At 45.8% G+C, this 72,089-nt stretch overlaps 1 long non-coding RNA gene and 1 pseudogene across 13 annotated transcripts; both read right to left on the bottom strand.

The window, feature by feature from the left end:
• Positions 1–19,999: 19,999 nt before the first annotated feature.
• Positions 20,000–29,553, bottom strand: LOC136481058 (disease resistance protein RGA5-like; annotated as a pseudogene).
• A 4,259-nt stretch (positions 29,554–33,812) lies between these two features.
• LOC136484328 (uncharacterized) lies at positions 33,813–45,904 on the bottom strand. Of its 13 annotated transcripts, none has more exons than XR_010765895.1 (17): positions 45,355–45,904; positions 45,217–45,283; positions 44,541–44,942; positions 44,284–44,400; positions 44,103–44,179; positions 43,911–43,964; positions 42,508–42,620; positions 42,310–42,413; positions 40,972–41,454; positions 40,285–40,414; positions 35,739–36,135; positions 35,458–35,646; positions 35,169–35,366; positions 34,909–35,082; positions 34,446–34,835; positions 34,148–34,357; positions 33,813–34,064 (listed from the first exon to the last, which is right to left on the bottom strand). It is a non-coding gene; the product is annotated as an uncharacterized lncRNA (long non-coding RNA). The 13 variants fall into 13 exon arrangements; XR_010765890.1 differs by having other exon boundaries at positions 44,333–44,400; XR_010765898.1 differs by having other exon boundaries at positions 35,169–35,355; positions 44,333–44,400.
• Between the last annotated feature and the right edge of the window lie 26,185 nt (positions 45,905–72,089).

The raw sequence follows: 72,089 nt of genomic DNA, 5'->3' as shown, positions 1-72,089 counted from the left end.
AGTATATGGCATGGTAAGAAGTCAGATGAAGGGTGAAAAAACTGAGTAAATCAAGAAGTTAAACAAAATACTCCGACGAGCATCAAGGATAAAACTTATGTTTTCTACTATTGTGGAAGCATCGGTTATTTCAACCAAAATTGGCTCCTTTTAAGGATCAGCTGATAGGGGTTCAGCTAGTGCTGAATCAAATGCTTGGGATAGCAGTGCTGTACCCAGAGCAGATTGGGACGCAATATTCGATAATTGTGAAAAGACGAGATTAGAAGTTGAATATCGGTTCGAGAAGAATATGGATTGTTTACCTGAGCAGCTGATGGTCTCATCCTACGGAGTCTTTTTCCAGTAGTGGTTTTTGGGGTCGTCCCTTGAGCCGCCTTGCGTTTTGAAGATAGATATATTACGATGGTAGGGGCAGCATGAGTTTTCACCAATTTCTTCAATGAAGGTACGGTTGATCCTATTCTTGAAACTGGGCATGGTGGCTGATAATATGTAGGATGCCCTTTCCTATCCAAGCTTGGAGGATTGAATTTAGTATCCTAAAAAGGTCGGTTAGGACAATTGGCAGAGGAATCTATCGAGTAATTTCTCTAAAAAGGGGATGAAAAGTTACCTCATTGTCAGAAGCGAATTTCCCGTCCAGAGCTATGCACAAAGCGTGGACTAACCCACAAAAAAGTTGAGAGCGCCATTCTTGCCACCAGGAGTAAAAAAGAGTGGAAGAGAAGCTGACCTTGATCCTGTCATGCAAGCAAAGGGAGGGAAGATCTGATCCCAATTGAAAGACCCTGGAAGCTTCCATTACCTCACTGATATCTTCTCTTGGCTTCAATATGTTTTTGAAGAACAATTGAGGGGAAAGTTGACCAAAACTAAACTGACGAGCTACGAAGGACGGATGATAGAACTCATAAGTTGGAAGGTTGCCTAGAAGGAAGGAGCCTGTAGCCATTTTCCACGACCATGGAAAAATTCGGCTAGAAGAACATTGGGCTTGATGAAGGAATTAAAGATTACAGCCGCTGTCTCATCCGAAAAGCCTGATTCAAATCGGAATTTGAATGGGAAGATCAGCTCATCATTCTCATCCTCATTGTATGGTAGCCAAGTCAGGATGCCTGCATCAAACTCTCTGTAAAACTTTTTGAAGAGATGGTCAATATCGATATCAATTGTTATGGCTGATGCAGCCTCACCGTAGCTCATGCATTGACGGGTTCTTCCTTCTTCGCCTTTATATTCCTCATTAAAGTTGGAAGAAGGGAAACTTAGGCTTATGAGATCAGGCCTTACAATCTTGTGCATATACAGGTTGAGCCACAATTGTATCAACCACCAAGGGCCACTGATAGTATGCACTGGTTCATTCTTCAGTAATCGGACAGCTACCTGGTGCATCAGATGGTAAGCAGCTCCTAATAGATACTTCCCAAGGGGGATATCGTTACCCACTATCAGATGCTCTGCCAAAAGTTTGTGATTGTAAGTTGGACCGCAAGATGACCCACAAAAGATGAATCTTTCTAGCCACATATTCAAAAATGCCACATATTCTCTCTCGCTAACAGCTGATTCATCTCCGATGTGGTTCATAATGTAGCTTGCCTATCCTGTGTAGTCTGATATCTTGGCCAATTTCTTGGAACCAGCACTCAAGTACTCATAAGGCTGCATTGATCCAGTACTTCTAAGGCCGGTCAACATGAAAACATCGGCCAGAGTGATGGTCATTGGACCATGACCAAAAACAAAAACGTTTAGGGCATTGGACCGGAAATAAGATGCAAAAATCAAAAGTGAATCATTTCTCTCCATCCTGGATAGCGAGAGTGTCAAACATTGATTCAAATCATGAACCTCCCAATCTCTGCCCTTTTTCTTGGACACCCTATGAAACCAATCTCTCCATCCCTTAGTCATTTTAGGCCAGTTTCTGAAGGGGGTTTTGATATTCCAGGAGGACAAATCTACTACAGATTATTTGAAGGAGAGTTGGTTGGTTTCTTGACGAACAGAATCAGATGTGTCAGGGTCACCCATGGGCCCAAGAAAATAAACATTGGAAGCAACAGCTGATGGAATCAGGATTTTGTTCCTCATTTCCTAAAAATCGAATGAAATAAATTTGAGAAGAGAAGAAATACAGGATAACGACCGATACTTGGAGAATGGAAACATGGAAGCATACCTCAGGAACGTGGTCATTGGTCGCCATTGAAGCCAGAGTAGATTTGAGTCTGATGAAGATCGCTTGAATAACTGCTTGATAGAACAGGGGATTTGCTAGGGTTTGAGGCCTTGGCGATGACGGCATCGGATGTTAAGATTGGCTCGAGGGAGGAAGGAAAAGCAAACAGACCGAGTGAGTTGGAAGAGATACTATTGGGATATTATAAAAAACTCAGGCCAGGAAGTTAGGAGTCATGCGTATATCTCGGGATAGAACAGTTTCGGCATGGTAAATGGATAAATAGGAATTTTGGAATAAAATCACTTTTATCCCAAAATTGGGGGGCATGTGTTTACACCAAAATTTGAGAGAAGAACGCGAGAATTCGAAGGCTTTCAAGATTGTGCCAATCAAGGAATCGATTGCATAAGGATCGATATCAGCTGATTCAGATACGACTCTGGGATCGGCTCTCTTTGAATGACGTCAGCAGATAATGATGATGAACTACAATTGGCGTCAGGAAACTACATATCGGACTCTACGAAAGGGGAAAGATTAGGGTCCAAGTTATATTAAGATAGGAATGTTTTCTTTTATACCGAAGATTATAATGAGTCATACTCGAGTAGGATTCGTGTTTAGACTCCGGGTATTGTGGCAGAACCTCCTAAATTATAGGGCCCAAATGCACCAGTCACTGTCCAATGACCTCTGACGACTATGCATATGTTCCCGGTAACTTAAGAAGACTGTCGGGTGTCCCTAGGGAACCTCGAATCATCCATGATTTTCTGAGCAGAATCCCATTATAGAGTCATTGCAGTATTACAACAGTTTATGCATTAATATACATCAGAGTGAAATAGCGGAAGTCTTACAATAACTTAGTTACAAAACAGTTGTTTTGCAAACCAAGCATGATTATTATTACAAACCATAGTAGTGGAGTGGCATTAGTATCATAAACATAACACACAATGAAAGTGCCCTGCCCAAGGGCCACATATTTACTTATCATCATCGATTTGAACAACAGTCATGTAGCACGGCCCAAGATAGACCTGTGCATGAGGCTCACCTGCAACAAGGGTTTAACGAACCCTGAGTACAAAAGTACTCAACAAGACTTAACTGAAATAAAAACTGATAAGACTCAGGAATGCAGGCTCAGGGATTCAAGGTATGGCTTTAGCAAGATTCAAAGTTCTTTTGCATAAAAGTGCTTTAAAAAGATTTTTTCAACATTTAATTCTTCATAAATATCATATATGAATCTGCCATGATCCGTAATGTGATCATGAACTTCATATCAAACTCTTTCTCAAATCCAACTCAAGTTTCATTTATTAACTACGATGATGAACAGTGAGTTGAGTCTCCATAACCGAGGAGCAACGACGATTCAAACCGATTATAACCCAGCTGGGGATTCCCAACCACACGACATATGCAGGTCCCCGACCTACATATACCAACCTACCCTCAGATCCTCTAAAACAAGTACGGGTCCGCACCACCCGAGAATACAGTACTCCACCAATCCAGCCCATTGCCACGTGGATACACGCTACTCTCGCCATCTCTCCACTCCCAGTGCGCGAGTAGCCATTCTTGTAATAGAATAGCCAAGTTAAGGCTTACCGAAGTATGTGATCAGTACTACAAAGTCTCACCTCATGCAACACAAGACCTACATGTCTTGTGGCTCCCATACACCGAGTCCGCCCGGTCTAGATTTATTACTCCACATGCTCATATCTCATGATAACATAAATAACCAGTCATATCCAAAAATCCATTTATATCTCGCAGGTGATAGGTAATCACTCGACTTTTATCGGTCTAAGCATGGTTAAGCATAATTAGACATCCTCGAATTTAAAACCGGTAACAAGGTTGATATGGAAAAACAAGGTTGGTAATGCACCAATTAGGTTTTCACTCAACTCCTAATCACTTAATGCAGTACTTGAAAGCAAAAGCGATATAAATTTGTAAAACATGAGGTAGGTTTAAATGCATCCAGGGCTTGCCTTGGTTGTCGGAAAAGTCAGGTTCAGGAGATGTTCCACAGATATCAAACCCGACCTCAACAGATGGATTAACTTCCTCCACAACTTGATTGACTACCATGTTCTTGCATTCGTTCACTATACATAGTAACAATGCCATGTTTAATATGATGCGAGATATAAAACATGATGCTTGACAATGGATGCAAAAGTTAATAAGTTGAATACAACTTTCCATCGCGGTACAGTTGCAAACCAACAACTAACCAAATATTTTCACAAACTCAAACACTTACTTTATGTACCAAGAATTATTTTATACTAATGACCCAAGGCCATCACTCAATAAAAAATCAAACAAAACCTAAGTCATTAAGGTTCACTATTTGCTTTTATGAATTAAAGATTTAATTCAAAATTATGAAATAAATCAACTTCTTCCAATTGAGCTCAAAATTTTTGTGAAGACTCATCATATGATAACTAAGGGGCAAAAGAATTTTCATAATTTTTGGATAATTATATAAGCCTAGAAAAATCATAGAAACCCATTTATTAATTAATTTGAGAAATTTTTATCACATTCAAAATATACTGAAAAATAACATTTAATATTTTTCCTAAATAGTATACATCTCATAGAGGTTACACAAAAAATTTCATAATTTTTGGAGCTCTAATTAATTCTATACAAAAATAACAAATTATAGAACTATTCATTTAATTCTGCAAAATAGAAAAATTCATTTTTCAAATACACAGTCACTGACCGGGTGACCCCACCTGTCAGTCTTCGCTGACCACGGCGGTGAGCCCTCTGACCGGCGATTTCTCGCCGACGATGAGGTCTCCGGCCACGGCGAAGGTACTGCCACGTTCCCCATCACACGGCGGTTCGGTTGGTGGCACAAGCTAGACCAATTACGTCCTGGACCGAGCACGACGCTGGCCATGGCGGCCACGATGGCGTCGCTATGGCACGCCAGTGAAAGGAGGCCAGTAGCGGTTAAATACAAAGCGTGGGAAGACTTAGGAGCTCACCCCAAACACGTTCGAGCAGAAAGATGGACCGGAGGAGCAACGGAGAAGCGGGTCGACGATCACAGCAGACACGGCGACGCAAGCTACGTCAACGGCGGTGTTCCGGTGGCTGCGGTGGACAAAAGGATCAATCAACAGAACACAAAGCATCACGGCAACATGGTGAAGCTGAAGGTACGCTGAGCAAGAGCAAAGACGCACCGTAGAGTGCTGGCCACGGTGACGCGCACTCAAGCCGATGCTGCCGGCCGCGAGGAAGAAAGGCGACATGCAGCGTTTCCCAACAGAGTTAGGCTTCAAGGACTGGTCACCTAGGTTTGCAAGGAGTAGGCAGAGCTGTGGCATGCTTTGCTGAGACTGGGAGGGCGCTACGGCGATAGCGCAAGCTGGTCGGAGCTGGTCGGAGCTTGTCGACGCTGACGGAAAAAGCAGAGGAAGAAAGCGGAGGAGAACGGCGACGGCACAGGCTTTATAGCGTGGCCAAGAAGCAAGGAGAAGCCACGCAGCATCCTTCACATGCCAGCGTGAAGCCGAAGATGGCCACAGGCACGCCTGGAAGACGGTGGAAGCTCATCGTCGGTGAGGTATCGCCCGCCGGCACTGTTCCAACTAATTACCGAATTGCCACTCGCCTAATTTCTCAAATTACTCTCAAATTTATATGGTAACTCAAAAATCTCCAAAAACCAACTTTGTACACCTTGACATGCTCTACACTTTTCCTTTTAGTCTCAACTTCAAAATGTGCTTAAATTTTGAATTAGGTTTTCCAGGCTAAAATTAAAAGCTAAAAATTAGGGTTTTCAGAAATTCCAAATCAATACCAAAGTTTTGAACTTGATTCAATCCACACAAGTCAACACATATAAAAGTAAACTTGTTTTAGTGGATACATATCAAAATTTTCACTAACACAAAATGATGTGCAATGCATATGATGACATGGCATGTTTTAGGGTTTAATACACCAGAGGTGTTACAATCTTTCCCCCTAAAAGAAATCTCGTCCCGAGATTTAAAGTCTGAGGGTAAGTAATGGAAAAGGAAATGTGTCAAGCAAAAACATTCCAAACTTAACCATAAAATAGCTCAAGTCCTTTTACAAAACATGGTTAGTAACAACAGACCACAACTAACATTATTCTATATTGACGCAAGAAACTCTAGAAACTGTTCTAGTAAGAAATCTTCAGATTCCCATGTAGCTTCTTCTTCAGAATGTTGATTCCATTATATCTTATAGAATTTGATTGTCCTCCTTCGAGTGACACGGTCTTTCTAATCCAAAACTCAGATAGGATATTCGGCATAGGTCAAATCAGGTTCAAGTTCAACTCCTTCAACCTCAACATTCTGATTAGGCACTCGAAGACATTTCTTTAATTGGGAAACATGGAACACATCGTGTACAACTGAGAGATGTTCTGGTAACTTCAAGTGATATGCCACCTTTCCATACCTTTCCAATATTTGAAATGGTCCAATATAACGAGGTGTCAACTTGCCTTTAACACCGAAACGGTTGACTCCCTTCATTGGTGATACCTTCAGATATACATAATCTCCCTTGTTAAATACCAATGGTCGACATCGTTTATCTGCATAACTCTTTTGTTGGGACTGAGCTATCTTCAAATTACTTTGTATCTGTCTAACCTTCTCTTCTATTTCTTTCACAAGGTCAACTCCAAAGAACCATCTTTTCCCAGGTTCAGACCAATTTAGCGATGTTCTACATCTACGACCATAGAGTGCTTCAAACGGAGCCATCTTAATACTATCTTGATAACTATTGTTGTACGAGAACTCAGCCAAAGGCAAACATTCCTCCCACTTATTGGAATAGTTAAGGACACAACACCTTAACATATCTTCAAGTACTTGATTCACCCTTTTAGTCTGACCATCAGCCTGTGGATGATAAGCGGTACTATACAGAAGTTTGGTACCCAACGAAGCATGCAATTGTTTCCAAAAATTGGAGACAAACTGTGTACCCCTATCTGACACTATGGTCTTTGGTACTCCATGTAGGCTCACGATTCTTGCTAAATACATCTTGGCATATTGGATAGTAGGATATATACTCTTGACTGGAAGAAAATGTGCTGACTTAGTTAGTCGATCTACAATAACCCATATTGAGTCAAAACCTTTTGATGTCTTGGGTAGACCAACGATAAAGTCCATACTAATATCCTCCCACTTCCAAGCTGAAATAGGCAATGGCTGTAATTCTTCAGCGGATCTCAAATGTATAGCTTTTACTTTTTGATAAGTATCACACTTGGCTATATATCGAGCAATCTCTATCTTCATTTTGGTCCACCAAAATCTCTGTTTCAAGTCATGGTACATTTTATTACTTCCCGGATGAATAGATAACTTGGTTGTATGTGCCTCTTCAAGAATTGACTGTCGCAACTCAGGAACCTTTGGTACCACTAGGCGATTCTTAAACCATAGCACACCTGCATCATCTATCCCGACGCATGCTGCTTTTCCCTTCCTGACTCTTTCTTTAATATGAGCTATACCCTTATTTTCTTTCTGAGCGGCAATAATTTGGTCTCAAATAGTTGATTCAACAATTATATTGGTCAAACTACCTTGTTGAATTATCTCTAATTTCAACTTCTCCATCTCTTGACATAAAGTCAGATCCATTGTTTTTACTGCCAGACAATTGCAATGACTCTTACGACTGAGTGCATCTGCAACCACATTGGCCTTACCAGGATGGTAATGCACCTCCAAGTCATAATCTTTAATCAATTCTAACCATCTTCTTTGCAGCATATTCAATTCCGATTGAGTAAAGATATACTTTAAACTCTTATGATCTGTATAAATATGGCAAGTATTACCAAGCAGGTAATGCCGCCAAATCTTCAAAGCATGGAAAACTGCTGCTAACTCTAGATCATGAGTTGGATAATGTTCTTCATGTTGCTTAAGTTGTCTGGAAGCATAGGCAATGACTCGGCCTTCTTGCATCAATACACATCCAATACCAATACCCGAAGCATCACAATAAATGTCAAACGACTTCTCGATATCTGGCTGTGCTAACACTGGGGCAGTGGTTAATAATTTCTTCAAAGTCTGGAAAGCTTCTTCACATTCAAGTGACCAGACAAACTTGGCTTGATTCTTCAACAATCCCATGATGGACTTGGATATTCTAGAGAAATCTAGAATAAAACGACGGTAATAACCCACCATTCCTAGAAAACTCTGAACCAGATGAACAGTGGTTGGTGGTTTCCAATCTAGTACATCCTTAACTTTGCTTGGATCTACTGCAACTCCTTCAGCTGACAAGACATGTCCTAAAAACTATACTTCCTTTAGCCAAAAGTCACACTTACTAAACTTGGCATATAACTGATGTTCTCTTAGGTGGTTCAGAACAATTCTAAGATGTTCTGCATGTTCTTTCTTGTTCTTGGAATATACTAAGACGTCATCAATAAACACCACTACAAACTTGTCTAGCTCAGGCATGAATACTGAATTCATCAGATACATGAAATGAGCTGGGCCATTCGTCAAACTAAAAGACATTACCAGGTATTCATATAATCCATATCGGGTGATAAATGCCATTTTGGGAATATCTTCAGACTTAATTTTGATTTGATGATAACCTGACCTCAAATCAATCTTGGAGAAAACTTTGGCTCCAGCCAGTTGATCAAAAAGTAAATCTATCCGAGGTAAGGGATATTTATTCTTAATGGTCACTTCATTCAATGGACGATAATCAACACACAATCTCAGGGTCTCATCTTTCTTTTTCACAAAAATAGCAGGGCATCCCCAAGGTGATGAACTAGGTTGGATAAACCCTTTATCAATCAACTCTTGCAATAGAGTCTTCAACTCGGCTAACTCCTTGGGAGGCATCCTATAAGCTCTCCGAGAGATCGGAGCTGTTCTAGGTTTTAGATCTATGTTAAACTGAACATCCCTATCAGGTGGTAGACCGGGTAAATCTTTAGGAAAAACATCTGGAAATTCACAAACTACAGGGATATCTCTAATCTCCTTGATGGAAGTTGCACAAACTTTCTCCACTGATCTCTTTAAGGTAGGAAGTTGAATAAGAAGCTGAGAATTACTATCTGGCAAACTCAACCTTATTGTCCTATTCAAAGTATCTATAACAGCTTTATGCTAATACATCCAATTCATTCCCAAGATCACATCTATATCCTGATCTTTTAGAATAATCATGGTGGTGGGAAAAATGTGCCCACCCAGGTTTATGGGTACCTAGTATACTATTTCCTTAGTACACAGACGTCCCCCGGGTGATTGTATATAGAAATTTTCCTTTTTTGCCCCAATTGGAATTTCATGCTTTATGACAAAGGTTCTATTGATGAATGTATGAGATGCACCAAAATCAAAAAGCATAACTGCAGGATGATCGGCGACAGGAAACATACACAGCATCACGGGTTCCCCTTCTAGAATCTCCCCAGCTTGAGTATAGAAAACCTGCCCCGTCTTCTTTTCATCTTTGCCCTTCTGAGCATTTTGGTTGTTGTTCTTGTTTTGAGCTTGACCTTGTTGTTGATTTCCGGGAGCCTTCTAAAAGTTTGGATTATACTGCTTAGGATACGAACATTCCCTAGAGAAATGACTGGACTTCCCACAATTGAAACATGGGTAATTGTGGCCTTAGGGTGTTGGAGCATGAACACCAGGAACATTTGACTGTTGGGAGTTTGGATAAGTCACGGCAGGATGGACATTTGGTTGTTGACCGGCTTGGAACTACGGCGGACGATAAGGAGGACGATAGTGATTTACTGGATGATAGATTATCTTCTGCCTCTTTTGATTGCCACTGAAAGACCCAGATGGCCCACTCTTTTTCTTTTTAATCTCCTTATGCTGCCGATATTTTTCCTCTAAAGCAATAGCAATGTTGACGGCCTCATGATATGTGACATTGGTTCAGGTAGTCATCATAGTCTGAAGTTTGGTATTTAGGCCACGCATGAACCACTTCTTTTTCTTGGCATCTGTGTTAACATGCTCAGGTGCATACTATGAAAGGTGATTGAATTTGCCCACATACTGCATGACTGTTTGATCACCTTGCTTTAAAGCAAGAAACTCATCAAGCTTCATGGCCATAACTCCCTCTAGAATATAATGGGCATGAAAAGCTGTGCGGAACTCAGCCCAAGTTAACTGAATACCTACTGGTTGCATAGCCACAAGGTTTGCCCACCAAGCACCTGCTGCACCTCTAAGCTATTGGGCAGCAAAAACAGGCTTTTGAAACTTAGTGCATGGAATGAGGTCAAACTTCTGCTCCATGGTACGAAGCCAATCATCAGCTTCAAGCAGTTCGTCAGCCTTGGTAAATACTGGTGGTCGTGTATCCATGAAGTCGACATATGTAGCTTCTTGCCTTTGATAATTACGGCAACGGTTCCCTTGCATCATATTCTGATTGCTTTGAGCTAACTCCCGAAGCAACCGAGCATTATCTACAGTCACATTGACTAGTGCTGTGATAACATCAGCCAAATTTGGTGGAACTGGTGGTGGATCAGGAATACCATCCTCGTCTTGCGAAGAACCAGGAATATTAGAAGCTCGAGTACGACGCATTTGTTCATGACAAACCAAACTTTACTCACAAACATTTATTGAACTGTTAAAAGAGCTTGCTACAAACACATTACACTGGGCTCACTTATTTATACACAAGTCTGCACTCAAGCAAGACTACCCAACTAGACTAGAACTCGCTATATTACAACTCTACTCTTCTCCTCGATCACATCAAACCTCGTGATCAGTATCCATTCTAGAAACATTTCCGCCTTCATCATCACTTTCATTGACCATTACTACTTCTTCTGGATCTTCTTCTTCTTCTTCTGGTTCATCATCATCTGCTATGATGACACCTGGGTCCATTGCATCTGCCTGAGGCTCATGATTTGGATTCAGGGGATTGTTCAGCCTATGGACTTCTTCATGCAGATTGGTATAATATTCTTCTAAGTCTTCTACATAGAACTCTAACTCATGAGCTCGGGCTCTAGCAATATCTTCTCTTTGCCATGCTTCATTTCTTCCTTCCACCATACGAACTAACATATGCTCACAGTTCTTATGAGCGGTGGTGAGACACCTCAATTGATCCTATAACTTGCCCACCTAGATGGCATCCAAGGTCCTATCTCTAGTAGCCTGTGCTAATTCTGCTGAAAGCCTCTGTATCTCAGCCTAGGGATCAGGCCTAAAGCTACTACTGCTAGCGCCGTCACTTCTAGGGGCAAGTTGATGATGAGGAATTCCTTTGGGTCCAACTGACTTACGGGGCATTACCTTGGTACGAGCCATACTGTAGAAAGCAAGATTTCAAAACAGTAAGACGATCTGATAAAAGTCTAAAGAGCAGCAAGGATGGATTACACTACTCAACCCAGACTGCGAGGGAAAGTAAGTAACAAGTGGATTAATTATGATGCATGAATCGTCTGTACGAAACTTAAACATCAAAGCTCATATGGTACATAAACAATAGTTCTTGTTATCTAGGGTATAATAAGATTACTACTCCACCATACAAAGCCTTTTTAATCAAATAAGGAATGGCGAGAATGAATTAAGATAAGTAGGAAGCAATTTGGACCAAATTAACATGTTAAATTTATTTGTCCCAAATCGTTTTGAAGTTTTGAAAAACAATACTACAAAAACTTTGTAATGGTCGCTCTGATACCATTCTGTGGTAGAACCTCCTAAATTATAGGGCCCACATGCACCTGTCACTGTCCAATGACCTCTGACGACTATGCATATGTTCTCGGTAACTTAAGAAGATTGTCGGGTGTCCCCAGGGAACCCCGAATCATCCACGATTTTCCGAGCAGAATCCCATTACAGAGTCATTGTAGTATTACAACAGTTTATACATTAATATATATCAGAGTGAAATAGCGGAAGTCTTACAATAACTTAATTACAAAACAGTTATTTCACAAACTAAGTATGATTATTATTACAAACCATAGTAGTGGAGTGGCATTAGTATCATAAACATAACACATAACGAAAGTGCCCTGCCCAAGGGCCACACATTTTCTTATCATCATCGATTTGAACAACAGTCATGCAGCATGGCCCAAGACAGACCTATGCATGAGGCTCACCTGCAACAAGGGTTTAATGAACCCTGAGTACAAAAGTACTCAACAAGACTTAACCGAAATAAAAACTGATAAAACTCAGGAATGCAGGCTCAGGGATTCAAGGTATGGCTTTAGCAACATTCAAAGTTCTTTTGCATAAAAGCACTTTAAAAAGATTCTTTCAACATTTAATTCTTCATAAATACCATATATGAATCTGCCATGATCCGTAATGAGATCATGAACTTCATATCAAACTCTTTCTCAAATCCAACTCATGTTTCATTTATTAACTACGATGATGAACAGTGAGTTGAGTCTCCATAATCGAGGAGCAACGATGATTCAAACCGATTATAACCCAGCTGGGGATTCTCAACCACAAGACATATGCAGGTCCTCGACCTACATATACCAACCTACCCTCAGATCCTCTAAAACAAGAACAGGTCCGCACCACCCGAGAATACAGTACTCCACCAATCCAGCCCATTGCCATGTGGGTACATGCTACTCTCGCCATCTCTCCACTCCCAGTGCATGAGTAGCCATTCTCATAATAGAATAGCCAAGTTAAGGCTTACCAAAGTATGTGATCAGTACTACAAAGTCTCACCTCATGCAATTCAACAACTGACATGTCTTAATCGACACAGGCGGAAAGAACCCGCTCACAAGACCTCCATGTCTTGTGGCTCCCATACACCGAGTCCGCCCGATCTAGATTTATTACTCCACATGCTCATATCTCATGATAACATAAATAACCAGTCGTATCCAAAAATCCATTTATATCTCGCAGGTGACAGGTAATCACCCAACTTTTATCGATCTAAGCATGGCTAAGCATAATTAGACATCCTCAAATTTAAAACTGGTAACAAGGTTGATATGGAAAAACAAGGTTGGTAATGCACCAATTAGGTTTTCACTCAACTCCTAATCACTTAATGCAGTACTTGAAAGCAAAAGCGATATAAACACAAGGTAGGTTTAAATGCATTCGGGGCTTGCCTTGGTTGTTAGAAAAGTCAGGTTCAGGAGATGTTCCACAGATAACAAACCCGACCTCAACAGACGGATTAACTTCCTCCGCAACTTAATTGACTACCACGTTCTTGCTTTTGTTCACTATACGTAGTAACAATGCCATGTTTAATATGATGCGAGATATAAAACATGATGCTTGATAATGGATGCAAAAGTTAATAAGTTGAATACAACTTTCCATCGCGGTACAGTTGTAAACCAACAACTAACCAAACATTTTCACAAACTCAAACACTTACTTTAAGTACCAAAAAGTATTTTATACTAATGACCCAAGGTCATCACTCAATCAAAAATCAAACAAAACCTAAGTCATTAAGGTTCACTATTTGCTTTTATGAATTAAAGATTTAATTCAAAATTATGAAATAAATCAACTTCTTCCAATTGAGCTCAAAATTTTTGTGAAGACTCATCATATGATAACTAAGTAGCAAAATAATTTTCATAATTTTTAGATAATTATATAAGCCTAGAAAAATCATGGAAACCCATTTATTAATTAATTTGAGAAATTTTTATCACATTCAAAATGTACTGAAAAATAATATTTAATATTTTTTCTAAATAGTTTACATCTCAGAGAGGTCACACAAAAAATGTCATAATTATTTGGAGCTCTAATTAATTCTATACAAAAATAACAAATCATAGCACTATTCATTTAATTCTGCCAAATAGAAAAATTCATTTTTCAAATACATAGTCACTGACAGGGTGACCCCACCCATCAGTCTTCGCTGACCACGGCGAAGTCTCCGGCCATGGCGAAGGTACTGCCACGTTCCCCATCACACGGCAGTTCGGTTGGTGACACACGCTACACCAATTATGGCCTGGACCGAGCACGACGCCGGCCATGGCGGCCACTACGGCGCGGCTGTGGCACGCCGGCGAAAGGAGGCCAGTAGCGGTTAAATACAAAGCTTGGAAAGACTCAGGAGCTCACCCCAAACACGTTCGAGCAGAAAGATGGACCGGAGGAGCAACGGAGAAGCAGGTCGACGACCACAACAGACACGGCGGCGCAAGCTACATCGACGGCGGTGTTCCGATGGCTGTGGAGGACAAAAGGATCAATCAACAGGCACAAAGCATCATGGCAACATGGTGAAGCTGAAGGTACGTTGAGTAAGAGCAAAGACACACCGTAGAGTGCTGGCCACGGTGACGCACACTCGACGGCGATGCTGTCGGCCGTGAGGAAGAAAGGCGATGTGCAGCGTTTCCTGGTGGAGTCAGGCTTCCAGGACTGGTCGGCTGGGTTCGCAAGGAGTAGGCAGAGCTATGGTATGCTTTGCTGAGACTGGGAGGGCGCTACGGCAACGGCGCGAGCTGGTCGGAGCTGGTCGGCGCTGAAGGAAAAAGCAGAGGAAGAAAGCGGAGGAGAACGGCGACGGCACATGCTTTATAGCGCGGCCAAGAAGCAAGGAGAAGCCACGCAGCATCCTTCACATGCCAGCGCGAAGCCGGAGATGGCCACAGGCGCGCCTGGAAGACGGTGGAAGCTCTTCGTCGGTGAGGTGTCGCCCGTGGCACTGTTCTAACTAATTACCGAATTGCCACTTGCCTAATTTCTCAAATTACTCTCAAATTTATATAGTAACTCAAAAATCTCCAAAAAACCAACTTTGTACACCTTGACAAGCTCTACACTTTTCCTTTTAGGCTCAACCCCAAAATGTGCTTAGATTTTGAATTAGGTTTTCTAGGCTAAAATTAAATGCTGAAAATTAGGGTTTTCAGAAATTCCAAATCAATACCAAAGTTTTGAACTTGATTCAATCCACACAAGTCAACACATATAAAAGTAAACTTGTTTTAGTGGATACATATCAAAATTTTCACTAACACAAAATGATGTGCAATGCATATGATGACATGGCATGTTTTAGGGTTTAAAACACCAGAGGTGTTACAGGTATAAATATTGGACCCTGGCTATTGTAAAGGACAATTAATCAAACACAAGTTACTTACTTTTTCGGCTCCGCCCCCCCCCCCCTTAGGAGTAGGAGTAGAGTAGATCTCGGCAAGTTCTTCAGTGAGCAGGGCTGCATCGGTCCGACCAACCTCCGGCTTGTCTGTAAGTACCGTCATGGCTTATACTTCTATTCGTACGGCTGCATCAATCCGGTCGACCTCCACTGCGACTCTGGTATAGGCTAGTTATCGACTCTTGTCTAGTTCAAGTATGGCTGCATCGATCTGGTCGACCTCCACTGCTCGAACTAGATTAAGGTCAAGTTATTGGCTCTATCTAAGGGTGGCGTCCTTCGGGTAGATTCATTAAGTTACCGATATTGCTTATTGCTTTCATTATTTATTTAATTACAGCAATATCACTTTGCCCAATTGGGATTGATCTAGATCGGCTTTATATCCTGCTTAACCCATCGTTTATTAATCTAAACTGATCTAATCTGCACCTTAAACGATGAGTTATGTTTTATCTGTTGTTTTATGTCAATCTTAATCGTGCATAGTGTGCGGTTAAGGCATGCCGGGTCTTGAATAGATCTATCGGCTAATGAAAACCGTTCCATGGCCCGTTATCACGGCCTGTGTGATTCTGCCTCAATCCCCACTGTTAGCACTGTGGAGCGGGGATCGTTATTTGGTAGATCTGTTTCTGATACGGCATGACCTTAATTGTGCGCTATGCCTGAATCGGTTGTTTTAGGCGATATCGAATGCTTTCACATATACAGTTCACGCCATGAGACCGTTGAAGTAAGGGTAGGTTGAAAGATATGTTAGCCCCACTGATATTAGTAATTAGTTAGGGTCGTCGAATCTATTGTTGTTTCCACGACCTGCATGATTCTGCCTCATGCCCCACTGGTCATAGCGATAGACGAGATCTAATACGTTCATTAGATTTATCTTTATTAAATGGTCAAATGATGATGAGTTGTTTCTGATTCTTTTATAGTCCTTTTCACCTGAATTGGTTATTTTAGCCGATTCATCCGAGCCTTCACGTATAGCATGTCTTTCGAAAAGCCTGTCGAAGTACGGATGTTTCTGTGGATTCTTCGGTTTTAGTTTGTTACTACCATCATAGCTGCCAACGATCCGGTCGAACCTCACTGTTGGTGGTAACAGATTAGATTCAGAGCGTTTGTAGATCCATTCGTATCAGATAGTCGATTCGTTCGTATGCTATATATTTTCCTGATTAGATTCATCGACTTAATGGTTTACACTAGCAATATCTGTCTAGCTGATGATCTTATTTACATATACGTGTATTGTACCTGTCAATATGAAATTAATCGCTACTCATAAGTTTTACGGTCCGTAACGGCCAATTTCTGTGTGGATCGGCTATTTAGTCGCCTTTCGCGTCTGGCTGCTCCCGAAGCGGCACACTTGGCACTGTCTGGGTACAGACTGGCATGTTCCACCTTAAATTACTGATAAATCTTCTCTCCTTATCAATTACAGGATCAAATTGACTGGCACGTCTTGGGAGGAGTACGCAGGATCGATCATCCCTGTGTTGAAGCTAGGTGGATCTCTAGCTCCATCGAGCGGACCCTTCCGGCTTGCTCGTGTGCCCGGCACGAGATGAATTTTCGTGCCGACAGTAACCCTAAATTGCATATAAATTACACATGTGCCATTACGAAAGATAATTTAAATTAACCCAATAAATTTGCATAAAAATACCCACCGCTGCCACATTATGAAATATAAGTCCATACACTTTAACTGTCAATACTAAGATTTAATTTAAACAATCTATGTTTTTTTTTCCAAAATAACACTACTACACAATTAATACTTCGATTTAGCAAACAAATTCAACACCTTGAGTGCCATTCAGCTGGTAGAAATAATTATTTATGCCATTGTAGTAAATAAAACTGCAGTAAGGACGTAAATCTATTTTGTAGCAAAATACAAAAAAAAATTCAAACAAATTGATACAATACTATAGTTTGAACTTGACATGTGGATACACGAATTGGAACAAGTAATAATATCCAAAGTCAAAAGCCAAGATAGTCTCATGATATCATAAAAAGGATGTTACAAGAGATGATGACTTAAACTTATGAAACAAATACATATTAAGTACCCACAAAAGTGCAATGCAAAACAATGGCAAAACATAACAAAGCCTCCACATTAATCCTTAGAAAATGCGTTAGAAAAAAATAGATGCAACCTATCAATTAAATTATTAAAATAATTAGAAACATTAACATTAAGTCATCGTCTCTTTTTATTATAGAAAATAATGATAATCAGATCTATTCTGCTTTCTAAAAATATTACCCACTTCTACTATTATGGGAAGCATAAATAATCCCACTAAATCTACGTACGTCTAAACTTCCAATCTCTATCCTTGTGAAAGAAAATCTAAAGTAACCTCTAAACTTCCTTTTAAATTAAAATCGTTGTGGAATTTTTTATGACATCTTTACTTTAAGTTATAAGTGCAACTAACATAGTTATTTTCATTACCATTACTAGAACATAGACGGGAAATACATAAATAGATACAAGGCCATTTTAGGAAAAATGTTTTTAAGTAAGGACAGTGGTGGATAATTTATCAAAACTTACATGGAAAATTCTTATTATGTATATCTCAAATTAAAATGAGGTATTAGAGCAAATCCATGAGCCTATTTGTATCATTCCTAATTTATAGAAATAGATATTTTAGTGAAAAATATCCTCCAACAATTTTTTTAATGAGACCTATAAATAATAATATCCTCGATTTCAAATTTTTCGCTCTCTGAAGATGGAGAGAGGGGCTGACTATCTAGAGTGCACACAAGATATAGAAAAGTTACTGATGGGTAGAAATATATAGAGATCAATTTAAATGATTATTCAAATGATGATTTAGAAAGTGAGTTGAAGAAAGGTTCTTTTTAGCCAGATAAAAGGGCAGACGGCAGTGCCAGAGGCTCTCACATGAGTAGGGTCTGCGGAAGAAAAAAATCGAGGCAAGCCTTCTCCCCACAAAATCTGTGGAGAGACTGCTTTGAACCCATGACCTAGTTGTGAGGTGGGGAAGTCTAGAAAAATAATTAATTTGATTTGATTAAGATAGGGATGTGTTGTGTCCATTATCAAGGCTACTGATAAGATGTTCTTTGCAGGACAATACCTAAAATGAATTATCAAATGTTATGGTCTCTTGGGACCGGCCAGATGCCAATAATAAATGTGTGAGAGTGACTCACACGGTGGAGGCAGCCGGGTGTCAAAATGTCCATCCACAACAGCAGAGATGCTATTCGTGGGACCGAACTTCTAGCATCGACGCGTAGAACAGAGCACATGAAAGAAACAGAGCATGCGGTCACTAATACCAGTGGCAGACCCAGGATTTCGAAGTTGGGTATGTCCAAACCAAAGAAAAATTTTAGTTCAAAGATACAAAAGTTAAAAGATACATTTGAAATCTAATCATAAGGGACAATAGCGCTGCTATCTCGGTCTCTGCTTCTCTTGCATTTGGATTACGGCGGTCATTAGTTGCTTCTTTTTTTTTAATCAAAGGTTGGCTCTATGGCTTTTTCATTGGAAACACTGGCTAGACTAAATTGCGAGCAACTTGAGTATTTACAATTTGAGTATCATCGTGACCTGGATTTGTTATAGAAGGAGCATGCGGCCGAAGCTGGGAACGTGTGCCAGCATGAGAAGGGATTAGCCTGGGCCGTCACCCGTCGGTTGTGGATAGTGGGCCGGTGGGAAACAGATGAGTGTAGAAAATGGGCCGCGTGGGCGGCTTTGGATGAATAGACTAGTAATCTTAAAGCTTACCTACATTATACATGTACATATACATACTAGCTACTAATTGTTTTTCTAAAAATGTTGGGTATGCCTGGGAATAACCAGGCACACCTGTAGATCCGCCCATGACTAATACCCGTTAAACTCATTGCCTTTGCCTGTAATCTTGTTTCTTAAAAAAGAAGAAGGCCAGGCTAGCGACCATGCATACCGGCATCTATGTATGATAACCATAGCCTCAGGATGGAAAAATGACTATTTTGTTCTTGTTCGCCAAACAGGATAGACTCCTCAAGATCCATGCGACCATACTGTGGAATCAATTCAGTGTACTAAAAACTCAGCAAATGAATTTGCTCTCTGAGAGCCCCAAGTATCCAAACCAGTTGTGCACAACATTACAGGAACGTTAACGCGCCCTACAAACGTTTACATATCTTGTGCACAGCTTCTGCAAATTGCCGCCAACAAGTTCCGGTCGCAACAAACTTGGAAATTCAGCTGTGCTATTGCAATTTGCAATACGAGGTTTGCAAAATATAGGATCAACTCTGTCACTGGAATACCCTGGTATTTTATTCATTCCTGACCTCTAGGTCGCCGTTTGTAGGTTTGTGAGGGACTGAGGGCCAACTCTGTGACTGAAACAGAGGATTCCTTGTTTGGGGAAACAGGGGAAAATAAGGTGTTTGGACAAGCAGTGGAGAGAGAGAGAGAGAGAGAGAGCAGCTTTAGCCAGCAAAATTTTCATCTGTATAGCTAGATATCTTTTCTCTAGTCCATTATTCGTCATCTGAAATTGAGACAAGCAGAAGAAATTAATGTCAGAAGAAAGGGGAAAAGTAAAGAAATAGTAATAAGGGACAATTTGAGCAAGCAGCACCTTCATTTTCAGAGTGGCCATTTATTTGAAGGCTGGGATGATTGGGATGGGTTTTAGTGGCATGCCACAGCAAAGCCTTCAATCCCTTCACCTCCTCCTCTCTAGCACCTTTACAATCCAACCAAAGCATGATCTCCTGGAGCGATGGCAGATTTCCCAGGCCCAAGTCGACATCACCATCGCTGCTCATGTTTTTTCTTGCCTCTAGCACAGAGAACTGGGTGCGAAAGGTTCTGAGCCTCGGCATAGCTCCTTGCTGAAACACCACAGGCCTCACAAATCCTTCGAACTCGAAGTATACCAAGCATGGGAATGAACCAGACCCAACGACAAATCCCCTAAAGATTCCAAGATCCTCATGGTCCACCAGAACATCTAGATGGCGGAGAGCTGGAAACCTACCAAGAATATCAAGATCGGCATTGCGTAGCTCCCTCACAGCGATGGATACAGAGGAGAGGTCCGGGAGAAGCGACGGTTTCATCCAAGCTTGTAGTGCTGAGAACCAGCAGCTCTTTTTGGTATCCAAACTACGGAGATGTCGAGGGGCGACCCAGGCATCCAATCCACCGATGCTGCGTTGAGCAATGCAGACATCGATGCAGAGATGTTGTATCTTTTGCAGCTTGTGTAGGCAGCTCACTAGCTCGTCACTCCATTCACTGAAGAAAATAACATGGAGTAGCCTCAGTTCTGTTAGCTGGTCCAAGTCTTCTAAAATGTAAACAGTGGCATCTTCAATCAATAGATAGAACAGATGTTGAAGGCTTGCTAGGTTTCCAATCCCCTTCGGCATTCTCGCAAACCCGTCGAAGAACAGGCGCATCAAATGTCTGAGCTGAACAACTGTCGATGGCAGGTCACAGATTGGGTTGTTCCTCACATCCAATGTTTGTAGAAATCGTAGCTTTTCAATTTCTTCAGGAACATGGTGAATGTTTGTTCCTCTTAGTCCTAGATACCTCAAGTGAAGTAAATTCCCGAGGTGCTTGAGGTCATAACCTTGTGAAACATCATAATCTTGTAAATCCAGTACACGTAAAACTCGGAAGCTACTAAGGACCGGTACTAGAATAGTCGCAGATGGAAAGACAACAACTGACCTTACCTGTTGCAAGGTCCTAGTGGCCGAAGTCACAGCATGTTCTTCATTTCCATCTATGGACAACCTCAGAATTAAATGTGATGGAGATCCATGATCCATATGATTTAATATAGTTACAAAGTTTTCTTCACTGGACAAGTGACAAATAAGATCGAGCACCATATATCATGTACCCAACATTCATATATCATATCAGCATACACATCATATATGGGTTGGATCATACTTCTTTGTATAAGCTCATCAAAGTAACTCTCTCCAAGTTCAAATAAGCACCTTCCTTGTTTGTCACATTGGATAAAGCCTTCAGCTATCCACATCCATATCAAACGATCTTTTTCAATTTTATAATCTTCTGGAAACACACATAAGGGATTTGCTATATTTCAGGTGCCTGGAATATTGATTCTGTTCAGGCGACGGTTTCTGAACGGTCCAAATCTGTTAACAGTTGTTTCTGTACACCGCAATCATAACGGGTCCGCGAAAAAACCTGTTAGGAACATTAGATCCTGCCGGACCCGTCAAACTTTACAGGGCGCATAAACCGAATACTGCTACCTGAAGTGGTCATTTGAGCCAGAATGCAACTATTAGCCTAATAAAACAGCCGTACAAGCACAAATATGTCACTGCATCCTCCAGCAAAAAAGAAACAGATCCAATAAAGTACAGATCGGGAAAGCACCTAACAAGAGAAAGAGAGCGAAAATCAGTGAAAATTACACAAAAATACAAGATTGGACAAGATCTGTCAAAGAAAAAGGTACTAATCTGTTGTTTTTTGTCATGTGTTCACTTCATCTCCTTTGTTCTGTAAACTTCTCTAACTTGGTTCTTCAAAATGTGGAAAGGGATTCGGTCTGCATTGCTATATGTCTATGCTTCATGATTGGGTTTAGGGGATTGATAATTGATGATTTCTGATCAACACTCTGTAGTTATACAAGGGAAACCATATTAGAAATTACATAATAAAAATGAAGTCAAAAGCATTTGTGAAGGAAACAATGCAACAGTAGAAATATGTCTTCATTGATAAGGAAATTGCACATTTGAATTAGTGCAACTTTATGTACTTAAAAGTGCAATTACTTCTGCTTGGCAAAACTACATTGTGTCTCAACAGTTAAGCTGTTTACAAGGCACCAAGGAACTTAAAGTAACGAAGATAGGCCCAAACAAAATTTGCTTGCATTAGGCTCTGTACAAACTGTTTACAAGCATGCTAAACAAGATTTGTACTCACTTTATCTTGGATGAATGGATTTGCTGAGTTCACTAAAAGATAGTTGATAATAGCAGCCTTCTTAGAAAGAATTGCTTTGTGAATCGCACACTTGTCATATCAGGTTACAGACAGATTCAGAGAAAGCAGTGAAATATCACCAAATGTTTACTGAGTGCAAAGAGATTGAAAGTGTTTGATTTCTACCTCAGGCTTCATATCTCGGTGAACTAACCCAGGCAGATGACACTCTGCAGCCACTCTCAGCATTTGGCGCACAACTGCTGCAGCATCTTTCTCACTATAATGGCTATTCTTTCTGTCCAAAGGAACACACCATTTAGTAATGAACCTTATACCAGCAACTACAAATCAAACGAAGCAGACAAACAAAATAAAGCAATCTGATTTTACAGCACAAAAATCTAGAATTTTAATGACAAAGACTGAGATACAGGAAATAAAGAGATGGACATCCTGTCTCCTTACTTGGCCAAAATTCGGTGCAATAGTTCACCACCCTCACATAGTCTGCAAAAATAGAAGGTGAGACTTAAGAGTTGTGTATAGGAACATTTATTTGAAATCACATGATCAAGAGCTCAGAGTGTGATAACGAAGAAGGGATCACACCTGCTTTGGTCTAAGCTTGAACTTCTTGCCTCCAATAGTGAACACAATGTCAGCCATGGACCCAAAGACTGGCACAGACCACGGCTGATTCTCCCATGGGACTAGATAGACGCTCGCAAAGCTGTCATAATGAAATAGTTAAGCAAAGTACTAAGTGGTACAGAAACGCCATGCACTAAATGTTAGTTAACCACACCTGATTAATGTAGTTCAGGATGAGCTTATGTGTCTTGTTCTGAGCAAGTTGGTTCTGCATCCATACCATGGGCATTGCACATTGGATCATAGCCCAGGCATCTCACAGATGAACAGGAAGGAGAATGTGAAGCTTAAGTCATATAGCCCCTTTTGCCGCCCCAGAAGGTGAGCTCCAGAACAGGAACATTGTGAGCATGGTAGATTCCAGAACCACTGTGCTTGTTGACAAAATACACAAGTTCAAACATTTATACATAAAAAGAACACAAATTAAAAGTTAAATAGGCAAATAGTGTATACGTGCAGAATATATAGATCAACTAGCAGAAAAACGAGAATACGAGGCAAAATGGTTCAACACCAACATATTGCATATGCTCAGAACTACAATTGCGGTGCCTGATAGTTGCAATTTCCATTATTGCTCATTGCAATTTTGTAATCAATGTTTTATTTGTTTGGTTTTCATCAACAGCAGATATTAATAGGAACAGAGCACTTCAAAATTCAGTAGTATACTATCGATGCATCTTATTTCTATAGTACTGCACCAACACCAACACAACAAGCAGAGGTCTTGTTGATTCCTCTGCTTTGGGTCCGTGTGCCACCATCTAGCACCAAGGATGATCCGGAAAGGCATAGGATCTCAAATCGACCCTGCCAAATCAACAATAAAGCACAGGGGTACAAAACTAAAAAAAAGGGCGTACCCAGTGCAGAGAGCTCCCGCTCTGTGCGGGGTCTGGGGATGGGTGTCAGTGGCAAGCCTTACCCTCGCCTGTGCAATGCGAGGAGACCGTGACTCGAACTCGGGACCTTCCGGTCACAGGCGGTAAGACTCTACCGCTTGCACCAAGCCCGCCCTTCAGGGGTACAAAACTAAATAAGAACAAAATAATCAAAGTATACATGAACAATTCCATGAAAAAATAGAAATTATCTTGTATAGTATGGCCTGCACTGCAGCCTCAAACAAGGATATAACCCCAACCTTGGACTGAAAGCAGACGTCCTCAGCATACTTAACTAAGAGAAAGTATGGAAACAAATACCTCCTTTTATGATTTTTTTTCTGACCTTTGATAGCAATACTTCAGTTGTAACATGCAAGCAATCCAACTATCCAGGCAAATGCTACCATCAAACCTTTTGTTTAATTTAGACAGTGGGCAAACATTTGTATTCAAATATGCAACAAGAGAAGAACAGAACACATACATGAAGTAGTTTTTAGGCAAATGATAACCACCAACAACATACCTCATATGTACCCATACCACCAGACTCTGAATCTTGGAGAAGGGTTGTTGTAGAAACAGCTCCAGTTGCTGAAATGATGCACACTGGCCTTGGGCCTTGTTGTGAGAAGTCCATTATTCTGGCAGCAACGTCCTGCACAAAGATTCAGTGATATCAAAGCAACTTCCTGCAAACATCAACGCAGGCAGAATTGTACAGACTTCCTGCAAACATCAACGCTTGCAGAATTGTACAGAGTAAAAACAAAAGCAAGCAACTGATCAAGTAGGAGACAGAGAGAGTGTAAGTATAGCAAACCAAAATTGTTAAGCTCCTACATCTACAGCATGTGTGATTTTGTGAAGTGATCACTAATAACACAGGTACAGATCAAAAGATAAAACAAATATAGGACTATAGGTGTTCTGTAAACAGCTAACACATTCATTGATTTGTTTTATGCGCTCAGAGAAAAATATTCTTAGCATAGGACAAAAGATTGGAAAATACTTAGCTTCCGCAGGAAAAAAAAATCAAAACAATTGTACAACTCACGTGCATCGTCCTAACCAATCATCATTTTCTAATGTCATTGAGAAATCACAATCCATTATCAACCCTATCATCCAGAGCAAGGGTGTGTTAGCACAAATCATAAGAGATAATTTTTTTCTATGAAATGACAAGGACAAAAATTGGTGTGTGCTGGCATAAATCACAAAAAATAAACTTCAATATGTGTTAGCACAAATCATAATAAACAATTTTTTTCTATGTAAGGACAATGACAAAAATGAGATGTATGTTGGCACAAATCAGAATTAACAAAGTTCATGAAGTGTTAGCACAAATCACAAGAGACAATTTTTTTTCTATGAAAGGACAAGGACAAAAACTTGGCTTGGGCAAGCACAAATTACAATAAACAAAGGAAAATGTGAGCTAGCCCAAATCACAAGAGGCATTTTTTTCTATGAAAGGACAAGGACAAAAACTTGATGTGGGCAGACACAAATCACAATAAACAGATGAAAAGGTGTGTTAGCACAAATCACAAGAAACAAATTTTTTCTATGAAAGGACAAGGATAAAAAAGAGGTGTGTTGCCACAAATCATAATTAACAAAGTTCAAGATGTGTTAGCACAAATCAACTTATTGCATATTATGACAACTACAATTGCGGTGCTACATACTAGCAATTTACACTAGTACTCATTGCAACTAATGATATTTGTGTTTGATTTGTTTGTTTGTCATGAACAGGAGAGTTCCACAGCACTAGTGACCTACAACTGCTATGGACAAGAACAACAAAGAAAAGAAATGAATGTGAGTTCCCAAAATATGTGGGCAACACCAAAATATTATAGTTTTATTGTAATGATGAATGCAGAAATTTGCATGTTATAATGTCACAGAAGGATCAAGCTATATATTGTCACAGGGAGGGACACGCTACAGGAGCCTTACATGGACTTAACATGGACTTACACCAACACCAGTGCCAATATAGGTGCATATAGTTTTTGAATATTGTTATTAATCCCTAAAACTATATAGGTGAATGGGAGCCTTTAAAATTCTTTGCGAGAAATTAAGGCCTATATCCCCAATTATAACCCAAACAAATTAATTAATCACTAATTAACCAGCTAACAAAAAATTCTAATTAGCATGCGAAAATGCAGGAAGAAGTTAAAGATCACAAGAAAAACTTTGTGCACTGTTTTCAATTTTGAACACACTAAATTTTCACAGTAGCAGCCGTGTAAATCTCCTAATGCAAACAAATTAGCTCAAGTAGTAATCATTAGCAGGTAATTCTTTTCACTATAGCATGATGGTGACTATACACAAAGTGGCAGCACGTTGATGCAAATCAAGGCAAAGGAACTAGTGCTTACTCCGTAGACAAGAAGACAAGAAAATGATTTCAGTCACAACGAAAACTCATGGTGCAGTACTTAACTCACAGAGCTGCTACTCTGAAGATTCTAATCTGAACATTGAACAGACTGCCTATGCAAGCAAACAGAAATAGCAGCCAGCTGTAGACGCACTGCTTACTCCTTACCTGATTGTCGAAGTGCAGCTACTGTCTCTGTCCTACTACTTCCCAACTGAGCCAAAATTGTTGCTGCTGTTATCTTACTCGACCCGGTGGACTGAAAGCAAGAGCCGGCACCACATGGTTTCCTATCGGACTGATCAAGTACACTGCCCAATAGCTATTTCAATCTCTGTCTGAACTGAATATCTGGAACACCGCGCAGCTGAAATGTTGCAGTTCCTAGTAACCAAAGAAGGAACCGTTGCACATTGGAATTAGCAGGACACTGGCTATCAATGCAAACTGAAATAATTCAGATGAACAAGTACTAAACCGAAGACGCTGCTATCTGAAACATCTGGTGAGAGAGCTGCAAACACGCAAGCCAAATTATTGCTGAAAGAATAAAGGCAGGCCTGTGTCAGACAGCTACAGAACAATAAACAGAGCAGCTCGAACTACGCTAGAATTTTTCAAAGGAGATTGAAATGAACACTGACTGCAAGAAAATTTGTACAACATCCTCACCTCATCGTGGCAATATAGGTGCATATAGTTTTTGAATGAGATATGTCTCCTGCGTAAAGTGATCCCTGAGACTAAAGTTTATGAGCAACGTAGCAAAGAAAGAACTCAACCATATAGGTGCATACAATTTTTGAATATTGTTATTAATCCTACAAAATATCAGAACCACAACATATTCCTGGAAGGCAACAAAAAACTGAAAGAGCAAAGTAAAACAATAGAAATCTCAAATTTATTTCATGAACTAATATGAATTTCTTATGAAGGGACCTTATCAGAAACTTGTGCTATAAGACAATCTATATCCATGGCATCTGCCTGAGTTGTGTACAGGCAGAACACCTCAAATATTTTTACAAATATTAGGTAAGGAAGAAATGTACATGAATCTTTTACATTCTTTATGCAGGCTCAGGTCATCAGAACTGACCCAAAGATATAGTGTTCAGCCAACCCTTTTCACGTGAACGATAATCAAAAGCAAAGTTATGGTAAAATTTTAAATTGTCGGTTGCCGCAGCCAACTCCAATACTTGACGCCTAATCACCCATAGTGAGGCACAAACAGAAGGGGTAATTCACTGCATTTGATAATACAACTTGCACATCTAACTGCAAAGGGCAAGAAGGAAATCAAAGCATGACCTCCAACAAATGTTGAATGGATTGCACAAAGCATACATCACCAACACACCTCTCCATGTCCACCACTCATCCGGCCAATACCACTAAAAAAATCAGCACACCTCTCCACCACTCCGTCTGTATCCTTTGCTTCCCAGTTCTAACCCCTTTTCCACAGGGGAATACAGAAACCAAGCAAAAAGAGGTCACGGGTGCTTGCTGTTGAGGGAGAAATGAATCAACGAGTGACTCGCTAGATCACCAGGGTAAGAAAGAAGAACCAGATCTACACAATACGACCCTGTATATTTGCACACTACACCAAAATCGCTAATCCCAACCTTACTGGAAAAAAGGTCCATCCCCGTGCCCTCCTCAAAATATGATTTCAACCAATCGAAGACGAAATCAACACCCAATCAGGAAATGGGATCGAGTACACACAAGCAACAAGTGATTCAGCAACGATGAACAAGGAGGAAGGAGATGCAGCCACCCCACAGAACATAGAGCGTCACCTGAGATGGGGATTTCGCCGGTAAAATCGCTTCGCCACGGCGACGATGCGGCAAATCACCGGAAAAATCGCCCTGTCGCCATGACCTGGGTGAAGTCGCCTCGGATTCCTTTCGTGTCTGAAGGGCGCACGGTTTGAGGAAAACAAAAAAAATTCGAAGAGGTGTCGGCAGTGGGCACAATTAGGACCGGGTCTAGGATGTGTTAACGGGTCTCATTTCTATTGAATTGAATCACATCCGGATCGTATACAACCCAACATAGACCTTAGGCTGCGCGCGCGATCGCGTCGCCTGAACAACTCACACAGATCAGGCGACTGTAGTATAGGAAAAGTGCACACATAAATATAGTAAGCAAGTCCTCAAATGGTATGGTAGATCATAATAGCTAAAGGACAAGATCTTTCTCATATTCTCCACGTCTATACTGTTTTCAAGACCGGTACCAATGGAGTTGCACACCTCATACCACTCCATTTTATTTCTTGCTTTACTAGAGAGCATACTAGCTATTGTAATAATAGCTAAGGGCACACCAGCACATTTCTTTAGTATTCTGTCAGATACTTCCGTTAGCTCCTCGTCTGGGCATTTTTCTATATCTTCTTTGTTGTCTTTGTTTTCATGACCTATATCTTCTTTGTTGTCTTTGTTTTCATGACCAAATACTCTTCTATATAGTAATTTTCGGGAGTTGTTCAAAGAAAGGGGTTTCAACTTGTAAGCATTACCAGCTTCTTCGGCAACATCAGAAATACGTGTTGTTGTAATAATTTTGGGGGGTGTTTGGGGGACTGTCTATTCGCGGTGATGAGGTTGTACTTTTAATGATACAATGTTGTTTTAAATTTTCGTTTTCTGAGTTGATGCTTTGAATGTGATTGTTTCTATGCAATATAGTTTCAGGTATCCCACTGCACAAAAAAACCGTGTTACGTACAGCTAACAGTCTGGGACCTCCAATTGCTCCTCAAGTATCAGCCAACCAAGTTTTTTTAGGTATTAATGTACATGTAAATTTTTCTCCTCTGCCAACGTAGCAATTTATACTGATTACTATGTATTCATTTGACTGCAAACAGGAGAAGTTCAGCACGTACCAAGCTCTAGCAGGATTCTACAAGCAGCTTTATTCCAGATGACCATTTCAAGACAAGTTGCTGATGAACAATGTTCTAGCTCCAATTCCCAAGTACCTTATTCCCAAAGGAAGACTGTAACAAGCCATTCAAACTTTCCAATGTCGACCTTTGATCTAATGTTCGATCATCCAGATGTGTCATGTACCAACAAGTATCTATGTTATCAGTGGATGACAAATCCATGTCTCCCTAGGGATGAGCTGAACTGGTATGATACTTTGAGAGTTCTTTCCCTGTTTAATCAGTATCAATGTGAGTCTGATCCATCTTACCTTTGCAGTGATTGGATCGTTTTACTGCCCCAAAATCATTATCTATACCTGGCCATGTTGTTCAGCATTGCCTTAAACTAAATGCCACTATTACTGTTAGTATAGTTGACGCTATTATGGTGCTTTGGAATTATCTGGATGCAAAAGTGTACAACCATTTTCAGAGGTATGAACAGACACACAAGATATGGAAGCACTTCCTTCCTGCCTCATTTGCGGTACGTATTTTTTAACTTAAACATCTCCAGTTATCTTATAATAGTATACTTACTCTAGCTAAATCTCTACTTTACAATCCAGGAAATAGTTCATGATAATGTTGACTATTTGAATTCGGATGCAATAAGGGCAAGTTTCATAGGGGACCACATTACCTATAATGTGGAAGATTGCCAAAAGGTATTCTCTTATGTTAGTAGCAATGAGTTGCATTTTTATAATATTCTGTTCTATTTTGAAATTCAATCTTTGATCAACTTCATTTGTGTGTAGATCATCCTACCAGTTTTTGGGAATGAAGAAACATGGAGCTGCTACTTTTGGGATTTCAAATCCAAGACCATCACCGTCTTGGACCTGGTCCTTATGAAGTCCTCTGTTGCAGAAGCCAAGCAGAAGCATCACGATACTGTATTCAAACTTCACAGCGCTTTGTTTGCTTGCAAAGATCATTTCTTTTGTGGATGGGATGTTAAAGACGATTGCTGGGCTGATGTCTATCTAACTAATCTTGGTCATAAATGCAAACCGTAAGACTTTCTACATTTGCACAATTGTTTCCTCTGCAAAATTGTGCATCTATTGTCTTCTGCGAGCACTATATTTATCAGTCAATTTTTCTGCAGACAAAATAGTGTCTTGTATGCTGTTTACTATGCGAGATCCTTCTGTGGTGCAAAACTTACATTCAATCTGAAGGAGCCTCATGAGGTACTTCTTGTTTCGTCAGCGTATCAATTTTTTGTTGAATTTAGACTTCTTGTAACAGAATATCATGTCTTTATCTATAGGCTGCTCTGTGCAAGGCCCGTGGGGAAATTGCGTATCACATGTTTACCTGTGTGGACAACCAAGGGTACAAGCCAAATAAACTAATGGACAAAATTCACCATTTCAAGTTCTGAAGCCTTCCCAAGTCTGCTTTTGCGTGTATGTTGCTGGAACTATGGCAAGTGTGTCGTATCCACTATATATTATTCCTGTGGTCTACCTAGCTTGTGTGTTCTTATGTTGCTGGGAGTATGTTATCTCTGGACAAGTCACAACAGCTATGTCATATTCTCTAGCTGAAGAGAAGTATGAAAACATTTCTACAAACTCCCTAGAACCTCAACTTCATCAATTGAGGTTACCTACATCTACCATTATGTACTGGATGTTTCTGGGACTTAGTCTTTGTCTGTACTATGCTATTGTTTAATTATCTAATTAGAAGAACCTATTATTATGGCTTGTGTCAGCTTGTGTATACTATTATATGCTCTCTTGTTATGTGATGGGGACTGCCTAGTATTTTGACATGTAGTGACTCACACAACAGTTCATGATGCAAACTAAGAGCAGAGACTTATTGTAACCACAACAGAAACCACGGCACAAACATAATATCTGAACCAAAATAACATCTCAATGCAGATTGCGGCAGATTGCAACACTTTATTAAAACAGTTTAGGCTTCCATTACACTAACTGGACCTTAGAACTCACTTAAACAGGAGTTTCACATAATACTACACTAGAGCAAACTTAAACAAAAGATGCAGTAGCACACTACGGGCTGCAGAGTCACTCTTAAGTCTTAGAGCTTGCTTTGTTTGTGGAGCATTCAACCAGAATCAGCTTCAGGTTTGCACATTGTCATCCGCAACTCCAGGACTGAATTCTTCATCTGGGATGGAGCTTGAAACTGGCACGATTGCGAGTGGCTCTGGCTCTGTACCTGCAGCTTTGCTTCCACTGTCATTGAATCCATGAACTTTTTCTGAAATCATTTTGCTTCGCCTGAGGAACATCTGTGAGTATAAAATGCAAGAGAAATGCACCAGAGTTACAGGATCATAAAAATAATACAGCATTATAGTGCTATTAATGATGTCTGTAAGATTAAGGCATGTGAAAGAACTAGTAATTCTGGCCTATTTTTTCACAAACAGTACCTTGGCAACATTTGAAGAAGTTCCAGCACTCGGAGGTGGGGGTTTTCTGTAGTGGGGTTTACTGTGCTCGTTACCAGGATGGGGAAGATGGGTAGCTGCCGAGCGATGGGGAACCGAACAAGGCAGGGCACGGGTCGGTGCACATATAGCCACGCAGGTGATGACCCTTCGGTTTCCAAATAAAGGTTGGGTCATGGGCCATACATTTGTGGCAAGCGGGCCCAAATAGCATCTTTAGTCCATTGTACTAAGGTCACTCCGGCTCTGCGCTTCTACCCTTGGTTTTTAGTAAAAAGAATCTCTTACACTTGATTTTGGAGATTTAGTAAGCAACACAAGAGGCTGGCACTGAAGTTTAGCTCACAGTCGTTTGTGACATGTATTATGTTCCATATCTATGCACATTTTCCTTTGTATGAACTGCAGAATATGTTCCTTGCTGCTACATTAGAACTTTGGCCTGTTCGCTGGTTGGTTTCTGGGCTGGTTTGGGCTGGCTGATGCTGGTTTATTGTGAGAAAAAAAACTGTTGACTGACTGGTTTGGACTGGCTGAAACCAACAAATAAACAGGCCGCTTGTATGCAACTCTGAATATCTGTGGAATAGTACTGCTAGTGCTAGGGCAATATATGTGATCTGATAGGCTTGCACTTTTAGCCACGCTCTTCGTACTGTGTGGAGTAGTACTCTTCGTACTGTATAGAATAGTACTTATGCTGTTGAGATGGTCTATGGGACAAGAGATTGTATAGCAGGGTGTATGGAGAGTTCTGTGGCCACCCATCACCTGCAAGTTTGAACCTTTTGGCAACTGTTGGAGATTCCATAACAGTACCTCTTCTGTTCTGTGTTGTTACATGATTTTCTGAAGTGTGATGCTACATTTTTTTCTGAATCAGCTCGAGGGCCCGTTTAGTTTCTAAAATTTTGTTAAAATTTTTAAGATTTCTCGTCACATTGAATCTTTGGACGCATGCATGAAGCATTAAATATAAATAAAAAAATAAAACTAATTACACAGTTTAGACGAAATCTACGAGATGAATCTTTTAAGCCTAATTAAACTATGATTGGACACTAATTGCCAAATAACAATGAAAACCGTTACAGTAGCATTTTGCTAAATTTTTTGGCATCTAAACAAGGCCTAAGTCCTATCAGGTGCCAGTAAAAATTAACCAGCCTAAAGGCACCTCATTACTTGGTAACTGGGTTTGCAATGGCTGCCATATGATGGTTCTCTTACTGCATCTTCCCGGTATGTCAATTTTTTGTTCATTTAGGCACCATGGTTACAGCTGTAAAGAACTTTTGTTTTGTTAAAAATCATGTATTGTAAATAACTCGTTTATCGCCACTATGTCAGTAAGACTGTGGTCGGTGTGCATGTAAGCAAACAGAGTTCAAAGACAATTATATAGGCACTTGCAAAGCAGCATACATACACCAGTCACTACTGGATTCAGACGCTCGGCAAAGGCTACTTTATCCTCGGCAAAGCCTACTTTGCCCTCGGCAAAGCCTTTACCGAGGGTAGCACTCGGCAAAAAGCCTCCGGTAAAAAATCCGTCGGCAAAGAATTCTTTACCGAGCGCCTTTTATCAGGCACTCGGCAAAGTCTTTGCCGAGTACAATCTCGGCACTCGGCAAAGAAAAGTGACCGTCACGGCGCCGGTTGCGTTAGCACATGCTTTGCCGAGTGCCATGTCAGAGGCGCTCGGCAAAGATTTTTTTAATTTATACACTCGGCAAAGATTTTTTTTATTTTTTTTAATAATTTCTTTGCCGAGTGCCCTGCCAGGTCGGCGCTCGGCAAATATAGGCGGCACTCGGCAAATATTTTTTTTAAAAAATCTTTGCCGAGTGTCCTGGCCCTTGCCGAGTGCCAGGGTCAGGGCACTCGGCAAAGAGGCTATTTTTTTATTCTATATTCACAAACACAGCATATAAGAAATATATATAACATCTGTGACATCACAAACACAATATAACACATATATATCACATCCATCTTATCACAAAGGTAATACCACATATATATCACATGTCGATCACACAATATCTCACATACACGACATCACAAGCATAATAGGTCCAATATCCATCGAAACAAGTCGATAGTTGATCACAGTGCATCACATGTCCATCAAGCGGTGAAAAAGAGATACAAACTACCGGTAGGGAGGAAACTGAGTGCTTGGTGAAGGAAAAGTGCCGTCGCCTGCTTGCGCCTGACATGGGTTATTCGAAGCTACCGACGGAGGCTGCATAAAGGACAATAGATTGCATCTGTTAGAGTGGTCATCTAATGAAAGCACTAGTCGAAGCAATTTGGTTTCATACTCACAGGACTAGCTATAACTGGCGGCGACGGTGGAGCGAACTGCGGCACAGCTACCCCATGCATTTGCCCAAAGTTCTGCAGGAACGTCGTAATCTCCGCAAGCTGCTTGGCCTGCCTTTCCCGCTCGGCCCGCTCGTCCTGTCTTTCCCGCTCGGCCTTCTCGGTCCTCGCCGCCAGGTCCTGCAGCTCCTAAGCCATCCTCTCGTTCTCGGCCTGCAACATTTTCAATCGAATGTTTCAGTAATGCAAAGGTAACTAAGTTATTTAAAGATCGATGTACGAAAAGTTAAACGGGACTAACCTGGAGTGCGTCGACCCACTGCTGTGAAGGGGACGGCCGTTGGCGTATGGCCAGGCCTCCGCTTGGGGTCTGTGCTCGGATCTAGGAAAGGGAGGGAATCTCGCTGGGCTCGAGGGTGCCATCGCTAATCCAGTACCGCCCATGCTTCTTGCCTTGTCCGAGCCTCATGACCATCATCCCATCGATGTCGTCGGTGCTCGGATCCCAGTCTGGCCCATGGATCGACCTTGCCTCCGACACGTACGAATTGATGCGGGTGTGGACGCTCGGGTTGCTGTAGGACTCGGGCGGGTCATCCGGGGTGAAGGTGACAGCGGACGTCGCCTTACCCTTGTGGGCCAGACCATATGCCATGAAATTGGAGATGGACTGCCCACCATGTGATGCCGACTGCGAGAAAGACAACAAGATGATTAGAAGAAACATGCAGAATGGAGCGTCAGAATACTAAAAATTGACGTACACATGCTTGCTTGTACGCGCCGAGGCTGCGGCTGCCTTGATGGTGTGTGGGGCCTATCGCTGCCATACGCCGCTCCCGCCCCACCTCGTGGTCCTGGATATAACCCTCCGTGAACCACCTGACCACGATCATCTCCCAGCAGTCCCGATACGACTCGCACCACCATAGAATTATCTACATGTCATAAAGAATTTGAGATGTAAGAAGACCAAATTAAAGCTACTTAATCTCAAAACGAATCAGTATTATTCTTTATTTACCTCAAGGTACTGTTCCTGGGTCAGCGTCCTCTATCTTACATGTGTCTTGGTGATCTTCTCACCAAGGTGCATGGCGTAGTACTTGACGATGCAAGTGAGGCGCTCCTCGTAGTGCATGTTGGTGATTCGTTTCCTGGCACTTTTCACCATCACCTTCTCCGCCCTGTCCTCCTGTCCCTCTTCACATCTGAAAAAAGTCTATAGACAGACATAATGTATCAATTCATTATGTCAAAAAAAAGTCAAATAAATGCGATGTATTGATCAAAGTTGTGCGAGCGAGACTTACCCAGAACTCTCTCCTCACCCGCTCCTGCTTATCTCCACATGCGTCGGGGGCATCTTTGTAGTGGTCCCATGATTTGGCCGGCTCAGTGTTCCCCTTGTGCGTGACAATGCCAGGGTTAAAGTGCCTGCACACAAGACCCAGGATGTGGTTGGGGTTGCATGAGTCACCAGGTGACACAACCAGCCAGTGCTTGCACAAGTCATTAACAAACATTATTAGTTTCTCTGACAATTTTCAACAGGTTATATGAAGTAGCTATGATAAAATCTAAAGTTACTTACCTGTCCCCCTAGGGGCGGATCACTGGGCGTAGGGGAAGAAGCGGAGGCCCAGGGAGTTTTGAGGGACCTCGCAAGTAGATCCTGGCCACAGCAGAGGAGTCCGAACCAGCTGTGCCTCCAGCCTCGCCGCCCTGCTATGCCTCGTCTCCCTCGTCGTCCGTCTACCGAACCAGCTCCTCCTCATTCGGGGTACGACGCTCCTCCTCCAGCACGTCATGCGGCCTGACTAGAGGAGGCTGGCCCCTCCTGCTGCCACTGCCGCTACCGCTGCTCCTGGCCCTCTGCCTCCTCTCGTCCGACGACCCCTCTTCTGTATCCGGATCTACATCGCGTGCCCTCATGAACCCCGAGTTCACGTTCCTTGGCACACGACTGCCCGCCATCTTTGTTCAATCACCTGCAATTAAAAAGAAACAAACAAGACATATTAGTACATGTGTTAAAAATAGATGCTAAATAAATAAACAAAACACGATTACAAAATAACATAGTATTACATGTATTAGAAGTAATCATCATTATTGGGATTATCTGGATCATATGTCTCGTCATCATTATCAAAATTGTCCAATAAACAACACTGTCCGAAGGTTCAATGTTGTCTTCATCGTCATCGTCTAAATGTAATCGCTCAAGCATTTCTATGTCCTTGGCATTTTGCACCTCATCTCCTTCTTCCTCGTCATCGATCCTTTCATTGTCTACTTCCATTCCGATCGCCTCGGTTAAGTCTATCACCAACCTCCCTAGTAGCCCATCTTCTTGATAGAACTCTCCTTCATATGTGTTTGGGTTAAAGTTGTAATCTTCATCGTTTGGGACAGCTAGTCTACCATGTGGCGATACCTGGTGCACAATAGCCCAACCCTTAAGAGCCTTGTTGCCTTGGCACGCGTATGGCAAATAATAAACCTGCACGGCCTGGTGAGCCACAATAAAGACATCTTTTCCTTGATAGACGGAATCTTGTCGAATCTTGATTTGACCAATATTAGGGCTCCGTTTCGTTAGTCAAGGATTGAACCAGTGGCATTTGAACATGACAAGACAAAGAGGTTTCGAACCATAAAATGAAAGTTCATAGATTTCTTCGATTATGCCATGATACTCGAGGCCATCAGTGCCGGGAGTACAAACTCCGCTGTTTGTGGTTTTTTGATGGGGCCGAGCTCGCTCGTAGCTTGCTGTGTGAAAGCGATATCCATTCACATCATAACCCGAATAAGCTTTCACCTTATTGTCAAAGCCATTTGCAACCTGTCTCAACTCCTTACTCAGTTGCATCGGTTTGGGCCTGCAAGCACAAGAATGAAAGATTGCCAGACTAAGTACGCGAAACTCGAAATCTCGAACTAGGTACGAGGTAAATTGGACAATACCTTTGTTTTGAACCAAGAAATGAAATCAGGCCTCCCTGCTCCCAGACCCTGTGAAAGAAGGGTATCGGTTTGCCGTGGGGTAGGACCCCATGGTTGATGCCAGGATACACGAATAAATTCCCTGTGCAAATGAGAAAGAATCAGTTGGATGCAGAATAGTGGCAGCATATTGAAACAAGTTCGTTGAGAACTTACTCAATGAACGGCTTCACCTCGGTTAGGTTCTGCAACACATATAGCATGATACTACGCCACCCTTCATTATCCAACCTCTTATTGGTCGATCCACTTGCGCTTCCGAGTTGCCCTTGAAAAAGGCTGAGGTTGGATTCATTCTCGTCAGCATTGTAGTGAGGGAGTGGATTATGCACGCTAGGAAGGTTCGTTGTGTAGTATAGCTGTGTGAAGTTTGTCACCTCCTCCAGAATGGAAGCCTCTGCAATGGAAGCCTCAATTTTGGCTTTATTTCTACATTTTTTGCGAACGACCTTCAGACATCTCTCGATTGGATAGCACCAACGGGCCTGTACGGGCCCCCCATACGTGCCTCATACGGGAGGTGCACAATCAAATGCTGCATCAACAAGAAGCCGGGTGAAAAGATCTTCTCCAACTTACAAAGCAACTCAGGTGCCACTTTCTCCAAGTTTGCAACCACGGTCCGAGATAGCTCCTTGGCACAAAGCTGGCGAAAGAAATAGCTCAACTCTGCAAGCACTAGCCAGACATGCTTAGGAACATAGCCTCGTACCATCGCCGAAAGAAGCCGCTCAATCCATACGTGGTAGTCATGACTCTTCATCCCGTTGACTCGCATAGTGCCTAAGTTCACTCCCCTGCTCAGGTTCGCTGCATACCCATCAGGGAACATTAACGCCTTTGATCCATCGTAGTACTTCCCTCCTTTGTTCGGGTTTCAAGACAAAATCGGCCTTAGGCCTTTTCCAGTTCTTGCCGTTTGCAGGAGGCCGCATCTCTTGCTGTGGTCTATCGCACAACGTCGCCAGGTCCACTCTAGCCTTAGGGTTGTCCTTAGACTTGTCAGTGTCCATGAGTGTTGCCCAAAGTGCCTCGGCGATATTCTTTTCAGTGTGCATTACATCAATGTTATGGGGCAGTAGGAGGTCATCGAAATAGAGGAGCCTCGTCAAGCCGGACTTATGAGTCCACATGTGTTGCTCATCATATCCCACAAAACCATCTTCTTCATTGGGCACGAGAGCATCTATCTGAGCATGAACCTCGGCACCAGTCTTCAAGTGCGGTCTAGGGTCCGTGACTGCGACACCTTTCCTAAAGTTCTTGGTGTCTTATCGGAATGGATGGTTGGAATCTAGGAATTGACGATGTTGATCGAACAACGAATACTTGCCACCCTTCTTCAACCAAATGAACCTCACAGCTTCCTGGCATATTGGGCACGGGAACTTCCCCTAAACACACCAGGCACTAAATAACCCATACGCCAGGAAGTCATGCATGGAGTATTGGTATCAGACGTACATTTTGAAGCTTTGCTTTGTAGCTCGGTCGTATGTCCATACCCCTTCATTTTAAGCTTTGATCAATTCATCAATCATAGGCTCCATAAACACACCCATATTCTTCCCCGGGTGTCCAGGAATTATCAACGTCAAGATCACGTTATGTCGTTGAAAGGCGACGCCAGGAGAGAGATTGAGTGGGATAACAAACACGGGCCAACATGTGTAAGGGGCGGCCATCATGCCATAAGGATTGAACCCATCTGTTGCCAGCGCGACATGTACATTACGAGCCTCATCGGATTTCAGACGATGTTTATCATTAAAGCTGGTCCATGCTTCACCATAAGATGGATGTACCATCTTGTCAGGATTGTACCGTTTGCCATTCTTGTGCCACGTCATCTGTTTCGCAGTTTCCTCGATCATGAATAGCCTTTGAAGCCTCAGCACGAAGGGAAGGTGCCGTAAGACTCGGGCGGGTATCTTAAGCTGCCTCTTCTAGCCACCACCATCACCAGACTCTACCTCCAGGAACCTGGAAGCTTTACACTTTGGACAGTTATTTGCCTCCTTGTGTTCTTCACGAAATAGGACACAACCGTTCGGACAAGCATGTATCTGCTCATACGGCATCTTCAGTGCTTTAAGGAGCTTCTGTGCCTCGTACATGGTCTTCGACAACCGTGGTCCTTTGGAAGCAGGGTGCCAACCACGGCCAACACCTTATCGAAGCCTTCTCGACTCATGTTCAAATCGGACTTCAACCCCATCAAGCGACTAATGGCATCCAGCTGAGAGACCTCAGAATGAGCGTGAAGGGGTTTCGCCGCTGAGTCCATCATGTACTTGAACACATCTACGACTGCATGCATCTTCGCCTCCTCACGTCCTTTAGCAAACTGTGCTTGGTGAACGTCATCTACCATGTCAGCTACCCTGGCATCAGCATCGAAAGCCTCGACGCGTGGTCTCACCACCTCCTCTCTCATACGATCGGCTTCACCATGGTGGACCCACCGGGTGTAGTTCGGCGTAAACCCATTCTTGTGCAGATGTATACCCATGACTTCCTAGTTTTGCATTCTCCTGTTACCACACTTGCTGCAGGGACACAAAGCCATTTTCGGGTATCTAGCGGCCTTGCCAAATGCACACTTCAAGAAACGATCGGTCTTGTTCATCCATTCAATGCTGACATCACCCTAACTTGTCTGGCCCGTGTACATCCATTGACGGTCCTCCATCCTCTAGCATATATAACATCTCCATAGGTGACCATCAATTGCATCTACGCGGTGTCCCTACTCTCTAATAGGTGAGGATATGTCCTAATCCCACCCACGGATGCGTAGATAAGGTTAGTTTCCATGCTCCGCTCCTATCCGAGACAGAATTTCGGCAGCACCTCCCCGCTATTCTCCCGATACACGTCCTGCAAGGGAGAGTGTGTATCCAGAGAACAACAGGGAGTGATGCCGAAACACCATCTCGGACTGGAGCGGACCATGGAAACTAACCCATCTACGCATCCACGGGCTGTCCAAAAAACGTGAACAATCCAAAACAGATACGGTCGCAGATATACAAAGATCTGCATACCTCCAACCGTATCTCTTTCGAACGGGAGACACCTAACTAGGTTACGCGACCAAAGACCACATACGAATAGAGGGGTTATACCTAGGGTGCCAGTGAGGTCAGGGTAGCGGGGCGGTGGAGAGTTGGTGCAGTGGCGAGTCGACGCGATGCAAGAAGACTCGCAACGCCGACGAAGACGATCGGGGTCGTCGAGTCCCTCCCACAGGTCCTCCTGCAAAAAAGGGCAAAAATGGTTAGTGTCGACTAAAAATTTCGGCAGCACCTCCCCTGCAACCACATATATACCAAACATGGGCACGAAGGCCAACAACCACCAATATATCAAGAGGAGCCATAACTTTAGTTCTCTTTCCATGCAGATGAAAGTATTGAAGTAGTACAACAACAATTACTACTAACCCTACAACTACTACTAACACTACTACTAACAACTACTTAACTACTAACAGTACTAATACTAAGAACTACTTAACTATTAACAACTACTACTACTAACCACTACTACTTACTAACTACTACTATTTACTAACTACTACTACTACTAACCCTACAACTAACACTACTAACTACTACTACTAACCACTACTACTTACTAACTACTACTATTTACTAACTACTACTACTACTAACCCTACAACTAACACTACTAACTACTGCAACTAACACCACAACTAACACTACTAACTACTACTACTAACACTACAACTAACTACTACTAACACTACTAACTACTACTACTACTACTAACACTACAAGGGTAGGGCTTACCTTGGCGGCAAGAACGGCAAGAGTGAGGGCCGGCGATGACGGCGGGGATGATCGTAGCAGCGCGAGGATCAACGGGTGATCGGAATGGCACGAGGATCGACGGGCGGTCGGGTCGGCACCTTCCTCTTCTTCCTCCTCCCCCTTGTCTTTCTTCCTCTTCTTCCTCCTCCCCCTTCTCTTTCTTCCTCTTCCTCCTCCCCCTTCTCTTTCTTCCTCTTGCTCCTCTCCTTCTCCCTCTGCTGGCCGGCCGTAGGGCACGGCGGGGCCGGTGGAGCTCGGGGCCGGCGGGGGAGCTCTAGGCGGCTCGGGGCCGGCCGGGTCGCTGTCCCGGGGAGCTCGGAGCCCGGGGCGCCGGCGAGCTCAGGCGGCGGCCGGGGACCCAGGGCGCGGGCGTGGGGCCACCGGGGCCGGGGTGGAGATGTCTGGCTTTTAGGCATCCGACGTCACAACTTGCTCCAAACTTTCTCAATTTTTTACCACGGCCTCCACATGCGATAACAAGACACCTCGATAAGTTTCGTGATTTTCGGACTTCGTTTGGATTTTATATAATTTAAATACACTTTTCCCGCAAGTACATACGACAACAAGATGCTCGTAATTTCATGCGAGTTCCTGGATACGGCCTCAACATATGCCAAACATCATGAATACCATTTTTTGAATGACAAAATTCCATTATTTTATGTACATGCAGTTCAAATTTGAAATAGTTAGAAAAATTCAACGAAACAAAAATAATTAAGGAAATATAATAAAAAACTCAAAATTGTCCCAAATTTTGAAATGGAGTTTTAATTACTGTAGCAAGGCCCCAGAAAAAAATGGGCGAAAAAAACAAAAAAATTAATTTGCCGAGTGCCAACATTGGCACTCGGCAAAGAAGCCTTTGCCGAGTGCCAGGTCACAGGGCACTCAGCAAAGACTTAAAAAAAACCCTTTGTCAAGTGCCTAACGGCGGGGCACTCGGCAAAGGCTGACGGCAGGTGGCCGCCGTCACGCCGGCCACCTTTGCCGACGGCCAATCTTTGCCGAGCGCCCGGCACTCGGCAAAGGAAAATTTTTGCCGACGGCTAAAGTTTGGCGAGTGTCCGGCTCTCGGCAATGGCAGATTTGCCGACGGCCTATCTTTGCCGAGTGCCGCTGGGTCCGGCTCTTGGCAAAGATTGCCTTTGCCGAGTGCCCGACAGAAAGCACTCGGCAAAGCTTTTGCACTCGGCAAATCAGCCGTGTCCGGTAGTGTGTAGATTCCTAACCAATCCAGAGGTTCTATTTGTTCTTTAACTCTTCTTGGATATTTTTATGTTATCAACTTCAAGAGGTTTGTAGCCAACTCACTGTGATTGGCGCTTAGTTGTACCGTCAAATTTTTGGCTTTTCAGCTGCTTGCCTATTCCAGCATCCCAACTCCCAAACCGAACTTGGGCAGACACTGCACAAAACTGGATTTATTTCTTTCAAATCAAACTATGAAATTGTGGCTTTCAACAAAACCTATAAAAAAATTCTGGCAAACTGAACATCACTTCAACTTGCCTTAAGATTGAAATCCCCTCACGAAACAAGGTGGTTCATTCTCACCTTGCAATTGTGCTTCGTCAAGTTCCTTTACCTTCGATGGTTGCCCTATTGCTGATCTGAGGAATCGCCTGCCATAATGGCAAATAGAAGGTGCATCAATCCCCCAGCTATCTCAATAGTTCAGTGATTAGTTTGTACTTTATTGAGCGTGATAGCAGAAAGCAGATAGAAGTGCCATAAATTTCTCTAATGGGTGCTTAGGGAGTACTGTGGAATTATTTATTGAGTGTGATACTACACTGAATTATTTATTGCATATATGTACATTTGTAACAGTTTTAATGTGTGGTGCTAATTGAGTACTTGAGTCCCAGTTGACTTTATCTTTTCACAGATCAAAAATATTATTTTTTATAATAAATCTATTATGCTTGTTTTGGGATTTCTTTACTAGAGAATAGTACTAATAGATTACGTTCCTTTTTTCAGCATCAAGGAACTCAAAAATGGTCTGTCATTAAGTCCAAGCTCAATATCACAAGTCCGCTTATAGTCATTACTATCTCAACATTGCCTGGATTGGTTTCTTTATAAAATTGGCTTTTTCACTGCTATTCAAACTCAATATATCGAGTTCTGTGCTGTTAACCGTCGTCACTATGGAAAGAGTAAGCTCTCAGCCATATCCAGACGTCGAGACTGAACCACTTATTGAGACTTCGCCTTCATGGGGATTCAAGACGGTTCTCCCTACAACTCTATTTTCTTCAGCTAAGATACCCTCTTTTTTGTCAGCTAGATTTGGTTTGTTCCTCACTAATGTGCTCGCCAGCAATTTTCTTTCTTTTTTCTTTACTGTACTCGATATTTCTCGGGTCAATCATATGCATTCCATATTTCTTTTAAAAAGCAGCACTGTAGATGTCAGCAGAACTATACAGCAGTCATTATTTGAGTAGTGTACTTGAACTTAAACGTCACATAATAGTTTATATGCACCTATGAACCTTATATTTGCTTATATAGCATTTTAGCTCGATGCTATGCGTGTTAACATAATTACAGTTTTATTTATATCGCATGGAAATCATCACATCCATTCTTGTGTTGCTTTTTCTGTCTTATATACCAACTTTGTGGTCATATTTCAATGTTGCTCATATTTCGGAAAGACACAGTAAAGGTATTTTATTTTATCTTCAAAACTTCCACTTATTAGTCCTGTTTATTGCGCGAATTTTAGTTTGGGATCTCAAAGGAAATTTGATTGTTTAACATATTCACAGATGGTGGTCTATTTGGTCCTTTCCAACAACTCCTGAGGGCTGGAAATTCAGGTGTTCTTTCTGCTAGCAATGAAGGTGCACTCACACTGGGAGCTAATCCAACCCTGCCTATTGGAGGCTATAGTCACTTACCTGTTGTTGTTTCCGAAGAGACTGCACCACAAGTTGTATGCGATGAAGGTAATTCTGCAGGCACAGAATCTGAAAATGATTCCTTTACCAATCCAGAAGCTCTATTTGTTCTTTAACTCTTCTTGGATATTTTTATGTTATCAACTTCAAGAGGTTTGTAGTCAATTCACTGTGATTGGCGCTTAGTTGTACCTTCAATTTGTGGCTTTTCAGCTGCTTGCCTATTCCAGCATCCTAATTCCCAAACTCTTCCCGGCCATGGGCAGACACTGCAAATAAAAAACTGGATTTATTTCTTTGAAATCGAACTATGAATTTGTGGCTTTCAACAAACCTGGAAAAAAAAATCTGGCAAACTGAACATCACTTCAACTTGCAATTAGATTGAAATCCCCTCATGAAACAAGGTGGTTCATTGTCACCTTGCAATTGTGCTTCGTCAAGCTCCTTTAGCTTCAATGGTTGCCCTCGTGCTGATCTGAGGAATCACCTGCATAAGTAACAAGTTCTGTGTCAGAATAGATGTATCAGTAAATCTTATGTGTGAGAAAAATGGGTTCTATCAGGAGTATGGTCAGAGCCATCCAAAGGAGAGAGATACTTATACAGTTTGCCATTTCAGCATCTTACCATAAGCAGTACAAACAGCCATGATAGAATCTTTCTTCTTCATTAGTTCACCAGTAGAACAGAATATGTCCCAGTCCACACTCTCCAAATCCTTCTCATTTGGGTAGATATTTTGTTTGTTTCTTTTATCACCATCACTATCTGCAGATTCATCTGCATCACTTGACTCTTCATGCTCATTGTCGTGCTGACTCTCTACATAACCCTCTTGCAAGCACATCTCTGGTGCTTCAAGTTCAGGTTCTGCATTAAAGTCATCATCTTTTGTTTCGTATTCAAAACAACTTTGCTCCAGAGATGATCCCCTTTGTACTACATTTTCCTCCTCCTCAGTGACTATGCATAATGCACCACTGGTGAACCCAAGCAATAACTCTTGCAGACTTCCCTAGTGTCCAATCCCTTCAGTAAAGACATTTCGTACTAGTTAGTTGCATCAGTAACATTTTTGCTTTACATGTCGGAATAAACCTGAATATTTTCTCAGACAAGTTATGATGAGTATTTCAGTACACAGTTACTTCAAATGAGCAAATCTTTATTTGGTATGTAGCTTGGAACTCTACATTGGTTTCTGCAGGCAGACCTAGCTTCATAGTACTGTACAGCATTTTCAGATCTGAATTTGGAATAGTGATAGATGTACAAGTAACAATCATTGTACTTAAATTCATACCTTCTGGTAATGCCTGTTGTACTTGAGCCTCTTTGCCGCTGTCTTGAGGTAGATGAAATACCTGCAACTGTGTTTAGGATGGCATTTTCAAAATATGAATCAACTGCTTGAACATAATGGAATATAATGTACACTTACTGAACTATGGAAATACTGCTCTGTAGGCCTGCATCCTCCACCGATCTGTACTGTTTGCTCCGCCATTGAAAGCGGCGTGGCCTCCCGCACTGGTTTCGCTCCGTCGGCGTAGCAGATCTGCCCCTCTACCTTCTTCCCCGCGGCAGCCTTCCCAGCTGCAGGCACTTGGAACGGAAGTGCCGCAGGCGTTGGGGTCTGTTTGTGGAACAGTACGTCCCCATCGTCTTCGATTTCAGCGGACATCTTCTCCACCTCTCGATTCTTGCTTCGCTCTGCAGCAATCTGCACTTGGTCGAGTGGGAACTGTCCCTTGCTATCGGAATCGGCGAGCTCCAAATGTTCCTGGCACCTCCACCTTCCTCACGTCCGCCATGCTCTCCTTCCGTATAAGCTAGGAATGGCCGGCCACAGGCACTTCAACTTTTCCCCTTACCGCGCTCAGTGATGGACGGCATGTAGATTTCCTATTCTACCCTTCCCTCCTAATTCCAATGCTTTGGTCTGCTGGTACATAACCGAGCACGAATCTTAATGCCTGGAACACTTCCACGGCCACCCGCGCGGCCACATGTACAAATGGAAAATCCGCGTCCCGGTCGGGGTCGCCAATCGGCTCGAGGTGAAGGCGCTGGGCGATGAAAAGGCGGGCAAGGTGAAGAACAACGGTGAGGAAGGCAAAAGGAGACATCTTTGGCGGGTGAGAACTCACCGGGGTTGCGGCCGGGACCGAGAAAACGGTCCGCGCAGAGGGTTGGCGTCGTGCGCGACGTGGTGGTGTCGATCCCGTGGACCGGCTCTCTGCTCCAAGAACAAGGGCGCCCCTTGAGGTTGTTTGTGCACGCAAGGAGAAAGCTTGAGCCAAGCTTGAGCCGGCGTGGGGTACTGTCCAGGGAATTAAGGCCAAAGGAGGAAGCTTGGGCAGCGGTGGAGACTCACCGGCGGCTTTGGATGCCGGGTCATGGCCGCGGCGTCCGCGGCTCCGCGCCATGGCGAGGCGAAGGCAGGGCGTTGGGGTAAGATGGCGTGGTGCCGGTGGCGAGGTGGCTCACCGCGTGGGCTGGCTTGGCGTCATGCCATGGCTACATCTCTGCTGCGACGAGGCGAGGTGGAAGGCGAGGCAGAGATGGGAGGGAGCGTCTGTGGCGGAGGACAGGAGGGAGACAGCGAGGGCTCGGGCTCGGCTTGGGGGTTTTATAGTGCTGGGCTAGGGTTCCAAGTGACGGCGCCGGCGTACGTGCCATCTGATGGTCGTTCCGGTGCGATGTGGCGAGCATCCGCAGCACGGGCAGGTGTACGGCTCGGAATGTTCGAGACGGGGAGCTGGTCACAGGCGTGTCCGTGTGGTCAAGGGCAGGTAGGGTTCGGGCGCTGTGGGTCGAGGGCGTCCCGAGAATTGCGGCGCAGGGCGCGGTTTTAGGCGGTCCCGTGCTCACGTCATGGAGCTCGCGCGTCGTGGCTTCCGGCTGGCATTCGTTACGGAAAACAGAAGAGCGCGTACGGAGGAAGGAGATGACGGCACCGCGATGAAAAGCTATGGAGCGGCATTGGGTGTGAGACGGAGGGAAACGGAAGGGAGCGGCTCTAGGTGGCTGACGCTGGGCCCAAGCTGGCGGTGGCTTCTGCTACAGCGAATGGAGTGGACGGTGCTACGGCGGCTTCTTTGTGCACGCGCTACACACGTGAGGGACATGGGAGGGGAACTGGCTACGCGCTTGGCCACTTGGTGGCCTGGGCCAGTAGTGGGGAGCCATCGTGGGCTAGGTAGACTGGGCCGACTAGTGAAAGGGAAAGGAGAGGTCGGTTGGTCCAAGGTGGTCGACGGGCCAGATAGGACCAGGAGGCGTGCTGGGCTTAGGGAAAAAAGGGGAGGAGGGTTGTGGCCCAGGGAGAGTGAGAGGTTTTTCTATTTTCTACACAAGGATTTAGGAGAAGGGACTACCTCCAAGCACACACACAAGACAAGAACCAAATCACTCATGCATCTATGCTACATGGTGTACTGGTTATTGTAAATTTAGTTTGAATAAGGTAAGAAGGATTAGGTTTTCATTTGAAATTAGGGTTAGAAGAGGAAACAGTTGTGTCGGGTTCATAAACCCGGGGTCCCTCGTGGACCGGCTTTCCAACAAAGGCTCGGCCCAAGCAGACAACGCGCAACTCACGGGCCGGCCCAAGTATCAGAACGACAGGCTAGAAGGGCGATCCAATCGCCGACCGGAAGGCCTGATCGAGGAGGAACGACACCTACTTTCCGACTTCGGCCCACCTCTCTGACCGGAGCGCTCGCTTCGGTCTCCAGCCCGCCTCCGGACGGCCTCTCCGACCAGAAGGCCTAGCCAAAAGCACTACTTCCGACTCCGACCCCACATCTCCGACCGGGGTATGCAAAGACCCTGCTCGCTGCTCTTCTCCAACTGGCGCGACCAGAGCCGATTGGGACCAACCGACTAGGGACGCCCGCTCGGAAAAGACCAGGGAACGGATGGAGAAAGCAAGGCAAGGCGCATAAGTCAAACCACGTTACCAGGGACCGTACCCTGTACACCTATAGGAACAGTACTCTACAACCGCCCTAACACAAATAGTGTTGTGGGCGCCAACATTTTCCATACCGAGTGAACATGGTGAAACTCCTCACATGCCTCTGGGCATCAACAGTATAGCAGGTACCGACATCTGCCATACCCGAACAAAACGACGCAGCCTCCCACATGCATCTGACATCCAACAGTGTTGTGGGCGCCTGCCATCATCCTGTACCCGCCAGCGTGGGCAACAAGACTTAGAAGCATTCGTACTCTCTCCCTCTCACTTGTAAGGCCATCCCCTTCATCTATAAAAGGGGATGCGCTCTCTCCCAGGAGACTCAGTTGATTCAAGTTCATACAAGTTATTCCAGATTCATTAGATCGACCAAGCTCACAACCACAGAACCACCAGGTTCGAACCTCAAGCACACGCTTGAACACATAGCTCATAGTGGAGCCCCTGTCGCTCTCAGCCCTTCCGACCGGAGTCCGATGGACCTCTCATACACCCCATCCTTCTCCTTCTCCTTTGTAACCCCACTGCAAACCTCGAGCACCTGGGCTCAGGAATAAAGTCACCGACCGACTCAAACTGGACGTATGGCATGTTGCCTAAACCAGTATAAACCCTGTGTCATTGAGTGCTAGGCCACCTCCGATCGCAACGTACGGCAAAACTACAAATATTTACTTGTTGGTCACTTTCTGCACCGATAGTTGGCACCATCCGTGGGGAAGACGCTGTATGTTCAACACTTTTTGGTCATTGGATGGCCCACTTTTCTACCACCTTCACCATGGCCGGCTCAGATGATACGATTCGCTTTGGCTCACTGGAGTTTCTCGCGCTCCCACCTGTTGGGATGTGGGTTCCACCCGTCTTCGAGCCATCCCAGGCCTTTCTCCTCAGAAGCCTAGGCTTCGTCTCCGACTGGCTCGGTGTACTACACCTCTATGAGGAGGCACTCATTCCGACACCCATCGGAGGGGCACCCTCCATCGACTCCGGGATGCACGACTTCGACGACGCGGCATCCGCGCTTCATTCTGAGCAAACTCTCTGCTCAAACCCCGCTGTGAGTAATGTACATGCTGTTATTTACTTACTATTCTCTATTTTCCGCCGATTACTTGGAGGGACCCCGTTGTCCCCGCCGCGACCGCCGTACGACCAGTTCCCCTATAGCCTCACATCTCCCGCAGACGCGTGCACCCGAGGGCTCCAAAGGATGCCGACGTCACCCCTTCTCACGTCCGAATTTGTGGGGATGGCGAGCTATGCTCCCACCTGTTTTCTCGACCTCATGGATGACGATGTTCAGAGTGATGGCTCCAGCATCGGCGACGTGGCGCCTAGCCACCGTCCATCCCGGGAGTGCGCTATGGCGGACGCTCCGGGACAGCCACCGGTGGTAACGTAGTCCTTGTAGACTCACGCCCCTCTAGATCCTTATGCGGAGATCCCCAAGCTCGCACGGGAGCACGGCGAGCAACCACGACAACAGTGGTTGCACCAGCCATCGACTGCGCCAGCGCGCTCGGCGCACCACTCTGCGCCCTATGCGCATAGACCGGCGAGCGACACCGGGGTCACGCCCGTTGGGTCCAGCGCAACACCATGAATAGGGGGAACGATCCCCCACAGTTTGCTCAGGCCAATGAGAACATCGCCGTTGCGGCAATACTTCTGCGCGGCCTGTCCGAGCCGAACGACCCTCATGAATAGGTGATCCACCGGAACCTCTGGGCACTAGTGGAGATCACCGTCGTGCAACAAGCGGAGACCTCCGTATCACAACACCGACTCGCGGCCTCACTCCCCACTAGGGGAATGGGGACGCAATAGATGGGTTGCTCCACCCGATCACCGCTACAACCACCGAGCGCTGCACAGGAGGCCGCATTGGCACCTCGTCTTGACTTGACTACCGCTCCACATCGACCGCCTATATACGCGCGGCTCGGGCCAAACCGAGACACACGCAGTAGCGACCGGAGTCCCGGCCCTGATGGCCCAGGACCACGGACCTTTGTCCAACACCTCTAGCAAGCGCCGTTCCCGCCACGCTCCAACGGAGGCTGGGGCAAAGGCAAGGCCAAGCGCTAGGATCAGGACAAGGGCCCCTCCACGCAGAGAGGGAAAAAGAACAGGAAGGATCACCGCCGACCAACCAACTCCGCGTTGGTCGCCACGGCTGATCACGCGGGCACGCAGCCCCAGCAGGACCCTCCGGGCCACTTCCATGAGCTCATGGAGAGCCCGTGCACCAACCACGACTACCCCATCAAACACCTCTACAAGGACTGCTAGCTCCTCAAGCGCCTTCTGCGACAGGCCAACGAGCCAAAGGAAGAAAAAGGCAAAGAGCAGCAACCGAGAAAGGGGGCGTAGCGGGCAAGGATCCGAACGACTGAAGGTTGAAGTAATCCGACCGAACGCCTACCAACTGAAGGACAACAACGACGACATTCTCACCGAACGCTTGGAACAGCTATGTCATTTTTTCTTCCCCTAAATTTTAGTCTTACCATTGTTTACTTAGCGTTTGCCCCTATAAGAGCACCCCGACCCGAACACCTTTTGGCTCGGGTCGCTCGGGGGCTCCACGAGGACTATTACCTCTCTTTTTTGTTTTACTATCATATGGTGAAACTCCTTCCTACCCAAACGAAAGGGTAGTTCGTTCCTTTAATTTGCCTTATGTAGCTTTGCTTTAAAACATTCCGACCAATCACACCCTACCTTTACCTACGGTTATGAGCAGCTGAGCCTCACGGGCCACGCCCCGGGCTCCCAAGGTTATAGCCTATGGGACAAATGGGCAAGTACGAGAAAGAAAGAATAAAAAACAAAATTATGCTAAGGGAAAACTAAGGAACGAAAGGGACAAGCTTCCCCGAACGGAGTGACTCCATCACAAAAACAAAATCGATTGTAGTCATTAAGTACACAAGAACGTTTACACAGGGGCTGCCCCACGAACTTAAACTTTTACGTTTACTAAACTACTTATACTTTACAAGCTATTGGGGCGGCTCGGCGGCATCTACTGTTGGCGCGACCGGCGAAGGCTTGGGCTGCTCACTCCCCGGCGGGACGACATTCGGCTCGGTCGAAGCTGAGGAGATGTCCACCTCCGACCCAGGCTCCGTGCCATCAGCAGGCTGGGCAACATCCTCCTAACGCATGCTTCTGGCCATGTCTTCACAGCGAACGTCCATCACCCACTGCGTAGAGACTTGCTCTGCCAACATCCTTGTGTGCGGCAGCAAGCTCTCCCCGAGCATTTGGATGTCCTCCATGCTCAAGCCGTTAGCATACCCGCTGTAGATAGTGGCGAAGTCTAGGTTCGGGTGGAACGTCGCCACCGAGGTCAACACCCCCAACGCTCCATAGAACAGCCCACTTGTGATAAGGTCCCGAACCACATCCGAGACCTCCACCAGCTGGATGGCGGGCGCGCTAGTGCTTGGCGCCGACCCAAAGACCTCCAAGACGACAAGCTAAGCAACGTTGCGGAATAGGTCAAGTTCCCCCTTGAGAGCACGTCGCTCTTCACGGGACTTGGCCAGCTCCTCTGCATTCTGACTAAAAGTCACCTTGACCATCTCCAGGTCCCGCTCCAGCGACTTCACCTTTCCGCCCAGCTCTGAAAGAAAGGCAACAAGCTCAGAAACAGGCTGAAGGAAGAAACCAACACGACGTAAAATAGAAAAAGCACGTACCAACGCAGAAGTTCTCAAGGGTGGAGAATTCCTCTGCCTGTCGGGCCACCTGCTCACGCAGTCGGGAGCTCGCCTCCTCCGTCCCCATCACCCGGCCCCAAAGCGCGAGCACTTCTCGGTCTGCCTCCGATCGGGCCTTCCGCTCCGACTCCAGGGCCTTCCGTGCCAACTCCAGGACGTTCCGCTCTGACACCAAGGTGCTCTGCTCCGACTCAAGGGTCTCTAGGGATTTTTGGAGCGCCGCTTCGGTGTCCACCAGGAATGTCCACAACCCCGCCTTAGTCTCCGCCTGGTGGGCCTTCGCCGCCTCGAGCCCTCGCTCGGCGGCGGTCGCCCGCTCTACTGCACGCTGCCCCTCCACCCACGCCACGGTCGCCTTGGCCGTCTGATCCTAGGACTCGCGGCGAGCGAACTCTAGCTAACGCTCAAGCTCGGCCACCCAGGCATGCTCCATCCGGAGGAAGCGGGACTTGCGAGATGACATCCTCTTCAGACCCTACGAAAAACAAGCATGCTGAGGCAACCAACAAGAGATTCAGAGGTCAAGGACAAATACGGGAAACTCACCTCCGCGGCGAGCTGCAGGTTGACCTCGACTAACTTCTGGGCGGACTTAACCCGCTCCTGGGCATCCCCGAGCTTCACGGATAGGTTGCTAAGTTTGGACACCGTGGCGAGTCCTTTCCCCCAAGGATGTCCCAGAGCTCAAGGACGAACTGCACCTTTGCCAGGTCCTTAGGGTAGGGCCACTCTAGGTCACCCTTCGGTAGCCCGCCGGAGGGCCCAGCCTCCGACTAAACCATCGCCAACTCCCGCGATGACACCAGCAGCTCCACCATGTCATCAGCCTCATCGTTGGACAAGATATCCACCACCTTGGTTGCGCGGGCCACCGCCAGGCGTTCTGACTCCGTCCCGGCCACGTCTCCCCCCAGCGCCTTCGGCTCCGACCGCGAGGGTAAGCCGTGCAACCCTCCACCCGGTGAGGCAGGGAGCTCGGTCCCCCTCTTCTCTTTCGCCACAGCTGGTGGAGGAGGGGCCATGAGAGTTACTTCTGACGCGACCTCCGCCATCAACACAGGGATCGCCGCCAACGCCGATGCCGCCGCTGCCACCGTACCAGCAATCGAACCGGAGAGCACCACCCCCAGAAGGGAAGGCTTCACCGCCGCCACCTTGTTCCCCCCGTCGCTCGCCGCGACACGCTGCAGGGTGGGCCTCCAAGTCTCCTGCACAAGAGTTGGGGCGATGCTCAGCCCCGTCATCGCCCGGCCACTAACAAAAAATGCAGATAAGTCACACTCCAAAAAGACTCAACATCAAAAGATCAAAAAGAAACAAAGAAAAATGTACTGGGAGGTGAGCGGCACGACTCTGAAGGCAAGACCTGACGTCGATGGGCCTGCAGGGCAAGGACCGCTCCTAGGCTATGACCCGCGCCCCCTCACTTTAGCCGGGGGTGGAGTCATCCCAACCGGCTCCTGCCCGGCCTATGGTTCGCCGTGACCCTTGACTCAGGACTTCCCGACCAGAGCAGTAGGAGGGGCATCCTCTGGCTATGAGTCGCGTGATGCATGGGTGCCAGTCTGCTCCTCGGACCGCTCAGCTTGCTCGACCGCGTCCGCGGCAGGCGGGGCATCCTCTGGCTACGAGTCAAGCACTGGCACCGGTCCTAGTGACACACGGGTACCAGTCTGTGGTAGGCGGTAGGCGGTGACGGGACCAGCGATGGCACCAAGGGGCGCGGTGACCGTGTCCGCTTTGCCTCCTGTTCACCGCACGCTTCCTCAGCACGGGAACCACCGCGCGCCTCTCCGCCTCCTACTCATCACCAGCGGACATCACCGCGGGGTCACGACGCTCCACCAAGGTCACAACGACCTCCCAACTTTCGTCCTCCTTGGAGAAAACCATGTCATCCACATCCGTAGGATCCTCTGACGTGAGCTCCGACTCGATGTCGCTCCTACATTCCCTGGCCTTCACGCGCTGGGTGATCTCCTGCTCCTTCTCTTGCTTTTGCCGAACCTCCCTGGTTCTCTTCTTCTTTGTGGCATTCGCCGCCTCCTTCTAGGCGACCAGCTGGGCTACGCCCTCCGGTCCCTTGGGAAGGTGCGGCCAGCACTTGTAAACTTCAAGCCCCTACAAAACGGGTGGCTCAAAATCAAAAAATAGGAAAGCAGAGGAAGAAGCACGGACTAAATAGAAGGGAGCATACCAGTCTGGACACGATCGCGGAGTTGAAAGGTGTGGGCTTCCCATCGACCCTCTCTTTGGGCTTCAGCTGCAGCACCCTGCCAAGGTGACTCTAAACCTCGTCGTCCGGCAGCTCCTCCGATGACGCATGGTCCGGGTCCGATGGGCCACTGTACTTCCACATCGGCTACGTCCTCTTTGCCAATGGAGCAATGCGGTAGCGGTAAAGGGTGTGGAACACCCGCACCCCATCAAGGCCGCGCCGCATGACCTTTCAGAGCTCCTGCTCGATGATCTCCACCTTCTTCTTCTCCTTACGGGCACAACCCCATGACCAAATGTCCTGCTTCTCCGGCCTCCCACCGGTGAACGCCGAGAACGGCGCCTCCACTGGATTCTTGATATAAAACCACTCCCCGTGCCACCCCCGGTTGGAGTCGCAAGGGATGTACGTGGGATATGAGCCTCCCACGCTCGGTTTCCTCTATAGGGCAAAACCCCCCACCGGCGCGACCTCGGCTAGATTCCCCACCGTCAAAGCTCTCCTAGAGAACAGCTGCCGAAAGAAGTCCGCGTGTGGCTCCATCCCAAGGAAAGCCTCGCACATGGTGATGAAGCCGACAATGTGCAGCACCCCCGTCGGATTAAGGTGCTGTAGCTCTAGACCCCACTCGTTGAGGAGTCCACGTAGAAACCAGTGCGTAGGGTACCCTAACCCATGCTCATGGAAGGTGAGAAAGGAAACCACCTCGTTAGGCCGAGGTTGCGGGAACTCCTCCCTCCCGGGAGCCCTCTAGTGCGCCACCTCCTTCGGCGGTAGGAACCCCTTCGTGACAAAGGCCTTCAACACCGACTCCCTCATGGTGGACGACCTCTAGTCCAACATTTCGCTCTAGGATCACAAAAGGATTTGTGAGTTTTTCTCTTCCCCCTCACTCTCTCCCTTTTCTTTCCTAGAAACCACCGCGGCTCTCAAGGACGCTCTCGGTGAGAAGGAAAAGGAAAGAGAGCGGTAGATGAGGAATAGGCGAAAGAACATGGCGAAAACCTTCTCCCTTCTCCTACTTAAGGAAAAGGGTACAACAGTTAGGGGAGGGTGCGCTGATCGGGAAAGATGAAACGGCGGAGCAAAAAACCCTCTCTCTTTCCCATTTAATGCAGATGAGACACACCCTGACCGATAAGACGTGCCCTGACCGATGAGACGTGCACTGCCCGATGGAATGGCTCTTGATCAGACAGGACGTGGCCTGGGTATGGCCCACCACTACCGCACGCCAGCCACTACCGCACGCCGGGCACAAGAACCAAAGCGCCACCGCACACAAGTGGCTCTCCGCATCCCTAGGCGGGACTTAGAAAAAACCTAAAACGAGATCTCCGCCAGGAGAGACCGTCGGGTTTCTTAAGTCGATCAAACAGCTTAGAAAGACACACCGAGGGATAGGTAAGGAGTAAAGGGATGCCCGTGCCCGACTAGAGCTCTTCAAACCCCGTCACTTGAGTCATCAAGGTAACACTACCGACCCTCTCTATTTCTTTATAAATCATTTCATACATCCATACGCGCATTCATTCCATACGCCCGTGCCTCCCGGACGATTCGGACCCTGAACCGCCCGGGGGCTCGGGAACTAAGCATCGCACGTGCAGCGAAATGCATCACAACGCTCCGTGTTGCGTCACGAAGCGACAGTTGCCTCATTCGACATGAGCAACGACAGAGCCAGGGGAGAAAACGCAGATGAGCCCCATGCGGCCCATGCCCAGTCTGGCAGATAGGGTCGTCTCAACCTTCTCGTTCGATCCTAAACCTTTGCCAAGCCCACAGAATCTCCATCGAGGGGAGGCCATTAGACCACCCGGGTCGGTCTCTGGAATGACCCAGGCATCTGCCAGGTTGCAGGTAAAGGAGCAGTGGAATGTCACAAGAGGGCTATGCCGACCCCGTCACGAACGACGGACACGGATTCCACTCGATCATACCCGCTAGCGAACTCACCGAGCGCGTCACTCGAGTCTGAGCGATCGATACAAGCGACAAAACTCAGCCCTCCAGTTGTGAGGAACCGAGGATGGGGTAACGCACACAACTCACACCAACCCCTACTAAAGCCCAACAGGGCTCGGGGGCTCAAGACACAAAACGGCTGGGTCTACGACCCTGAACTCGTCCCATCCGGCTACGCTTCGACTGCACTCCAAAAATACCTAGGTCTGTGACCCCGAACTCGCCCCATTCGGCTACGCTTCGACTGCACTCCAAAAAATACCTGGGTCTGTGACCCTGAACTTGCCCCATCCGGCTACGCTTCGACTGCACTCCAAAAATACCTGGGTCTGTGACCCCGAACTCGCCCCATCCGGCTACACTTCGACTACGCTCCAAAACACCTGGGTCTGCGACCCCGAATTCGCCCCATCAGGATCTATGAGCTTCGGCTCGCCTGATCCCAAACTAACTAAACTAACTTTCTCGATTGCGTGGACCGCACTAAGGCCAGGATCCATGACTCTGACCCACCCGATCCCATGGAGTGCACCAACGCCAGGATCCATGAGCTCTATCTCGTCCGATCCCTAAAAGACTAACTACCTCGCCAGATCCCACGGCGCGCATCGACACTAGGATCCGCGAGCTCCGTCTCACCCGACCCCTAAACAAACTAACCGCCTAGGCTGCACAATGACGCCTTGGTTAATAACTCCGTCTCGACTGAAAAACCCACACACACGCCCGCTTAGAAACACCCCCAGACGGTTCTACCCGAACCACCCAGGGGCTTGGGGGCTACACCCGCGGGTGCGCTCGCACGCACCCGCCGGCGAAACAAACCCCCCCCCCCGCTGGCAACACAGAAAACCGCCCAGACGGTTCTGCCCGAACTGCCCAGGGGCTCGAGGGCTACATCCAAGGGTGCGCTCGCGTGCACCCGCCGTCAAGACAAAAATCCCCCAGATGATTCTGCCCGAATCGCCCGAGGCTTGGGGGCTCCTGTCGGGTTCATAAACCCGGGGTCCCTCGCGGATCGGCTTCTCAACAAAGGCTCGGCCCAAGCAGACAACACGCAACTCATGGGCTGGCCCAAGTATCAGAACGACAGGCCAGAAGGCCGAGGAGGAATGACACCTACTTTCCGACTCCGGCCCACCTCTCCGATCGGAGTGCTTGCTTCGGTCTCCAGCCCACCTCCGGACGGCCTCTCTGACCGGAAGGCCTGGCCAAAAGCACTACTTCTAACTCCGACCCCACATCTCCGACCAGGGTGTGCAAAGACCCTGCTCGCTACTCTTCTCCAACTGGCGCGACCAGAGCCGACTGGGACCAACCGACCGGGGACGCCCGCTCGAAAAAGACCAGGGAATGGACGGAGAAAGCAAGGCAAGGCGCACAAGTCAAACCATGTTACCAGGGACTGTACCCTGTACACCTGCAGGAACAATACTCTACAACCGCCCTGACAGAAATAGTGTTGTGGGCACCGACATTTTCCATACCGAGTGAACATGGTGAAACTCCTCACATGCCTCTGGACATCAACAGTATAGCAGGTACCGACATCTGCCATGCCCGAACAAAATGACGCAGCCTCCCACATGCATCCAACATCCAATAGTGTTGTGGGCGTTTGCCATCATCCTGTACTCGCCGGCGTGGGCAACAAGACAAGCATTCGTACTCTCTCCCTCTCACTTGTAGGGCCATCCCCTTCATCTATAAAAAGGGGATGCACTCTCTTCCAGGAGGCTCAGTTGATTCAAGTTCATATAAGTTATTCTAGATTCATTAGATTGACCAAGCTCACTAGCTCACAACCACAGAACCGCCAGGTTCGGACCTCAAGCACACGCTTGAACACATAGCTCATAGCGGAGCTCCTATCGCCCTCGGCCCTTCCGACCGGAGTCCGACCGGACCTCTCATACACCTGTCCTTCTCCATCTCGTTTGTAACCCCACTGCAAACCTCGAGCACCTGGGCTCAGGAATAAAGTCACCGACTGACTCAAACTAGACGTAGGGCACATTGTCTGAACCAGTATAAACCCTGTGTCATTGAGTGGTAGGCCACCTCCGATCACAACGTATGGTAAAACTACAAATATTTACTTGTTGGCCACTTTCTGCACCGACAAGTTGACTTAAGCTTGACCTAATATTGCATGCAACACAACAACAAGCAATATTTTAAGAAAAATTTTAAAAAGTTGGATTTTTCATTACATTCAAATTCATGGCTTGTTACAGCAGGGCTTGTAGCCCACTTTGAGTTTCATTTTTCAATTTTTGTGTAGCTTTTATTCTCATTTTTATTTCTTTTTAGTTCTTTTTATTGTTTCTTTTAGTTTATGTTTAATGAGTTTTTTTATTTTTAGTTTTCTGTCAAGTTTTTTTGGTTTAGTTTTCAGTCAAGTTTTTTTTAATGTTTTTTTAGTTTTAGTTTTCAATCTCTCTTTTAGGTTTGAATGCATTCTTAAATCCTACATATTAGTTGTATAATAACTTATCCTCTAAGTTGCCAACTTATGCAATGCTTCTTGTAATAATTTGCGCCGCAGGGTTGAAAGGTCATAATGACTAGAGGGGGGTGAATAGCCTATTGAAAATTTCTACAACAACACTTAAGCCAAGATGTTAGACAATTAAACAGCGAAGCGAGTGTTATGCTAGCCTACTTAAAATGCAAGTCTCTTATCCATAATTCTAGTTATCTATGATCTCTATATCACACAAGAGGCTAAGTCACTACCACTAAGTTAGTGAGCTCTCAAAGACTAACTAAAGAGCCTCACTAACCACTAGACAAGACACAAGCTAGCTCTCAAAACTACTTACACTAAAGGGCTTAGCTACACTAAGAAAGTAAATGCACAAGAGAGGTAGGAGGGTTATACCGCTGTGGCAAGTGATCAATCATAATATATCAATAAATACCAAAGAAATCCTCAGAGACAAGATGACACAATAATTTTTCATCGAGGTTCACTTGCTTGCCGGCAAGCTAGTCCCCGTTGTGGCGGTTCACTCACTTTGAGGTTCACACACTTATAGGCATCACATGCCTAACCCGCAATCGGGTGTCGCACAACCAACACAAAATGAGGATCCACAAGCCACGAGCAATCCACTAGAGTACCTTTTGGCTCTTCGCTGGAGAAAGGTCAAGAACTCCTCACAATCACCACGATCGGAGCCGGAGCCAATCACCACCCTTCTCTCAACGATCCTCGCTGTACCAAGCCATCTAGGTGGCGGCAACCACCAAGAGAAACAAGTGAAATCCATAGCGAAACACAATCACCAAGTGCCTCTAGATGCAATCACTCAAGCAATGCACTTAGATTCACTCCTAATCTCACAAAGATGAAGAATCAATGATGGAGATGAGTGGGAGGGCTTTTGCTTAGCTCACTAGGTTGCTATGTCAATGAAAATGGCCGAGAGAGTGAGCCAAGGCCGGCCAACAAGTTTATGTAGGCGCCACTCAAGCCACCCAACTGTTACTCACATAAACGTACCATCGGACCCGGCTCCTCGGGACCATCAGACCCAGGTAGGGTCCGGTCCGACTCTTTGGGCTGCCACTGCCGCAGCGCCATGTGTCCTAGTCAAACGAAATCGACTGTTGCCACCAATGGTCGCCTGCCACGTGCTAACCAAAGCATCGAACCCGGCCGTCGGACTCCACACAAGGCGGGTTAAATCGGTTGGACCTCACTCTCAATCTCTGTTAGCGCACGTAGGAGGACCGTCGGACCCAGGGTCAGCCTGGTCCGATGCCCTAGAAAACTAGGGTCCGACGCCCCTGTTTTCACTCCAATCAAGTGCAAACACTTCACCCTTGCTCAAATGTGCTAACCACCAAGTATATCACCTTATGCACGTGTTAGCATATTTTCACAAATATTTTCAAGGGTGTTAGACTCACTAGAATCTAAATGCACATGCAATATGTTAGAACATCTAGTGGCACTTTGATAACCGCATTTCGATATGAGTTTCACACATCTTAATAATATGGCTATCTATCCTAAATGTTGTGATCACACCCACTAGGTGTCTTGATCACCAAAACAAAATGGTCCTATCACATATACCTTTGCCTTGAGCCCATTTTATTTTTTTCTTTCTTCTTTTCCAAGCCCGAGCACTTGATCATCTCCATGGCCATCACCATCATCACGATCATCATCATTTGCTCCACCATTTGGAATTGGAATGTGCTGCCCTATCTCATGATCACTTAGAGCAAAGGGTTAGCCCTTAGGGTTTCATCAATTCGCCAAAACGAAACTAGAGCTTTCAAGGGTACAGTTTGTCTTATTTTGGGTCGCTATTTCTGACTTTTTAATAAATGCCCCTACAATTGTCAGATAGTCATGTTTCCCGGCTCATATAGTGAGTTATGTAATAACTTGCCCCTCTAGTTGGGAGCTTATGCAATGCTTGTTCTAATAATTTGCCCAAGGTTGTAGGTTGGCTTGTTTTGTGTCGCTACTCTCATCTTTTAATAAATGCCTCTAGTTGGCAGTATGCCATGTTTTCTGGGTTTTTTTGTAATGTGTTGTATAATAACTTGCCCCCTAATTGACAGCTTATGCAATGTTTATTGTAATAATTTGTCACTCCACGTTGTAGCTTGTCTTGTTTTGGTCCGCTATTTTCTTTAGGGGTTTTAGTACTTTTATGTAAATACTATATAATAAATTTATTATACTCCCATGGTAACATTTAATGTGTATACCATGTAAAAACTTTAGTATATTTTTGGAGCAGCAAGTTTTGTATTACATGGTAGCAACTTCTTTCATAAATCTCCTAGCACATTTTTACACATAAATTGCTGCTAAAATAAAATTCTTCAAAACATAGGCAAGTGAGCTCTAGTTTTGTTCGCCTCATCACGTAGAAATACCGGTGCAAACGAAATTTAAAACGGATATATCATTCAAAAGTTATAGGTATTTAAATAAAATGTTTTATTTTTTCTTCGGTCAGCATGCATGCATGCAATGACAGAGGGGGGGGGTTTGAGGGAGTGGGAGTGGGTCGACAGCATGTGGCTATAGACCTTGGGTCGCGCGCTTCCCCAGCAGCGCGACAGGTCGTGGTTTAACCCCACCTTGGAAAAAATCCATTATACTTCTTTGAACTATTGCCACAATATCTTTTTGTCCTTATTAAATTCTAAAGTGTGGGGGTATTAACCCCTATACCCTTACGGCTAGGCTTGGGCCGGCCCGGACCAGGGGGTCTGGCCCACTAGAAGATGACGCGCGGCCCGGCCAATCTGTTCGGAGTCCTACGCAAGGAATCAAGGTAGATTTGGAGATCAAGCGAGATCCTGGTCGGTTAGAATAGGAATCCTTATCCGGCCACCTATGGCAATTGTAACTGGTTAGGATTAGTTTCTAGATCTGTAACCCTGCCCCCGGACTATATAAGGTGGGTAGGGGACCCCTCTAAAAAACATCTCTCATTGACATACAGCAATACAATCAGACGCAGGACGTAGGTATTATGCCTTCACGGCGGCCGAACCTGGATAAAACCTCGTGTCTGTCTTGCGTCACCAACTTGTTTGTAGCTTGCGCATCTGTCTGCCGATAATCTACTACCTTGGGCATACCCCTAGGTAGACTGCCGACCATATTTCGTCAATAGTGGCGTGCTAGGTAGGGGGTGTGCGTACTGCTCTCTAGGCGAACAAGATGGTCATCATCCCCAGTTCCATGGCTACGCCGAACGGCCTCACGTTCACCATCGGTCAGATCACCTGGACCACTGGATCCGACGACTTCATTGCCATGACCGCGGAGGAGGCGTGGATATGATCTGCGTCGACCACTGCTTCACCTGCATCGGCTACGGCTCCGACCATGGTGGATCTGGCTCAGGCCATGCCAGTGTCGTCTTCAGCCACGCCGACAACCCATCGTCCGCTTCCTCGCTACGAAGGGAGGCGGATCGACAACACCGACCTGCTCGACTCCATCGATCGGGTCGGCACCAAACTTGCTAAAACCCTAGCTTTGGTAAGTTCGATTCAAAGTCAACCTAATGAGTAGGTAACCACTACCCACAACAGATCTACCCGACCAGCTTGGGCCAGTCGTCCTGCACGACTTGGTATGGATCTCGTGGTCACATCTCCTCCTGAAGGGCGCTCCGTTCATCGCCGGCCAGCCCCCGCGACGGGTCTCCGGCTCTCCGAGTACGAAGCCTCGATGGAGAACTACCAGGCCCAGCCCTACGGCCTGCGCAACTTCGTCAACATGGTCCGGATTGAGGATTATCAAGAAGGATCCGTCCACACAGTTCAAGAGGGTGGCTCAAGCTCCTCGTACAACATCGCATCTAATGCCTCCGTCCACACCGAGCTCCAACATCATGACGATGAAGGCGTTGAATACGATATGGATATCCCAGACCACACCCCGGGGTTCCCACGATTCCCATCCTTCCCACCAAGGCGAGGGGACTTGATCAATGTTGTCAGTAATGACGAACCACCGGCAGTTGGCAAAACAGAACAAGAAAGGCTAGCACACGAAGCACGCAATATTGACCGGTTTAATCGCCGACAAATCGAAGCCGAGGCAGAAGAGGAGGCATGACGCATAAGGGTCCAGCCACGTGACCTTAACAATGCCTTTGACAAGGTGGGGGACAAGCAGGTCTTCAGGACTCCAAGCACCAACGTAGCTGTTGCTATGGCGACAATGCAACGACTACCCAATACCCCGGAAACCCAGGCAGTTCGTGATGATATACAAGCTTACCTGACGGCTGCTATGGCCCAGACTGTAGAGATTGTAAATCAAGCCCGAGCTCCATCCATCTCAGTCGAATCAAGCCACAGCCGCCAGTACTCAAGTCGCTCACAGCCACCCAACCAATGTGGCTCGCGCAACAACGACCCATCAGACAACCATCAAGGCGGAAACGGTGGCCATGATGGTGGTCGGGACGACAACCGCTGCAACTATCGGGACGACAACCGCCGAGACAACCGCGATAATCGTCGTGATAACCACGGTCGTAGGGTTAACCAGGGTGGCAACCGGGATCACCGTGATGGCAATAACGATCTCCGCCATTACCTCGGAGAACGCGATCTACGCGATCGCATTAACTAAAGAGCCAACGATCGTGCATCCCACGAAAGCTATCGCCGTATGGAATATGATACTGCCCACGGCCCTTCGGGTTTGAAGCAGTTTACTCCACACCTTCGCCAAGTCATATGGCCCAAGAACTTCAAGCTCGAAAAACTTCAGAAGTACGACGGCAAGGAGAACCCCAAATTATGGGTCATGCTCTATGAAACCGTGTGCAGATCAACCATGGCTGATGAGCACGTCATGTCTAATTACTTCCCAGTCGCCGTCGGCCATGCAGGCCACCAATGGCTGGTCAGCTTGTCGGCGAACTACTTTGATTCTTGGCAAGAGCTCAAGCAAGCATTCATCGACAACTTCATTGCTACTTGCGAGCAACCAGGCAACAAATATGATCTACAGCGGATTCGAGATCACAAAGATGAGCCACTGCGTGAGTACGTCCGACGCTTCTTGGAGATGCGCATCAAGGTCCCGTCAATCTCCGACAACGAGGCAATCGAGGCTTTCATCACTGGTCTCCACTTCCACGATGCCCTAAGGGACAAGCTCCTTCGCAAGATACCTGAATCAGTCACAGCGCTCCTAGCCACTGCTAAAAAATATGCGGATGCCGATGATGCTAAAAAGATAATCATTGAAGAAGCAGCAAGGGTTCCATGCTCCGACCACCCCCCACACCGCGACGACTACCGCGGCAACCGTGGTTGGAACGACAATTTTGATCGCCGCAACCAGCGCAACGATTCCCACGACCACCGCGACCAGCGTAATCAGCGGCGTAATCGCCATGACGATTACAGGGGAAAGCGTGCTCGGGAAGACGATGGCGAGGTCAACACCATTAAAAAAGGTGGCGGACATCGTAACTACGAAGAAGACTACGCCAAAGCATTGAAAGGACCCTGCCAGCTCCATCCCAAGTCAAACCATACCATGGAGAATTGTCACGTTCTCAAGTCTATCTACACGCGTCAACAGGCTCCGGATACATCCGACAAGCCTAACGACACAGGGGAACAGCACAACGAGAACAATGATGATGAAGACATAGATCCCCGTCACAAGTACGTCAAGCCAACCGCTTGCGTCCACACCATCATTGGGGGCAAAGTGTCCATCGAGACCAAACAAGAACGAAAGCTGCTCCCCCGTGCCTGCTTGAATGTGGCCAACGCCGACAACCTCATCGCCGATCCACGGCTTCCTCCTTGGTCTCACCATGAGATCTCCATCAGCAGAAAAGACCAATGGGCTGCTATACCTGAGCCAGGGCATTTTCCCCTGGTTCTCGATCCTTGTATCAACAAGGTTCAGTTCGACAGAGTGCTGGTTGACGACGGCCGTTCCATCGATATATTGTTCAAGAACAGTTTGCCAGCCCTAAAGATAACCCAGGCTGATCTCAAGCCATACGAGGCATAGTTCTGGGGTGTTCTCCCCAGACAGAGCTCTACACCTCCTGGGCAGATCACGCTACCTGTGCAATTTAGTACCCCAGACCACTTCCGCACCGACTACGTCAACTTCGTAGTCGCCGACTTCGAAGGCACCTACCATGCTATCCTTGGTCGACCAGCGCTCACCAAGTTCATGGCCATACCTCACTACAGGTATTTGGTGCTCAAGATGCCTACTGAGAAGGGGGTTCTAACTCTCAGGGGCAATGTGTACGCAGCTTACACCTACGAGGATGACAGCTTCAAAATAGCAGAGGCTCACGACCTCTCTATTCGCATGGCCGAGACCACGTTCGATGCCAAAAAGACCCCAGCCGATCACCTAGAGATCCTAGAGCTCGAGGCCCCACGCAAGAACATCAAGTCCAAAGAGCACAAAGAGATCCAGCTGGTCGACGGCGATCCTAGCAAAACGGCCCTTATCAGGGCCAACCTAGATCCTAAATAGGAAGACGCGCTCGTTAGGTTCCTGAGAAGCAACGTGAGTGTGTTCGCATGGAAACCCGCCGACATGCCCGGTGTACCTCGGAACTTGATCGAGCACTCCTTAAATGTCGATGGCAAGGCCAAACCCATCAAGCAGAAGCTACAACGGTTCACTCATGATAAAAAGGAGGCTATTAGGGTAGAAGTTACACGGCTTTTAGCAGCCAGATTTATCAAAGAAGTGTATCATCCGGAATGGTTAGCCAACCCGGTTCTTGTACGCAAAAATAATAAGGAATGGAGAATGTGCGTTGATTACACTGATCTCAACAAACACTGCCCTAAAGACCCCTTCGGCTTGCCTCGCATAGATGAGGTCGTAGATTCAACTGCCAGTTGCGAGCTGCTTTCCTTTCTCGATTGCTACTCTGGTTATCACCAGATCGCTCTAAAAAAGGACGACCAGATCAAGACATCCTTCATCACGCCTTTCGGCGCCTACTGCTACATGACCATGTTGTTCGGGCTCAAGAACGCCGGGGCTACCTACCAACGCGCCATACAGGCCTGCCTCAAAGACGAGATAAAAGACGACCTCCTCGAGACTTATGTTGATGATGTAGTTGTCAAAACCAAGGAAGCATATACCCTTGTTGACAATCTAGAACGCACCTTTGCAGCCCTTAACACATTCCAATGGAAATTAAACCCAAAGAAGTGCATCTTTGGTGTTCCTTTTGGTATACTGCTTGGCAACGTCGTCAGTCACAACGGCATACGCCCTAACCCAGAGAAAGTCAAAGCTGTCTTGGACATGAAGCCGCCCAAAAAGGTGAAGGATGTTCAGAAGCTTACCGGATGCATGGCTGCCCTCAGTCGTTTCATATCAAGACTAGGCGAGAAAGGACTACCGTTTTTCCAGCTGCTCAAAGCATCCGAGAAGTTTGAGTGGTCGGAGGAAGCAGATGTTGCCTTTACATAGTTGAAACAATTCCTTACATCACCTCCGGTCCTCACTGCTCCCAGAGAAGACGAAACCCTCCTGCTTTACATCGCGGCAACTAATCGAGTGGTCTCCACTGCCATGGTGGTCGAGCGCGACGAGCCCGGCCACGTCTACAAGGTACAGCGACCAATTTATTTTGTTAGTGAGGTGCTCAATGAATCCAAGACCAGGTACCCACAGATTCAAAAACTGATCTACGCCATACTGATCACATCCCGAAAGTTGAAACACTACTTCGACAGATATCGTGTGGTGGTCATGACTGAGTACCCTCTGGGAGACATCATTCACAACAAGGATGCAAACGGGCACATCGTCAAATGGGCAATGGAGCTATGCCCTTTCTCCTTGGAATTTACAAGCCGTACTACAATCAAGTCTCAGGCACTTGTCGATTTCATCGTCGAGTGGACAGACTTAAGCACACCTTCCTCTCAGGGGCCCGCTGAGTATTGGAAGATGTACTTCGACGGCTCTCTCAACATCGACGGCGCAGGAGTAGGTGTCCTTTTCGTGTCACCATCCAAGGAGCAGCTCCAATACGTCCTCAGGATTTATTTCCCCGCGTCTAATAACGCCATCGAATACGAAGCATGCCTACATGGTCTGCGCATTGTGGTCGAGCTTGGTGTCAAACGTCTCTATGTCTACGGAGACTCAGCTCTGGTCATCAACCAACTCAACAAGGACTGGGATACAACCAGCAAAAAGATGGATGCATACTGCAAATCGATCAGAAAGCTGGAAGGCAATTCTATGGCATCGAGTACACACATGTGGTCCGGGACAAAAATCAAGCAGCACATGCGCTGTCAAAGTTGGGATCATCCCGAGCCAAAGTCCCACATGGCGTATTTGTTCAAGACCTGCTCACGCCTTCCATCAAAGAAGAAGATCCTGCTGTCGACAAGCCTCTAGACCAGCTATTGGTGGCTACGGTTCCGGCGTTAAACACCATCAAACCACCTCTGACCACTAAGGAGCCTGACTGGAGAGTACCTTTCATCAAGTACCTGATAGATGGTAGTGGTTACACTGATCGGACAGAAAACGAACGCCTGATGCGTCGCAGTAAGCAGTATCTGCTCATCGATGGCAAATTGTGGCACAAGAAGGCGAAGGAGGAAATCTTGATGAAGTGTATAACCCAGGAGGATGGTGAACATCTCCTGGACCAAATCCACTCTGGCTCCTGCGGCAACCACGCGGCCTCGAGAACGCTAGTTGGCAAGGCTTGCCATCAGCCATAGCCGATGCAGAGAAGCTAGTCCGCCATTGTGAAGGTTGTCAGTTCTTCGCCAAGAGAATCCATGTACCAGCACACGAGATTCAGACAATACCATCCTCTTGGCCCTTCGCATGCTGGGGACTGGATATGATCGGGCTGTTCAAACCGGCCCCTGGGAAATTTACATGCGTCTTTGTGCTGATCGACAAATTTTCTAAGTGGATAGAGTACATGCCTCTGGTCCAGGCATCTTCAGAAAAGGCTGTCACGTTTATCGACCAGGTCATCCACCGCTTCGGCATACCCAACAGGATCATCACTGATTTGGGTACTCAGTTCATCGAGAATGCTTTTTGGGACTTCTGCGATGAAAGGAGCATAGTAGTAAAATACGTCTCGGTGGCGCACCCTAGAGCTAATGGACAGGTCGAGCGGGAAAATGGTATGATCTTGGGCGCACTTAAGAAGAGGATGTACAGGGAAAATGACAAAGCTCCCGGAAGATGGCTCAAAGAGTTACCAGCCGTGGTCTGGGGTCTCAAAACCCAGCCCAGTCGCAATACCGGCGTATCACCATACTTTATGGTTTATGGCGCTGAGGCAGTGCTCCCAGCGGATATAGCCTTCAGATCAGCACGGGTAGAGAACTTCGACGAAGACAAGGCCAATGAAGTACGGGAGCTAGAAGTGAATAGTGCAGAAGAGAAGCAGCTCGATTCTTGTGTACGTATAGCCAAATACCTTGCTGTTTTGCGCAGGTACTACAACAAGAACGTCAAGGAGCGGTTCTTCGTGGTTGGGGACCTGGTCCTGAAGTGGAAGACGAATCAGGCTGGCGTCCACAAACTCGCAACCCCATGGGAAGGGCCCTTCATGATCAAGGAGGTTACACGACCAACGTCTTACAGGTTAGCTCACCTGGACGGTACAGACGTACCCAATTCATGGCACATCGACAAGCTTAGGCGTTTCTATGCTTAACTACTAGATATGTACTCCCCTTGTACTTTCGATTTAATTCAATAAAGCTATTATGATTTCTCCGACCACTCTAATGTGTCCACTTCGGAAAGTCTATTGTTATTCTAACTCAACCAGGTTAAAAACCAACCACCATTCCCTTTCTCGGGTTTTTCTAGAGCAGGCCCTGTCTCTGGTTCCTCCAACGCGGTGCATGGGGTCCGCTCTCTACGCTACAGGTGATCGGCAGGTCCCCTCTGGTTTGACTTATGGTGGTCTACGTGTGCACAAGCTACGCACCTCACACTCCGACCACAAGACAAACCAGGAGCCATACAAACCTTTCAGGATGACCGTATCGACTAAACTAGTACACTAAACAAAAACGCTAACATGTTCTTACTTAGTTACACCAACACGGTATCAAGCTTAAATACATTTCTACAACACAAAACAAGCTTATGCTGATATACAGTTATGTTTATTACAAGCTTTCCTAAAAAGGTCCAAGTTTACAATAACACAACTACATCTTCTTCCACAGCCATAGCCTATACTATCGCTGGTCGGGCACGACCGGCACCTGCTGCTCGCTGGGCCTGACATCGTGCAAGGGTCTCAGGGACTCTGGCATTGTTCGAGCTGAAGAAGATGGCCCCGCCGATGCCTGGCTAGTCGAGACCACAGGCTTCGCCGGTTGGCTTAAAAATGACAGCGCTTCCAGCTGACTTGTTGATGGCGTTCCCCTGTACAGGTGGTTCGCGCCTCCACATAGGTTAATGTCGCCAATTATTTTCGCCGACAAGTCCAGCTGGGTCATCCGTAGCTCCTCAGCCTTGTCTGGATCTACCTCCTTAGGGTATCCAGCCTCCAGGCACTTGAGATTGATCAAGGGGTAGTGAGCACGTACCATGCTTAGCACATGTGCGCCTGTGTACTCACCCGCCTCCTTCATGAACTCCTGGAACCATCCCCATGTCCTTTCGGCATCTCTCGATCACTCCTAGCTGTGGCGTCCTTGGCACGTCCTCTGTTAGCGCCGGATCGATGAGGTTAAGGAACCGGCAAAATGGCCCGTTGCCCACCTCCTAGCACCCCGGTTTTTCCAGGTGTCATGATCCTTGGTGATCTCTTGGCACTGCGCCTTCCAGCCGTCACGGTCTTTTATCATGGCCTCTAGATGCTTCTTCGCATGGATTTTAGTACTGCAAACCGTACATGCTGTTAAGACGCTATATTACGCCAAACTACGGTAGGCAACAAAAATGAGCAAAGGGCTTTGAAAAACTTACTTTTCAGCTCCTCTGTCATCTTGGGTCGTGTGGTCTGGAGCTGTGTCCTGGAGCCTGCGACGGGTCCGTGGGCGCCATGTTTTCTGTTGGTCCTCTTTCAAGGCGAGATCACAACTACAAATGACCGCACGACTCGTTCCGCCTCTCGAAGACAGACCACTTCGGCTTCTAAAGCCCTGCACTACAGCTGTTACTACCACAGACGCAAACAGCACTTGTTAGTAGTCGTGGTGTGATAAAGGGCTTACTAACGCGTTCTTGGTTCCCCGCTTTTATTACTGAGCTGGATGACCAGGTTCTGGTTCTGGGACTCTTGCACCGTCTTTTCATGGTTGGCGGCTTCAAGTCGCTGGCAAAGCGTTCCACCTCCGCTGTCAGCTCCTTGTTGCTAGCGGCGATCCCCTTGATCTGGTCAAAGCATTTCTTGCAGTACCTTGCGGTCTTCATTAAGTCCTGTGTGCATATTGCTAAGTAAGACAGCTACGACTAGGCAGCGAGATCAGGGGGTGAATCGAAGCTTACCTGCACTTCCATCACCAGCCGTTTCGCCGCTCGTTCAACTTTCTTGGTCTCTTCGACCTTCGGGATTTCCTCATGGACAACCCATTGGTTGTTCCGCCAACGCGACACATACACATGTTGTCGCTTGTCCTGCGGACGGCCTAGGACCTCCTCCACTTCGTCTCTTCGGGCTAATGTTTTTTTAGTTTTAGTTTTCAATCTCTCTTTTAGGTTTGAATGCATTCTTAAATCCTACATATTAGTTGTATAATAACTTATCCTCTAAGTTGCCAACTTATGCAATGCTTCTTGTAATAATTTGCGCCGCAGGGTTGAAAGGTCATAATGACTAGAGGGGGGTGAATAGCCTATTGAAAATTTCTACAACAACACTTAAGCCAAGATGTTAGACAATTAAACAGCGAAGCGAGTGTTATGCTAGCCTACTTAAAATGCAAGTCTCTTATCCATAATTCTAGTTATCTATGATCTCTATATCACACAAGAGGCTAAGTCACTACCACTAAGTTAGTGAGCTCTCAAAGACTAACTAAAGAGCCTCACTAACCACTAGACAAGACACAAGCTAGCTCTCAAAACTACTTACACTAAAGGGCTTAGCTACACTAAGAAAGTAAATGCACAAGAGAGGTAGGAGGGTTATACCGCTGTGGCAAGTGATCAATCATAATATATCAATAAATACCAAAGAAATCCTCAGAGACAAGATGACACAATAATTTTTCATCGAGGTTCACTTGCTTGCCGGCAAGCTAGTCCCCGTTGTGGCGGTTCACTCACTTTGAGGTTCACACACTTATAGGCATCACATGCCTAACCCGCAATCGGGTGTCGCACAACCAACACAAAATGAGGATCCACAAGCCACGAGCAATCCACTAGAGTACCTTTTGGCTCTTCGCTGGAGAAAGGTCAAGAACTCCTCACAATCACCACGATCGGAGCCGGAGCCAATCACCACCCTTCTCTCAACGATCCTCGCTGTACCAAGCCATCTAGGTGGCGGCAACCACCAAGAGAAACAAGTGAAATCCATAGCGAAACACAATCACCAAGTGCCTCTAGATGCAATCACTCAAGCAATGCACTTAGATTCACTCCTAATCTCACAAAGATGAAGAATCAATGATGGAGATGAGTGGGAGGGCTTTTGCTTAGCTCACTAGGTTGCTATGTCAATGAAAATGGCCGAGAGAGTGAGCCAAGGCCGGCCAACAAGTTTATGTAGGCGCCACTCAAGCCACCCAACTGTTACTCACATAAACGTACCATCGGACCCGGCTCCTCGGGACCATCAGACCCAGGTAGGGTCCGGTCCGACTCTTTGGGCTGCCACTGCCGCAGCGCCATGTGTCCTAGTCAAACGAAATCGACTGTTGCCACCAATGGTCGCCTGCCACGTGCTAACCAAAGCATCGAACCCGGCCGTCGGACTCCACACAAGGCGGGTTAAATCGGTTGGACCTCACTCTCAATCTCTGTTAGCGCACGTAGGAGGACCGTCGGACCCAGGGTCAGCCTGGTCCGATGCCCTAGAAAACTAGGGTCCGACGCCCCTGTTTTCACTCCAATCAAGTGCAAACACTTCACCCTTGCTCAAATGTGCTAACCACCAAGTATATCACCTTATGCACGTGTTAGCATATTTTCACAAATATTTTCAAGGGTGTTAGACTCACTAGAATCTAAATGCACATGCAATATGTTAGAACATCTAGTGGCACTTTGATAACCGCATTTCGATATGAGTTTCACACATCTTAATAATATGGCTATCTATCCTAAATGTTGTGATCACACCCACTAGGTGTCTTGATCACCAAAACAAAATGGTCCTATCACATATACCTTTGCCTTGAGCCCATTTTATTTTTTTCTTTCTTCTTTTCCAAGCCCGAGCACTTGATCATCTCCATGGCCATCACCATCATCACGATCATCATCATTTGCTCCACCATTTGGAATTGGAATGTGCTGCCCTATCTCATGATCACTTAGAGCAAAGGGTTAGCCCTTAGGGTTTCATCAATTCGCCAAAACGAAACTAGAGCTTTCAAGGGTACAGTTTGTCTTATTTTGGGTCGCTATTTCTGACTTTTTAATAAATGCCCCTACAATTGTCAGATAGTCATGTTTCCCGGCTCATATAGTGAGTTATGTAATAACTTGCCCCTCTAGTTGGGAGCTTATGCAATGCTTGTTCTAATAATTTGCCCAAGGTTGTAGGTTGGCTTGTTTTGTGTCGCTACTCTCATCTTTTAATAAATGC

This window comes from Miscanthus floridulus, chromosome 9 (genome assembly GCF_019320115.1).
Source record: "Miscanthus floridulus cultivar M001 chromosome 9, ASM1932011v1, whole genome shotgun sequence".
Classification (NCBI taxonomy): domain Eukaryota; kingdom Viridiplantae; phylum Streptophyta; class Magnoliopsida; order Poales; family Poaceae; genus Miscanthus; species Miscanthus floridulus.
The sequence above is the reverse complement of the archived record's forward strand: the minus strand, read 5'-3'. Positions and strand labels throughout refer to the sequence as shown.